The sequence below is a fragment of the Argiope bruennichi genome, chromosome 1, assembly GCF_947563725.1.
Source record: "Argiope bruennichi chromosome 1, qqArgBrue1.1, whole genome shotgun sequence".
In the NCBI taxonomy this organism is placed as follows: domain Eukaryota; kingdom Metazoa; phylum Arthropoda; class Arachnida; order Araneae; family Araneidae; genus Argiope; species Argiope bruennichi.
In genome coordinates, this window is record NC_079151.1 from 128,867,023 (window position 1) to 128,939,111 (window position 72,089).

The 72,089-nt window shown below is 30.1% G+C and overlaps 2 protein-coding genes across 2 annotated transcripts; both read right to left on the reverse strand.

Annotated features, from left to right (window-relative positions):
* Positions 1 to 3,832: 3,832 nt before the first annotated feature.
* LOC129970223 (uncharacterized) lies at positions 3,833 to 18,363 on the reverse strand. The gene is made up of 6 exons (XM_056084442.1): positions 18,193 to 18,363; positions 17,720 to 17,772; positions 15,166 to 15,273; positions 12,978 to 13,025; positions 8,849 to 8,902; positions 3,833 to 4,019 (listed from the first exon to the last, which is right to left on the reverse strand). The coding sequence occupies exons 1-6, from the start codon at positions 18,320 to 18,322 to the stop codon at positions 3,969 to 3,971; spliced, it is 444 nt and encodes a 147-aa protein (XP_055940417.1). The 5' UTR covers positions 18,323 to 18,363; the 3' UTR covers positions 3,833 to 3,968.
* A 16,325-nt stretch (positions 18,364 to 34,688) lies between these two features.
* LOC129969642 (uncharacterized) lies at positions 34,689 to 45,307 on the reverse strand. Its single transcript, XM_056087265.1, has 6 exons — positions 45,177 to 45,307; positions 44,817 to 44,869; positions 41,495 to 41,602; positions 40,166 to 40,213; positions 38,706 to 38,759; positions 34,689 to 34,774 (listed from the first exon to the last, which is right to left on the reverse strand). Exons 1-6 carry the CDS (start codon positions 45,304 to 45,306, stop codon positions 34,724 to 34,726), a joined length of 444 nt encoding a protein of 147 aa, XP_055943240.1. The 5' UTR covers position 45,307; the 3' UTR covers positions 34,689 to 34,723.
* Between the last annotated feature and the right edge of the window lie 26,782 nt (positions 45,308 to 72,089).

A 72,089-nucleotide genomic window follows, 5' to 3' on the forward strand; every position in this document is an offset into this window, starting at 1 on the left:
TATGGGTATGAAGATATTATTCCTAAAACTGCATGTGCGAGAAATAAAATAACTGCTTCTGGCTTTATTATCTGAAATTTTTTTAATAGTTCAACTGAGGCTGAAAAAAAACTTCCAAAGAACCGAAAATAAAAATAACTTTAAAGTAAGAACTGAACAGCAGTAAAGTAAGAACATGGCTGAAACAACAATGATTTATGTTCGATTTCGTATAACTAGAAATTTCTATAGATAATAAATCTGATTCATATGCTTTATATACGTTTTTTTTGAGGGGGGGGGGGAATGTTGAAATGCAGTTTAAATGTCATTCATCAGTACATGTGGAAGTTGCATTTCCATCTGAATGTTAGGAAATATAAATGTTTATTTAACAAAACGAAAGTCATGATACACGTTAAAGCAAATTTTAGAAGTATATTATAATAAAGATTTTAAAATTTTCATTGTATAAAAATACTTATTAACAATATTTACTAGAAGAATGCATATAAGTATATCTTTAACGTGGAAGATATCTGATTGCACATTCTGCTGTAAACCGTTTTTATACTCGAACTTGAAACCATTTGCAGGGTCTTCGAAATCAAATAAACCTATTTTAAAAAAGGATTCGCTCATGCACCCACAATGTATGAGACATGATGAATGTTAACACTCTTGAGTACCCAAATATTTTGATATAACGGCTTTAATGTTGAAAAGATTAACATTGAAAAAATTAACCGGAAGATTTTGCTTATAAAGATATTTCTAAATTCAATGAACTAAAATCACAATTTTATCTGTTTAATTTCACACAAACACACATGTTCGCGCCCGCTCAGAAGGTGTCCCTGAATTTATGGGTCAAGCTTTAAATGTAATATAAAGATATTCTTTACATATATTCTTTATATGTAAAATATACATATAAAGAAGCATCTTTTATGTAGCAATATGATTACGGAATTGAAAAGTGTTGCCGGAAAATACAAGAAATGCTAAGGACCGAGGTTTCTTGACATGAAATGAACCGTTCTCGTAAATTTGTCACTATAAAAGCGGAAAATTTTTGTTGTTGTTACTTATGGCACTTGTCATAGACAAGCCCGCTCACGAAGGAAAATTTTTGTTGTTGTTTCTCATGGCACTTGTCATAGACAAGCCCACTCACGAAGGAAAATTTTTGTTGTTGTTACTTATGGCACTTGTCATAGACAAGCCCACTCACGAAGAAAAATTTTTGTTTTTGTTACTTATGGCACTTGTCATAGACAAGCACACTCACGAAGGAAAATTTTTACTTATGGCACTTGTCATAGACAAGCCCATTCACGAAGGAAAATTTTTGTCGTTGTTACTTATGGCACTTGTCATAGACAAGCCCACTCACGAAGGAAAATTTTTGTTGTTGTTACTTATGGCACTTGTCATAGACAAGCACACTCACGAAGGAAAATTTTTGTTGTTGTTACTTATGGCACTTGTCATAGACAAGCCCGTTCAGGAAGGAAAAATTTTATTATTGTTACTTATCGCACTTATCATAGAGACGTCCGCTCACGAAGGAAAAATTTTCTTATTATTACTTATGGCACTTGTCATAGATAAGTCCGCTCACCAGGGAAATATTTTGTGATCAGCTTTTATACTGTTGGGGAAGTGTTCATGGTGCAACCTCAACACATCTCTTCTGTTACAATTTGCAGCTCCGTACATAAAATGTTCGTCTGCTTTCTCAGGGGGCGTAAATCGCTCCATGACTATAAAATACTCTCGAAGGGAAAAAATCGTTTGAAGCTAGCATAATGCCATTTAAACTCAATAAGGTTTTGCAGTCGATTTGATAAAGCAAACTAAATAAACATTTATACAATTCAATATTTTTCCCCCAAAATTTTATCCTTATTTAAGTGACGTCACTGAACTTGTATATCATCTGCTCTAAACATATAATGTAAACAAAGAGTTTTTTTTTCATTTCCTCAATATTTCTTGTTTTTACTGACGACACTTTTCATCTGCGACCTCATATTACTACACACACACACACACACACACACACACACACACACACACACACACACACACACACACACACACACACACACACACACAAAGAAACTCCTATATATGTATTTTATCTCCGCTTAAAATTGTTGTGCGTGTGAGTATGTATGTATATATATGTGTGTTTATGTATATACATATATGTATGTATGTATTCATGCTACTATTTTGCATACCAATACCGTGAATAATGAGAGAAATACTTAGCTAATTTGAAATGGCACTGGGTTTTGAACTAATGATGAATTGAGAAAGATGAGCAGCATAACATGTATGTGAGAAAAATGCCGTTCTGCATAGTGCAAGAACACGTAACACCTGATTTACAGCATCTATTGCTGATTTAAAATAAATTAATTAGATTTATAAATGAATTATCATTCACTGGCTACTCAGTTTTTATTACCTACCGTGATATATCTCTTATTTCTGGAAAGTGTAACAAAACGAGTTTTCAAATACCAGTGAGAGGTATAAAAAATGACCTTAATAAATTTATTTTTTAAGGTGTATGTACACACTTGAAACTTCGAAAATCGTTCAAAATATCGAATATTTTTTTATTGCTTAATATGTTCTCTGATCCTTTAGCTTTCAAACGATACCAAGATGTTGTCAATATTCGAAATATTTCACGAGTTATAATTATTTTTCTTGAGGTGTTTTCATTAAAAACTCTAGTTACGGTGTTTTTAAAACTCATTTTATAAAGAATCATATTTTCCCACTATGTTGCTTCATTCAAACAATCATAACTCAACAAGAAATTAACCAAATACAGTTATTTATATATCAAAATAATCTGTATCAAATAGCGGATGTTTTGTGCCTCAATCAAAGTTATATTTATAGAAATAAATTTTTAATAGCTGTTTAAAAGTTAAAATTATAGAAAAAATCTCGCTTTTCTATTCATCGTTGATGAAAAAATTGTTTTAAAAATCTATACATTTTTATAACTTGTTTGAGGCAGATAACATGAAGAGTAATATTAGGCATAATTTCCATCTAGAATTGTGTGTTTGTACAAATTAGAATTTAAGATATCATGTTTAAAAAAATAGGCTAATTAGCTCATTAAATATTATTTAATTAATTAATAATTAATGTAATATGGTTTTTTCTCATTGAAATGAGTTTAAACATATATTAATAACCTACTGTGAAAAAACTGGATTTTTAAAGTTAAAATTAAAAAAATAATCTTCAAGTGTGTACGTACACCTTAACGTATTTGATAACTTGATAGATAGAAGTGTGACACATTGTGTATGTAAATATAAATGCAAGAAAAATACTATTTGACAATTTTACACTATGAGAGCATAGTAAAATGATTTCATTTAACTTTTTATTATAAATATATGTGAAATTAAAAATGATTTCATAAAATTTACTAGCTTATTTAATGACGTATTATAATGGGTAGTATGCATCTAGGCGCAATATTTGAAATTTTTTTGTTCAATTTTTAAAGATATCATATATGCATTTATTAAGAAATACGAATATTTTTTTGTGAAATTTAAAAACACGTGTGAAAAAATATTCAATTAAATTATATAAAGGTAAACATTTATATTATACTCATCCATTAATGGGTTATTCCTAAATAATTAAACCTGGAGCTCCTTCTATAAATTGTTTGAGCTGGAATGTGCAACTTAGGTTGTACATTTTACGATCGAAACTAATTTAACGAGTAATATTGATACAATTTCATTTTGCAAAATTGTTTCTCATCCAAACACAATAATAAAAGCCCAAATAAAAACTAAGTTTAATAATAAACTAAATTTTATTATTGAAAATATCAAAATAATTTTTGGAAATACGAAACGAATTTCAACAATGGCTTATTATTTTGTTACCGGAACAAAAATCACTTTCGGAATACATCTTCCTCATTGGTTTACTCAACAATAGTCCATCTTCTGCAGATTTTTGAAGAGGTTCAGGAAGCATTTCTGAAAAATGAAATTGTTAAATGATTGATTCATAATTATAAACAGAAATAAAATTTTTATAACGTATATCATAATGAGAAGTTCTATTATTTTCAATTATATTACGTTGCTTTCACTTCATCATTAATAAGAAATGATGATGTAAAGCCGTTGTCAAAAATCAAATGAATGTAGGATATCTACAGCGTTCATTTGTAAAGAAATGGATACTTTTATTTTAGGTAGAGAAATTTATAATTATCTTCTCTAGAAAGAATAATGAAGATTCGATAAAATCGTTGATTTTCCAATTTAAAAACTATTTGAATACACATGCATATAAAAAATTTAATTCCACTGGTCAAGGTCTTAAATATGAAGAAAATATTTTATATAAATAAAATCTCTGATATTTCACTGAAAGTATCACTTAAAACTCAAATAAAACTATTATAACGTATAAACCGATAATCATAATAAATAGTTAGTTCTACAGAAAAGATTATGTATTTATATTTCCAATTTGGAATGCAATTGGGCAATAATTTTGAAGTATATTATGCTACTTTCACTTTATAATTAATAAGAAATAATAATGTAAAGTGAATAAAATTATAAACAGATTTTTAAAAAACTATTATTAAAAAAATTGTTCTAAGTATTTAAAACCATCGTTGAATTAATGCAAAGAAGGGTAACAAATATATCGTATCGTGAAGCCGTTTTCAAACATTACTTAAATGAATATAAGATATATACAGCTTGCATTAGTCAAGAAATAAATATTTTTATTTTATGCAGAGAAATTTATATATATTGTTTCAAGAAAGAGCAATGAAAATACAGTAAAAACGTTTATTTTTGAATTCAAAAACTATATAAATACACATGCATATTAAAAAATTAATTCCATTGATCAAGATTTTAAAGAAAATATTTGATATGAATAAAATCTCTAATGCTACTCGCAGTTCTGAGAATGATTTATTTAAAATTACCTCATTCCTCATTAAATTACCTCATTAAAATTACCTCATTTAAAATTACCTCAATTAGTTCATTGTAAGGAAACATTTCTCCAACATTTCATTGAAACATTTTTCTTCGAGATGGAAAATTGGTTTGATTATTACGATATTTACATCTGGCAAGATCATAACCTTTTGCAACAGACCTCTGGCCCATCCTCATGAAAAGTACAGGATGGTTATAAAAGAATATCCTAACTTTACCTTATAAATGAACATTAATCAAAATTTAACTTTGTTGTTCATCGGAAATGAAAAAATAAAAATTGAAAGTTTAAACTCGGTACAATTATAAGTGTTCCTTAAGAGCCACTGAAGATATCGAAGCAGTACGATAACACATCCCATAATTTGGTAACTTGCCATATTTGGTGTAAAACTATGAAAAGTTGCAGATATATGTGTAAGGCAATATTTGATTATTTCATTGGGCTTCATCAAACAGCATTGTTTGTTTCACCTCTTCCAACTGACTCTGACGAACATAATACATTCATATGTACAAGTATTCATATGTACAGCATTGTTTGTTTCACCTCTTCCAACTGACTCTGACGAACATAATACATTCATATGTACAAGTATTCATATGTACAGCATTGTTTGTTTCACCTCTTCCAACTGACTCTGACGAACATAATACATTCATATGTACAAGTATTCATATGTACAGCATTGTTTGTTTCACCTCTTCCAACTGTCTCTGACGAACATAATACATTCATATGTACAAGTATTCATATGTACAGCATTGTTTGTTTCACCTCTTCCAACTGACTCTGACGAACATAATACATTCATATGTACAGCATTGTTTGTTTCACCTCTTCCAACTGACTCTGACGAACATAATACATTCATATGTACAAGTATTCATATGTACAGCATTGTTTGTTTCACCTCTTCCAACTGACTCTGACGAACATAATACATTCATATGTACAAGTATTCATATGTACAGCATTGTTTGTTTCACCTCTTCCAACTGACTCTGACGAACATAATACATTCATATGTACAAGTATTCAAAGCGTCACATAAAAGATGCTGAAAAAGTATAGGATGAGCAATCCTATCGACTTGATATAGTTCATATTTTTGCAGTTTACAATGAATAGTTATATCTATGTTAAATATACATCTTCTACGGTTCATTTTAATTTCCAGCGAACAACACGGTTGCACTTTATTTTGCTTTTCCTGAATATAGCCCTGAAATATTGGGATATTCCTTTATAATGCACACATTATAATGTTATATGAAATTGAACTCTGAATATTATAATGTTCAGAGCTGTTTAGTTTTAAGGAAGTTCATTGTAATACGCTCAGGCTTTTATGAGTTATGAACATTATAATCGGAGGAGTTAAACACAAGTTTCAAAAAATAAGTTATTTTCCTTGATATAAAAACATCTATCTAATAGGATAAAGCCCTTTGACCTCCTTTCAAATCTAACTGTTTGAAATTAAAATTCAAAAGAATGTCATTTTAATCACTTTACATTATCCTTCCAAACATCTTCAGAGTATATCTGCATGAAATGCTCTCTACCACTAGACAATTACGATCAGGAATTCCTCGTTGCAATTTAGTTGCTATATCCTTTTCTTCATTCTAATGCATAAATCGCCAAAATGTCCATATTTTAATTTTTATTTCTTAGCTGGTTATATAGCTTCCGGGCACAGAAAAATTGCTCGACACTAAAAAAGTTTTAAAAATACTTTCAAAGGAAGGTTAAAACATTGAAAAATATTTATTGTGACTATTGTGCATTAAAGCGTTGGAAGCATTAAGACTACTTTATTCACTAAATATCATAGTAGATGAAATGAAAACTCTATTACCTATCAAATAATCAGGTGAAAAATAAACTAAATTAAAAATTATCTATCAAATTTATATTTCGAGGACATATATATATCAAGCATATAAAAAGTTTCGTCAAAATCTTATTTGTGGTTATCTTTGATAAGCAGATTTTTCCAAGTAGCCATGTGAGACTAAAGAGCTTTTATATAAACTAATAATTAATCTCAATATCAAGCAACCCTCTACCATTTGTAATGTGACACTAACTGCAACTTGGCTAAGTAAGTTGAAAATAAAGTTATTCTGTTTATAAGGCATCCTATTGCATCAAGAACTCGTTTATCCATTCATCAGAAAGTAAAGGCATAAAGATCTGTGCAAGTTTGAAGTTCGCACTCTCAAGGTTAGAACTCATAGCCAAGTAACAAAGCCACCAAACAAAAGTGCACACTCCTATCCGGAGGTTGTTATCTGGATTATGAAGTTACCGCCACAATACTCCCTCACCAGCGAGTCGGTGGAGTTTATCGAGCCAATTATGGCGAGCGACGAATGTGATTATCGTGCCAGTTATGGCGAGCGACGAACGTGATTATCGCCCCAGGCGTTATGGCGAGCGTAGAACGTTGTTATCGCGCCAAGCGTTATGGTTGGCGACGACGAGCGTGTGTGATTGATTGCTGCCGGTAGATGGAGCCACGACAGCTGAACGAAGGATGCAGTTGTTCAGAACCAGGGTCACCAATGTGCAAGTTTGAGGTTCGAATTCGCAACGTTATGGTTCCTAGCCGAGAAACGAAGAAACTAGACAAAAGTGTACACTCCTTTCCGGAGGTTTTTATCTAGCTTATGAAGTTACCGCCATTGATCAAATCACCAATATCTCTCGAAATCTTTTTACGTTTTTTAGATCATACGCTTGCAGTTAGCCTTCAACATTTATTTCTATTTCTTTTTGCTGTCAACATTGCTAATTATGAATGTCTCTACTTAACTACAAATGGCCTCTTCCCATTTTGTTATTGATAATAGACATTCACAATGTTAAAAAAGGTTTCCTTTTAACGCATAAAAATCTTAATAAAATGCATGTCACTCTAAATATTTCAACTTTCCATACTATTATTATTATTTTTTATTTGAAGTTTATTTTTCTTATGCTTTATTCATCTTATTTCTAATCTTGTTAATACGGATGTTTTTATTCATTGATGCTGCAATTCAGACTGCATAAAAGTCCCTGGATCTGGCTTCATGCATGCACACTATTGTTTCCTCGTAAAAATATTGCTTTATTATATTGAGAAAAATTTCTTTGAAGGTTTATTAGTCTTCATTTTTTTGTATGAAGATATTGGAAGTAATGTTTTAGAGAAATTATCAGCTTTTTTCGTTAAAGTCACCGATATTAGGATGGATGTGAAATGGATTTGACACACAAGCTGATATTTCTTATTGCGTTCAGCAAAGTAAACCAGTGTTTCTGATAAATTTTTCATATGACTTAGGAAAAGAAAAAAACAAAAACAATAACGTTCCAATGATATTTGAAGCTTCTCAGAACTTTCCATTTTCTTCCATATCTATAGATGTTAGAATTTTCAGCACGAATTTCCTTTTTCTTTTTTTTCCTCTTTTTCAGTTTTCGTATGATTCCTCTTACTTAATAAATACAATCGCATAATCTGAAACACTTATTGACCAAAAAAAAATATTATTTAGATTAAAAAAAATTTCCTTTCACGTCCCTATGAGTTAATATGAACAACCCCTGTGTGAAAATTTCAGTGTTAATTTAAAATTAAAAATTTTTCAATTTTTGTCTCAATTTAAAAGTTTACCACCAGGAAAATACAAGTGATCCCTTAATGCGTCTTTAGAGTTATAACAGATAGTTGCGCAAAACATTAATATTAAATCTAATATTGAGATAAAAACATTTAAGAAATAAATCATTATGTTTAGTAAAAATATATTATCTTCGAATGAAATATAAACCAACTTACCAATAAGGTTTCAGCATTATCGCATTCATCCTCCATTGATTGATCGCATTTCATCTATAAAATAGTATAAATATGCAAAATTTAACATCTGAATTCAACATTGTTTTGAAACAATATTTCAAACAAATTTTGTAAATGGATAATCAAATACAACTGCAATGAAATGGAGAATGAATATGTTTTAGTAAGATTTAACTCTTTTCATTTTTGAATCAATTTACTCTCATAAATGATATTATAAAGACAGGTATCATTCCATTTACTAATTAACGAAAGAGTAAGGAGATGAAAGATTGCTGATATCCTGTTTCCCCCCCCTTTTTTTTTAAAAAAAATATGTTTGTAAATTTATGAAATATTTTATTTTGTTTGAAGTATTAGATCTTAAAATGTACTTTTCTATTTGTCATATATAGAGTTGTAGGCAGTTATTCATATTTGTACCGGGTGTTTCAAAAATGACCGGTATATTTGAAAAATCAATAAAAACTAAATGGTCAGCGATAGAAATACACCGTTTGTTGCAATATGCTTGGGACAACAGTAAATTTTCATTCAGACAAACTTGCGAAATTAGTTACAATTTTCAACTACAGATGGCGCTGCAGCCTAGAAAAAAAATCTAAATAACGATATTTTTCAAATATCCACCATGCGCAGCAATAACATGGCGTAGTCTCAGAATGAAATGAGCAGAAACCCGTGTAAACGTCTCAGGCGGGATGGCTTCTCATGAAGAACAGTTGTATTGCTTCAGTTGTTTAATTGTTTCTGGATTGTGGCGGTTCACCTGGTCTTTCAAGTGCCCCCACAAAAAGAAGTCACAGAGGTTCATGTCTGGCGAAAAGAGAGGCCAATCCACGCCGCTTCCTGCATGTGTGGGATAGTCCAAAGCAATCACACGATCATCGAAATGTTCGTTCAGGAAATTAAAGCGTGCGATGTGGTCGGGCATCATCTTGCATAAACCACAAGGTGTTCGCAATTCACGAATAATGTCCAGATAGCGTGGTGCAGTAATCACTGTGGATCTGAAAAATGGGCCAATGAGTCCTTTGGAAGAAATGGCGGCCCAAGCCATTACTGTTTTCGGATGCAGGGACAATGGGACTGCAATATGGGTTTTTCGGTTCCTCATATGTGCAAGTTCTGTTTATTGACGAAGCCTTCCAGGTAAAAATAAGTTTCGTCAATAAACCAAAAGCTGCCCGCATGGATATCGCCTCATCAATCCTTTGCACCATATCGTTAGCGAATGTCTCTCGTGCATTTATGGAAGCAGCGCTGAGGCGTTGCCGAATTTCAATTTTGTTTGGATAGAGGTATAAACTCTGGCGCATGAGACGATATGTGGACGTTGGCTTTATCTGAACCGCAGCTGCAACACGGCGAATGGAAACCCGAGGCCGCTGTTGTTGCACAAGTTGAGCATTGTCCTCTGTGGTTGCAGTACGCGGTCGCCCTATCTTTCCAGCACGTTCATCCTTCACGTTCCCAGTCCGTTGAAAATTTTCAAACAGATCCTTTATTGTATCGCTTTTCGGTCCTTTAGTTAGATTAAACTTCCGTTGAGAACTTCGTCTTATTGGAACAACACTGTGTTATACTCAGTGGAATTTCAACACCAGAAAAATCCTCTGTTGTAAGGAATAAACCATTTTTTTCCACAACAAACTTGCAATCTGTGGACAGCACACGCTTAAAGCAGAAAGACGACTTACAGAATGGCGAACTCACAGACTGCGTTTTCTTCTATATCTTTCAAATAGTCTACAGCGCCATCTTTTGTTGTAAATTGTAACTAATTTCGCAAGTTGAAAGGCTTGAAAATTTACTATTTTCCCAAGCATATTGCAACAAACGGTGTATTTCTATCGCTGCCCGTTTAGTTTTTATTGATTTTTCAAATATACCGGTCATTTTTGAAACACCCGGTATGATAGGCAACTGGTATATTGTACTATTGAATTCGACATGCCAAATATTTCAAATCAACTTAATTAACTCAATATATTCCTACTTATATCATTTATGGAAAGAAAATTTCCTGCAAATCCGATATCTTAAGGTATGCGACTACGTTTGGGATTAATTTTTTGAAAACCATTCGTAAATAGTAATATTTATGAATATCTGTCTGAAAGAAATTGGAACAACATTTATGAACCCAAAATGAACCTGTTAAGCAGCAAAAGTTTTTTAATGGAAAAAAAGGGCGTCTTATGGTTAAAACGAGGTAAAAAGAAAAAAAAATCTTGTTTAGAGGTTTATGAAATGATTTGCTTAAATTTTTTCATATAGCATAACAAATATATTATCTTGTTTTTAGACTGAAAAATAAGCTGTATTTCTATCCTATTCTTTAAATATTGGGGTCGGACTGATAAATGACATCCAAATTTTATATTTTTCACACTGTGAAGCTCTAAAAATATTATGAAATATTCTCAATAAATAGATTATTTATTCATTTCTTTCATTTTATTCATTTATTTATTCATTTTATTCATTTATTTATTCATTTTATTCATTTATTTATTCATTTTATTCATTTCTTTCATTTTATTCATTTATTTATTCATTTTATTCATTTCTTTCATTTTACTCATTTATTTATTTATTTTATTCATTTCTTTCATTTTATTCATTTATTTATTCATTTTATTCATTTCTTTCATTTTATTTATTTATTTATTCATTTTATTCATTTGTTGTTATTTATTCATTTGTTCAGAATGTTTGTCCTTGATGGAAGAAAAACAGAATGTCTCTTATCAAGGCTCATGGACGACATTCTGAATGCTCAGGTTCCATTGTACAGTCATATAATTTTTACGATTAGAAGGCACTCATTGATAAAGACTTTTTATCTCCGAATGAAAAGTTTTTCTGTCATCCAAGTCTATGTAACTTTGAAGAGTTTCTGATGATGCATTGATTTTAATCATGTTCACGTGTATTAATATAACATGAAAAGATCAATCTTACATAAAGATTAGACTGGGAACAACTAATCCATTGATAAATGCACTTCGGGGCATACATTCAGTCCCATATACGTTTTACTGCAAATAATTATCTAAAATATTAATATGAAAATATATCTTTCAAGTTTATCTTTTCTAAAGCTGGAATTGAATATATGCTTAATTGTAGATAATAATTTTTCCTTTATTTGAAGTAAAAATGCCGCTGTTGAGCCATTGAATAAAATGTGAAAAAAAATTCTCTTTTGCTTATTATATGGTTTAGTTTTCCTAATATAATAATAAAAAAGAAACTCATGTCAATACTTCTACGCTACAAGAACTTTATGGTGTAAAATACATTTCAGCAAAATGCATTGCTACCTTTTCGATAAGAAATGACTCAAGTGCATTCAAATTTTAAATAATATGAATTTTCCATGCGCATTAAAACTTAAGATAAATATAGTTTACAAATTCCTTAAAAAATATTGCGTTTTGCACAATATTTCACATTTTTAATGCCAGTGAAATTAAAATTTGGAACTTGAAATCTGGCTTTAACTATAGAATTTCTTGATTTTTTTCTTTGAAAAATGACCAAAATTATTGCATTAATGATGTAGGAAACTCAAACTATGAAATCATGAATATAAAATCACTTTAAATCTTATTTCACATGCAGAACTATTTGATTTTTTTCTTGAAAAATTTGCATAAATTAACTTTTTATAAAGTTTATAAGAATATAATTTATGTAAAATGTTAAATGTTTTGTAATTATATCTGAAAGCAATGACGCGAATAAATAAATTGATAATTAAAAATTTGATAAGAAAATAAAACCTCTCTTTCTGAGAAAATATAATATGTTTAGAATATTTATAAATCCATTCAAAATATTAAATAGGAATTATGATAATATATGAACACAAATTAATGCATTTTTTATATCCATGATTTTTTTAAAATGTTCTATATATTTTAATATGAATTGACTTTTTCATATAACATATGGACGCAAATTAGTACATTCTTTCATGGCAATAAGATTTAAAAAAAATTTCTACATTATCTACAATTTTTGATATTAACTGACACTTTCAATTTTGTACATTATTTATTAAAAATAAGAGAAATGAATTCAAAATCATGTTACTTACATCCTGGTAACTGAAAATACCCTTAACGGTTGCTTTATATACTTGTTTCTGTAAAAAAAAGAAAGATTTATAAGGAAAAGAAAATTTACATTTCAAGAGAAGAAAAGAATCTTATAAACAACTTGTAAATCTATTGCATTAAACAAATAATCTGCCTACCTGTGTCTATATAATATATAAAAATAATGAAAACGACAACACATAGTCAGTGACAGACGATATAACAATCAGTGGCACCAAAGAGCCAATCATAAGCAAGAACACACATCTGCTTAAAGGTTTTAACTCAACTCACCATAACATTGCTTCAACATTCAAATTCTAAAGAATTCGTTTTTGTTGTTTGAGAGCATTAATTTGCTTAAAAATGGCCAATAATCGATGCGATTACTATAAATGCTATCGACAGCGACATATAGCTGAATATTCTGGAACTGACCGTGTTTATCGGCAAAAATATCCGAGGTGTAATTAATACACGGCAAAGAAATGCTCCTAGAAGAAGAACTGAACAGGGAAATGAGGATCTAGAAGAGACTTTATCAAACGATGTGCCTTCTTTATTAACTGAATCTTATTTTTGAAGAATGGATATATTGTGGTGCTCTTTCATTTTCTATGAACCGTGGCAGACCTGAACACAACTGTTGCAGACACAGTAAAGTCGAACTCTGATATTATTTATCAATAAGCATTAAAAGTTCTTTTACTCGGATGTAATTACAGTATACTCCCGAATATCCTGCCTAATGTGGCAAAAAGGCTGGCCGGATTACAAAAAAAGCTGGATACGCCAGAGTTCTATGAACTTATTGCTTTGCCAACCAATACTAGAAGACAGAGGTTTTATACAAAACTCGCTGTTTTTACGCATTTTCGCACTTCTTACTGAGTACAAGGTCCTCCATTTATCCCAAGCCACATAGAATGTGAGCGCAGCCACGTTCACTTCATCATTCAATAACGATAAAAGAAAACTAGGCCGGATAGAACGGAATCCGAATAGTCCCGAATCGGATACTCGGCAGTGTACTGTACTTAAAAAGATAATTGAGTAGCAATAATAGGATTTAAAGAGCTGTAGGAAGCAGGAGGCTTAGCCTCCTAGCATGTATTACGCTTTGATGCATGGTACAGAAACAGGTCTTATTACTTATTATCTAATGACAATGACCAAATGTAAACAAACTATCTTACGGACGTTTCAATTGAATTCTTTTACCATTGTAATTAATTCCATTGCACACCATTAACTAATTAATGGAGCTTCGAAATATTGTTAGAAATACTAGGAAAAATAGTTTAATGATTAAAGTGCAGAAATGGCGAAAGTGCTAAGTAGTCAGTGGAAAGAAATGTGAACCAATTTTGATTCTAATGTCAAACAGAAAATTTAATTCAATGAGAAATGATGCTGAACCGTTGTCAAGTAATCGCAATGACTATCGTCAAAGCAAGGATTTATTTCACATAATGCGATAAATTATTTCTTGGCATAACTAAAAATTCTATGGAATAATTGAAAAATCATAATAAGTTGTTTTAAAAAATAACTAATTCTATGAAACTACTGAATTATGTACTTTAACGATAATACAAATTTTGTAAGACAAAATTAACGTACGGTTTCTCGTCAAGCACCTCAAAATCTGTCATTTTTCTAAAACGTCGCCAAAAAGTCCGCCATCTTGGATATCTACCAAAATAATAACTACAACTTCTAGTGTTGTAATAAAAAATTGCCACTATTACATTTGAAGAGGCATCGCCCCAAAATAAATCAAATTTGGCGTTAGTACATTGGTCTTATTCTAACCAACATTTTAATTTTGATAGAGTAGTAATTTGTTTACGATTTATTCAATTTAATTTATATGTCTCATTAAATATAGTGAAATATTAATTCTATTCCGCATAAATAGTTAAAAAGCAAGAAAAATCAGTATTCCAGTGGAACAAACTTATCGCCAAAAAGTAGTATATAAATGTATATAAATAAACAAAATTTTAATGGATTAAGTTAAATTTAAACATTGATCAATATAGATTCTTCTTCTAGTATTATACTGCGATGAGAAACAATTTTATCACTCATTTAAACCAAAACCATTCATTGCCTTCAAAAGCACATACACTCTGACATTTATTAGCAAGTACAATAAAATATAGCCAATAAAAAAGTGCTCACTTGGAAGTCTCCAGATAGATTGCAATACTCTTGGACTGCTTCTGGTACACTATCGGTATGATATTCGACGTAAGTATCGTTCACATATTTAAATATGGGCTGCAATTGCTAAAAATAAAAATTCAATATGTGTATAAGTAAAATTGAAATACTGTTTTTTTTTTTTTTTTTCTATATTCGGTACAAATATAGAAATACATATGGCTTAAAAAACATTCCACAAGTTCTGTTCAAAAACACTATCAATCCAAAGGAAAGTATTATTGAACATTTCGCGACAAGCAAATAGTTAATTTATTTATATTATTGTTACTAAAAAAATGTTTTTTTTTTTTCAATTTGAAAATTATATTTTTGAAAGTTACATTCGTTTGTAGTTTTAATTTAAAAATTGATACAACATTGAAAACTTATTTTTATAAACCGATGGAGATTAAAATTTACCTTGTAAGAACTCGCCTCAATATTTTATGCGGTAAATAATTATTTACATTCTTAATGCTAAAATTTTTCCTTAAAAGTTGTTAATAAATGTTTAAAAAATTAGCTCTCTCTGATTTTTAAAATACTTTTAGAACAATTTGTAATGTTTCGAAAATTTGCGAGATATTGAAATTTTTCTACATTTTAATAGATTGTTGTTTTTTATTTTAATAAAAGTAAATGAAATGACGATTTAATATTTTTATATTAAAAGTTAAATATTTTTGATATTAAATATACTACATTGATGAATTTTTTACTTTCAGTTCACTAAGTAATGAGATGCTTTAAAGTTCGAATATTTTTTACACCAAGTAGTATCCAGCAGCTAATTTCTTATAAATATTAGTAAATACAAAAACAAATCGCTTATAAATAATGAAATATAACCCAGATAATTTAATAGTTAATGTTTCTTCTTATTAAATCAGTTATCAAATTAATTATTACATTAGAATTGCAATGCAATGAAACGTAAATATATCGATTATTACATTCGTAGCATGGAAAAAAACCCATGGAACAATCGTTGTAAAAGAATATGCCATCTTAATTTTAAAAGTTTTCATAAAATTATATAAGAGAAATATAAATTATTCTTTATTTCTTAAATGCATTAAAAATGTTATATAACTGAGATGCTATTTTATTTTCATTTTTGATAACAAACAAAACCATGAAAATGAACATAAAATAAAATTGTTCATTGCGTTCATTTGCTCTTATTGTATAAAACAATGCACTTAAAGATACTGGCTATTTATTGGAAAATGTATTTCAAATTCACTGTTCAAATTAAAGAAGTTTTTTTTTTTTTCATTTTTAAAAATTTAATGTAGATTTGACATAATTAACTACAGATGGCAAAATGGAATTTCAAAATTTTAATTGGTGGGTATGGAAAAATGAAAAATATATTTAAAAAAATATCTATACATGTTTAAAACACTAATGTACGTGAGGTAATAATTTTTCTTAGTTCATATAGTCGAATGACAATAGAAAATGCTAATAAACTATAATATGAGTTTCAGATTACTTCATTTAAAGTTTTTAAAGTTATATTTATTTCAAGCTAATTACTGGAGCTACAAAATATTATTACAAATATTTGTGGGAAAGTTCGTCATATTAAAAAACACTTCATTTTAAACAGAGGAAGGAAAATGTAAAAAAATAAAATTATAGAAAGAAGTGTCTATCATAAAATTTAATTTAAAGTGGAAAATAGGCTTAAAAGTCACCGGATAGATTTTCGCCATGGCGGGACAATAGAAATTGATTTTAGTATCTTCAAAAACAATCATACCCAAAAACTTCTCTCACTTTGCATTAGCCGAAAATTCAGATATTGTATTTTTAAAGATTTGGAAATTTGAAATAAAGTTTCTTTTTTTATTTTTAAAAATTTTCAAAAAAGATTAATTTGATACACAATTTGCAACAATGACTTCCCATGTTGGGATGAAATTTAAACTCCTTTATCAAAACATATAATGATGTACTTTTGCAAATCATTACATATAAAGTTGGATATCCGTTTTTTTTTGTAGGAAAAAACACTTCGTAATTTAATGGTATTAGACCCAGGAAATTTAAGAAAAAATAAAAGCATTACATATTAATTTTTTAACAGAAAAAAATGTCTATAATGGGGAGATCAAACTGGTAGCTAAAGCTGTCTAGTATAAACAAAATTCTTTCACTAAAAAAACTTCTAAAAATAATGCAAAAATACTAATTATTAATGGCAAGTTCCTCAAAATATTGAAAATTTAAACCTAGATTTAAAATTCCAAAAATTGTTGTTAGTTCCCCCCTCCCCCGAAAGCAATTAACTTTTATTTTACTCCTTATTTCAAAAAAAAAAATTCTTTACAAACTTTTTAATTTCAGAAATCTATTTAAATTCAAATAAAGTCAAATCACTAGCATTAATATTTTGAAGAAAAATTGGTTCAGATTTCGATATAGATTTATATTCTTAAATCGTCTATTGACTAACAAACAGATTGCCATAGATAATTAACTATTAAATTGCAACAATTAGTTGACAAATAAAATGGTTTACCTTGTCAGACAGCTTATCGAAACATGTGAATATACTGTCAGAGTCTGACATATCTGAAACAATAAAATTATTAAATTACATTACTCATATAGTTATTTCTCAATATAATGAAGCTATAAGTTATTAATATAATGAAGCTAAGAAGCTATAAGTTATTAATATAATGAAGCTAAGAAGCTATAAGTTATTATTATGCTCAATATAATGAAGCTAAGAAGCTATAAGTTATTATTCATCTCACAGTCACATTTTAATCATGTTTATAAATGTGGAATTTTGAGTTTTGGTAAAAAAGAACAACTTAAATTCTATAATTATAATAATAATTATAATAATTAATTTTAAATTACAGAATGAAAATATTAAAAGATATTTGAATTAAAAAAATATCCCCAAGTGCATTACCATAAGTGTGATTAAAGAATTTCTTCATGTTGAATTTCCTCAATTTAACATTGAACGAGATATCTTACCTACTTCGCACTCAGCATGGTTAAAGCAATCATAATATTGGTCCAAATTTGAAGGTTGTTTCACTTTGCTCTCACTTATCACCAGCAAACTGAAAATAACCAGAGCGGAAGGGATAATTTTGCTGTACATTTTGTAGTTTTACGTACTGAAGCGATTCTTATTGCCGATAGGTCTTTTTCAACCGCTTTTATACTCTAGCGCCGGAATAGTCTGCAATAAATTTTTATAATAATAATAATAAAAATACTTCAAATAAATAATGTTATATATGTTTTTTCTTTGCTTTGATTATTTCTAATTGTTATACCATATTTACTTTTAATGGTTTGGGTAAATATATTTCTTTTTATTAATGTTTACTATTGGCACAGGTTTAAGGAAAAAGAAATTGTGAATGATATGAGAATCAAAACATTTTTACAACTTTTAAACACAGCTCTTCTTTCGTGTTTGTTTAATGGGATGGTAAAATTTTGAAATAAGAAAAAAAAAAATATATGTCAATTTAATTTTTAATGTTTTATCGGCAATATATTATATACGTTTATGTGAGAAAAAAATCACTTTAAAGCTTATATTTTTAAATAACATAAATAGTTAATAATAGGTTTAAAAACGTAAGTATTTTTTTATGACTAACTTAAGTATTTTTAAAGTTTTAAATGTATTTGATTTATTCTATATATGTATTTATATAAGATTTAGCAGAAGGGGCTATATTGAACTTTAAAGACGAAATTTATGGAATATTGTATTTAATATATATACACAAAAAATATTTTCATAAATTTCTTTTAAATTCAATTATTAATTATACACGTTTGTCAAATGCATTTTCGTGGGAAAATATTTAAAATTAATAAATAAATTTGAGCACTTTGCCACTCAAAATATTTTATTTTAAAAATATATATTTAACAAAACTTTTTAAGGACATTCTTTATATTTGTATTCACACACACACACACACACACACACACACACACACACACACACACACACACACACACACACACACACACACACACACACACACACACACACACACACACACACACACACACACACGAGAAATATTAATAAGCATCTTTTCATGTTTAGAGACTTGATAAAGTGTCAGTAAGAAAATATGCGGAACATTTATAATTTTTATAATGAAATTTTACTGAAATCTAATAGAGGAAGTGCTTGGTTTAGCTGCATGATTTTAACTTAATAATGCAGCTGAATAGCTTAGTAAAATTTATTAATTAAATTACTATCTCTAAAATATCCAGACCAGCAAAGAAGGGGGTTATTTTCTAAGTTATTAGAAAATAATTAATTTTAAAAGATCGAGTGAATTGTTGTTTGTAAACAAAATTCATTATGTCAAAAATTTGCAAAAACTATAATACAGATTTTACATTATCCTATTGTGTAATTAATTAAGCCTTTATCCTCTTTAAAATCCATTTTTAATATACTATTTAGTTTACATATATGAATGTTGCTATGACATAACTAGAATATGTATATATATATATACAGGGTGTCTCAAAAACATTGACTACTAAACTATAAATTACAAAGGTGCGTAAAAAAAAGTGTAAAATGTTATGAAATCGATCACAAAACGTCACAAAGATATGAAACTACATAAATGCTGACTTACACCACTTTTCGATGTCTGGATATGAGTTCGCAGAGAGGAAAAATTATGTCGCATATTCGTGTTTTAGGGTTCGTACACAAATTAACAAAGAAAGTAATGATTGAATAAATAAATAATAATTTTGCTATTGTTTGGTTCAAAAGTATTAAAAATTTGTAGAAATAATAACTTAAAGGAAAGATTACATAAGGATTTTACAAGTTCATTGACTGTGCTATTTTTAAGTTATATTCTGCAATTCATGATATAAAATTTTAAAGTATTTTTCAGGAAGCATAGATTTTAAAATTTGTATTGAAAAACTAAAGATATAAAGCATATTTTATTTCCATATGATGCATTCCAGCGTCGCGTCATCTGAAATGAAGTTGTAAACCTTTGCATTTTAATTTGTCATCGACCCTTCACAAACTTTGTTTTAACATACCTTTGAGAGTTTTCATGATAAAATTCTGAAATTTTGCACAGGGCCTTATTAGAGGATGGGGCGCATTTTACTCATTGGGAATTATCTTGTACAGGGTATAAAAATTTAAATTTTAATCGCCTAAAATTTTAATCGATTTCATAATATTTTGCGCCTTTTTTTACGCAACATTGTAATTTACAGTATATATCTGTGATCAATATTTAAGGAATAAAAGCCGCTGTCAAGGATTTTGAGGCACCCTATATATATATATATATATATATATATATGCACATTTCTCCTACTGCTGAAATGTGCATATATATTCTTGCTGATCTGTGTTTGTTTGCTTTTTTCTACTATTATTAATTTTCTTATAAAATTATTTTATAACGAGAGAAATATCAAATTTTAAATATGAATAAAAATTCATAATACTTTTAGCACTTATAATAATTGATATTAAAGTGATTTTATTTTTACAATATGCTCAAAAATTTAAATTAATGTAGGTAGAACGGTCTGTCCAACACACACACACACACACACACACACACACACACACACACACACACACACACGCACACACACACACACACACACACACACACACACACGCACACGCACACACACGCACACACGCACACGCACGCACACATTGAACTTTTTTATAAGTATAGATTAAATGCTTTCCTTATCCGAAGGACATCTTTATGTCCAAAGATAACACTAATATATAGTATTATAAATACAAATGATGCTACCTTACATTTTAACTCTTTTCAAAGAGAAAAATTTGAATTATTTGAATAAAACTTCAGGGATTTAACCTCTAAATTCAAAATTATTACATGAAAACTGATTTACATTCATAAGTGCAATATATATACGGCATCTTTACAGAAACTGAATTTTAAAATATCCATAAAAATATGTTTGGATTAGCAGTCAATTATTCATATTTAATTCCACGTTATTTTTTGCAAAATGAATTCTACTGCAAATTGTAAAATGGAGAGTTACCACGTAATTTCTTTGTCTAAATAATAAAGCCATTGTGAAAAAATTGTAACTAAGGCATGCATAAAATATTATCTTGACGGTAAAATTCTGAGTTTGCTCATAACACATTGCATAACTATTGTTTTGATAAAGACTTTCTCCCGGGAGTTTCCATGAGTGTACTCTTCATAATTAATATTAATAATATATTTTCCATGAATATAATTTCATTAATTTATATACCTTTTGAGGCAAGTAAGAATACTGAGTTTTTAATGTTATCAGAACCAACTGTTAAACTCTTTGATGGATGTTAAATATTTATCAAGGTTTCTCTAACTGTAAACAGAATGCACTATTTTTTTCATTTCGAATTAATGGAAGAATGAATGTGTTGTTTATAATAATGAATGATATGCTTGTTTCTTTTGCTTAACTATTTCTATATATGTGTATTTTTGATCTGCCTAAAATTGTTCATGCCTTTTTCATTTCAAAATTATATGTCATTATGCAAAAAGATCATTTTTTTCTTAATAACACGTCTAGGTATAAATCTAACCACAAAATTCTGTGTTATTCTTAGATAATTTCCGCCTTCTTTGGATAGAATATATCACACTTCTAGTGTACTAGAGATTGATCTTTGGATCAATTCTTCTTTTTAATTATTCTATAGATCATCGATCTGTTGATGTCTGGGGACCCTGATAGTGATCGGTATAGATTTTGATCATACTGAAAAACAAAAACAAATAATTCGTAAGACCCGAGTATGATTCGGATTATTATCTTGCTCAAACATGTCTTTTTGCGATAAATCAATAGTATTTCCAATATTAAAAACTCCTACCTGTATGCTATTTTAAAATGCTGTTACTTCTCTCTATCATGCTTTTTAAACGAAAAACTTTAAACTGCATGGAATCAATTAAGTGGTTCAATAGTTTTAATTAATTAAATTTCTACTCATGATTCATATATGAGTTTTGTTTGATTCGTGTTTATGCTTATAAGATGCACAGACTTTAAAACTTGACTACGATTTTATGTACAGAACTTTTAATAATAATATTTTAATTACACTTTCAAGTGGAATGACTTTAAATAATCGCCATTAATACGTATGTATGCGAAATAAATTATGTATAACACATGTGTTCTGTGTTTACTGCACTTGTTGTCATAACATAGTAGATTAGGATGGAGTTAAAAAATATAATATAAAATAATTTGGTTAAGTTAAAAAGAAAATCTCCATTAGATATATATTTCTGAATGCATATGAATGCGGAGAAACTATGGTGATTTATTTTTCTTCTTAGTCCTTGTGTGTATGACACTTGCTGTTGAAAGCTAGAGAGACAAGAAAAGATCTCTATTTTCACCCATAAGTGCAATTATTCTATGAATTTTTTTTTCTGGAGAAGAAATTATTGACGATTTTTTTCATCTATTCTTGTTGAAGGTTTGCTGATAGTTTTTTCGTATGCCATAACTGTATATGCACTCTGTAGCATAATGAATTGCCTTGCCAATCCCAGATACTAGTTTAAGGAAAGGAGTAGATGGATTCAATGTAGGAACTCCTAAATTGCTGATGGATCCAGATGCAGTATATGCACTCCGTAGCATAATGAAGTGCCGTGCCAATCCCAGATACTAGTTTAAGGAAAGGAGTAGATGGATTCAATGTAGGAACTCCTAAATTTCTGACGGATCCAGATGCAGTATATGCACTCCGTAGCATAATGAAGTGCCATGGAATCCCAGATACTAGTTTAAGGAAAGGAGTAGATGGATTCAATGTAGGAACTCCTAAATTGCTGACGGATCCAGATGCAGTATATGCACTCCGTAGCATAATGAAGTGCCATGCCAATCCCAGATACTAGTTTAAGGAAAGGAGTAGATGGATTCAATGTAGGAAATCCTAAATTGCTGACGGATCCAGATGCAGTATATGCACTCCGTAGCATAATGAAGTGCCGTGCCAATCCCAGATACTAGTTTAAGGAAAGGAGTAGATGGATTCAATGTAGGAACTCCTAAATTGCTGATGGATCCAGATGCAGTATATGCACTCCGTAGCATAATGAAGTGCCGTGCCAATCCCAGATACTAGTTTAAGGAAAGGAATAGATGGATTCAATGTAGGAACTCCTAAATTGCTGACGGATCCAGATGCAGTATATGCACTCCGTAGCATAATGAAGTGCCGTGCCAATCCCAGATACTAGTTTAAGGAAAGGAGTAGATGGATTCAATGTAGGAACTCCTAAATTGCTGATGGATCCAGATGCAGTATATGCACTCCGTAGCATAATGAAGTGCCGTGCCAATCCCAGATACTAGTTTAAGGAAAGGAGTAGATGGATTCAATGTAGGAACTCCTAAATTGCTGACGGATCCAGATGCAGTATATGCACTCCGTAGCATAATGAAGTGCCGTGCCAATCCCAGATACTAGTTTAAGGAAAGGATTAGATGGATTCAATGTAGGAACTCCTAAATTGCTGACGGATCCAGATGCAGTATATGCACTCCGTAGCATAATGAAGTGCCGTGCCAATCCCAGATACTAGTTTAAGGAAAGGATTAGATGGATTCAATGTAGGAACTCCTAAATTGCTGATGGATCCAGAGGCAGTATATGCACTCCGTAGCATAATGAAGTGCCGTGCCAATCCCAGATACTAGTTTAAGGAAAGGAGTAGATGGATTCAATGTAGGAACTCCTAAATTGCTGATGGATCCAGATGCAGTATATGCACTCCGTAGCATAATGAAGTGCCGTGCCAATCCCAGATACTAGTTTAAGGAAAGGAGTAGATGGATTCAATGTAGGAACTAAATTGCTGATGGATCTAGATGCTTGATAATTCAGATATTCAAAGCCCAATGTGCACAAACTTTGACACAATTGATATTTATTATGGATTATGTGATGCATAATTATTTTACCTATCAACAATTCAAGAACAATTTCATATATGATACACCAACTATTCTGTTGTATGAGCTCCATTACCGAAATTTCGCAGTATTGCTCATAGCGTAATCCTGCTCAGATCATAGAAATTCTCGATGTTTACACGAGTGCACCATGAGAGACACTGTTCCCCATGTATCTCTTTCATGCTGCGATACATTTTTGAAACCTGCTCCCCATTTGCTCGAAGAAATTAAATAAATGTTCTTTGTACTGATCTGGAGGAATACATTATGCAATGAATTGTAAAAACAGCTCTTCAAAAACGAGGATATTGATGCAAAGTGCTACCGGAAATACCACCGAGTTATCTGCCGGCTAACACATTAATTCACTGAAATTTTATATGCCACGCTAGAGCTAAGGTCTAATTTTCATTTAGGCCCAACTAATATATGCAATATATGTAGGCTTTTTTCTCAACCAAAAAAAAAATTGTATTGATTTATTTAAAGCAACGTTAATAATTCATATCATATCTGTTTACACGTTATCGTTGACAAATGAAATCTTCTGAAAGCCATAAAATGGATCATTACCTCCTAACGCTATTGTCTTAGCAATAAAGGCATTGTCACAAACTGCTACGAAGACATAAAATTTCTAGGAAATAAAAGTGAAAAAAAAAAATGATTTCTAAAACTAAGATAAATTACATCTAGACAATAAAATTATGATTTTTCCCCCATAAAATCTTGAATAACTGTTCTTTCGGGAGGAGGCTTTATTTGGAAATTTGATTTTATACTTTTCAAGATTAATTCAGTTGATTAATATATCCTCCGGGATAAAGAAAATTATTAAATCTTTAATTAACTTAGAGGCTCTAAATGAATTAATCTTATAAAAATAAACAGGTAAACATTTGGATCTTGTTATGTTATAACCGTCTTGTATTCGAAGTAATAAATGACACTATTGTAATCGCTTGAAAATTCGAACTCCAGATTTTGAGACATCTCCACATTTCATGACTCCTTGAGTCTAAAAACTACATTTTTGAAATTCAGTCTCACTGTTTTGTGAAGAAGACAGATCAAATAGTTATTGAGGTGAATGAAAATGTATTCTGAATTTCATCCATTGAGTTAAATGCTTGTTGTAAAGACTGCATAGTTTCAACACCAGATTTGTAGATTTTTTTTATCAAAATTTGAATGAAATTCATTCAGGGAAAATCTGTCTGCCCGGTTTTCTGAGTACAATTGATCAGGATAGCTACAAAACGTAGAGCTACATGGGTAAAAATTTGTACGCAGGCTTATCTTCTAAAATGTTTTCAGCATCAAATTTTTCATTGAATACGTTAGGAAATGAATCTCTGTTTGCCAACTTCTGTACCATTTTAAGTCTGTGTGCGAGATAATTCAAGCAATATAAGAAATCAGATAAATGAAATTTAGTTCACAGTTTTAAAATTTGAAGTGTACACATTTTGAAACAAATCTGCCAGATGGTTTACTATCGTTCAATCTGCATTTTTACATGCATGTACACATCCTTACCTTAAAAATGCATTTACTTAAATAAATGAAAGTTGGTATGGGAACTATTGACTGTAATTCTGTCTCTGTGTTAAACATTTGTTTCATTTGGTCGAGAAAATTGATTCTAAAGCACATATGAGTTTTTCTTATAGTTAAGAAATAATGATGCTGGCAATTAATGGTCAAAAATCTGCTAAAGATAGGTTCCACAATAGGTTCTTTTATATTTACTGTTAATGCAATTAATACACACATGCCATTCTATTTCCTGTACTACGAAGTACATTATTCTCATCTGCGGGACACTGAAAATAAAAATTTGAGCTCCCGGAGGTTATTCAAGGCCTCCAATTTTGTGCAGAGTATTGATAACATTGTTATTATAGAGAATGTATGGAAGTTCGGAAGACCAATCCAGTTAGTTTTAACTGTGAATCGAGAACAGTATATCTCATGATTATATGCATTTGAAATCATTAATGTTTGCGCATGTGTTTGATAATATTGGTTCATATACATATTTTCTTTGCGCCGCATATAAATATTTTATGCTCGCGTATTATTATTATGTGTAATATTATCTTAAATCATTTATTGACTTATTATGCAAGAATTATTATGACTTATGACTTATTATTATTGACTTATTTAGCAAAATGATTTATTTTAATTCCATTTTGAAGACAATTGCACATTTTTTGGTAGGAAAAAAAAATGACGTACAAATAAGGTTACCTTCTTATGAGAATCCATAAGGAGATACTTTCTCATATAACCATGCTTTCAACGAACTGAAGTTTGCATTGGAACATCCGTCTGAAAATGATCTATATCCTATAGATTTGACATGTTATATAATATAATATAATATAATGCTTCTCTCTCTCTCTCCTCCAATGACGATTTCAAAATTTAAAATTAGTAATTCTTTTTGCAAGTAAACATAAAGATCTGAAATTTTAATAAATTTAGATTTAGCAAGGAGAAACCAAGATTATATTGTTAACCCCTTCCAAGGGATTCATTTTTCATCTTATAATTTACAAACAGCAACCATCCTCGATTTCGGCAGATTGCATCAAATGTTGTTTCTTCCAGTCATCATCGAGAGCCGATATTACAGTAGAGGAGAAACGATATTTTAACAATCAAATATCCGCATTGATAAAGATCTTAAATTAAAATTTTCTTTAAAGTTATGGTTTCCAAAGCTAATTACGAATTCTTTTAAATATAAGTTAATACCAACATGATTTTTATCATGTGAAAACATAATGTTGTTTAGTTTTGGAGTTTTTGAGGCCTCAAACTGCTCGGGCAGAAAATTGATGATTTATCTCTTTAGAGATATGAATTTTTTGCTTTTACGGTTATTAGAAACTGATAAAGAAGGATGTCTCATTTGGCTACTTATCGCCAACAAAATGTTATAGCTTGGCACGAATATGCGCCATATACTCTATTCTCCTCTCTGGACACCACGTCAAAATTGTGCCAATCTCCAAAAACTCGCCTAAAGATCACTATACAAGATGGATACCAGAAATGATAACAAAAAGCTTTTAGAGGTTGAAACAAAAAATTATTTGTTTGACTGTAGGATTAATGACTTAATAAATAACCATGTGACTTAATAAAATAATGTTCTCACATGATAACTTGAAGTTTGCGGTAGCTGATTTCAGCTTTTTTTTTTAACATTTTATTTCATTCTATTCTCAAAAAAGTAGCTGATGAGTAATTTATAGTTTACAGTTTTAAATGTGCAATCAGTTGTGAACTTCGTGCCAATAGCAATGATATTATAAGTACATTCACAAGAAACTCCTTTACTGAGAAGCGGCATAAAAGTGAATATCTCGAACTCTCAACTTCTTTATGAAGGCCATTATCATTTCAGTCTTTTGAATTTACCATCGCCCTTGTTTATTCTAATTGTCATAATAATTAATCGTCATCTTTGTAAATCCAAAAAATAATTTCTAATTTTGCAGTGTTTAAAATAGCAACTCTCAGATTGCTAGATATGGTAATCCATTACAAATTTTTTGAGTGACTTTAGATTGTGGTGAATAGCATATAAGCCAGCTAACAGCTTCGCTACCTGAGCAATCGTTTTGGTATCATGGTCATGTTACTGGACTGCGAACCATAACGTCCCAGGTCCAATCCTCCACGCATTTTCAATTCGCTAAATTGGTATCCTCGGACGATGAACCTTCAACCTTCGTACAGCTGTTGTGGTGCCATCTACCCACAACAAACCAAAGTCGTCAGACTCACGTGGCGCAGCAATACAAAAAGGCCGCAGCAACCCAAAGCCGTCAGACCCAATTGGCGCATCAGCAACCACAAACGCACGCCATAACGCTTGGCACTACTCAACTGGGTACAGGCCCATTAGACAACAGCTATAAAGTGGCGGTCCAACGACCTGCCACCTCACGGATTTGGTCATAAATCTGACATCCAACCCACTGGGGGACCACATTCCCCCGTCGCCCGTGGTACGCCTGTAGCTTCCCGCAAAATGTCGGTAGATGGATAAACATCAAAGAACCGGAAAATTTGTTTGGGCTATGGGGGGGGGGAAGAGAGTCAAAGAAACTGAGGGTTTTGAGCGGTCGAAAGGGGAACGCGTGCCGTCTGAAGATTTCTCTGGTCGTGGGTCCGCTGCCACAGGCGGGGGTGGAACCACGAAGGAAGGGTGACAGTTTTATGACCACATCTGTGAAGATCATCCGGCCGTTGGACCGCGGCTTAAAAAGTACATCACCACTCAACAGCCATATCGTTCGTCTCACCTCCGACTTACTGGAGGTAGAGTTTGTGGTGAATAGCATATAAGTCACTTAACATCTCTGCTACCCGAGCAATTGTTTTGGTATCATGGTCTTGTTACTGGACTGCGAACCATAAGGTCCCAGGTTCAATCCTTCGCTCATTTTCAATTCGCTAAAAGATGAAGGAAGTGTAGAAAAGATGAAAAACTAATCATAACATGCATAAAGAAAAATGTATTAAAAATGCATCTTTAAAGGTAATACACAGTTATGAGAAAGTAAAATTGACTTAAACACAATCATCTAGTTTCAAAATTCATCGATAAGAAACGTCAAAAGCAATTGCAATGAGCTGTGATTAAACCTGACGTGGAAAGTTGATCATGTATTGTAAAAGTTTGAAAACGTTAGTAAGGAATGTAACTCACTTTCTTAAATTGGCTGTTTTGAACAATTTACTCTACTTTATCTCGTTTTATTTTGTTTCAATATGAATTGCCCTTCAATGGATTCCAGCTAAAAGCATCAGCCATTTTCCTGAATTGGTAAATTGGTCTGTATAGTAAAATAATAAAATGTCTCACGTTTACTACTAAACAAAGTTAATGACTTATTTATTACTAAACCAAATCAAATATCCGTTTACAATAAACTCAAGTCAATGAAGTGAAGATACTCTTGATTACTTTACCATGGATATGAGAGAAAAAACACGAACCGGCGTATCTCGTCAGTATTATGTTATATTTTGGTCGGTCGCAAAAAAAGCCAAAATACATTTGTTTAATTAATTGAATAGAACTGCTAAATTCTTTCCAAAATGCTAAAAGTCTATATTTCGCAATTATTGTTCGACAAAGTTAAGTAAAGCATTCATGGACTTACTTCAGAGCAAAATCTTATGCCATAGGAAGAGAATAAGACTTTATTGGAGAGAATGAAGACAACTTCTGGGAGACCATTTTCTTCTTCCGTTGGATTATTATATTTATGTTTGGCATGGTTACAAAGTTTGAAAAACTGAATCTCTTCTGATATGAAAGGAGAATACATGCGTCAGGATGTTTTGGCAATCATTTCGTTTAGAGCTATTAAAGTTGGTTCTAATGCATTTTGAATAGTAGAAATGGACAGTGCATTTTTAAATTGAAACTTTAAATAATTGAAAACTTTGCGACATTTTATCATTTATTAGGATAAAATTTAAACATCTGAGTGCACATAATTAATTATCAAATCATTTTAAATTAAAAAAATATCTAATTGTTATTAAACATTTTTAATGATTCAAATTTAATTACAATGTGATTCGACAGATTCTAAACATTTTACTATATATATATATTGGCATAACTGTTAACATGAGATTTTGGTGCTGAAATGAAACTCAAACCAGTTTCAAAGCTTCAATCAAAAATTTAATTTCGTTATTATCATTAACTTTTGAAGAAATGGAGAAAAGACTCTATTTAATATTACACATTTATGTGCAGCTTAGATGAGGAAATAAAAAATTGAATTTAATTGCTACAGCAGATAATTTGTGATTTAAAAGGGATTAATCAGAATTTTTTTAAATTGCAATTTAAGTCATTGCACTTGACTTTCTTAGAAATGCTTATACGCACAAAGTGCAAAAATATGCAAACAAGTGCAAAAATAATGAAATAACAAGCATTTAACTCGATTAAATTTACTTTGAAATACTTTATTGAGAGAGATTTGAAGTTATGTATAAGAGATTCAATCGCAATTGAACACCACTATTATTCCCAGTGAAAATCCCTAATTATCAATATTCCCCTAATCGCCAAAGGCCATTATCAAATAAAATAGAACAACAAATAATATTAAAAGCAAAACGATAGAACATAGAATTCTTCTATACGTAAACTAATAGGGCTCAAATGACATTCAAAACAAATAAATACAATATCGCAAAAAGGAAATTTAAAAATGGATAAATGCTCCAACAAAAGTAAATAAGAAAGTAAAGAAGAGCCAATTTCTTAATTGGCTACATATTCTAGTATATAAATGAAATATTTTAAGATTAATATAGCATAACTATGCGGGCGAAAATATTTCAAAACCTAAGCATATATATATATATATATATATATATATATATATATACAAAAGTATTAGAATCAATTTAATAGGAAAATCAAATAAAAATTAAACTAAAAAATTATAAAAAAATATAAAAAAGAATCAGGCCTGAAGACTTTTTCAAGGGTCACCCTCAGGCAGGGATTCAAAGAAAGGGATTTTTTCTGTGAGGAAATGCAGACATTTGTCTAATAATGATTCCTCGTGACCCGAAAATCCCCTGAAATTATGCCCAAGAGATATACCATTTTAACAGAAAGGAAATACAAAACAACAAATTAGAAGAAAATAACCACTACAAAGTAAAAATACAATAACAAAAATAACAATAAAAACAAAAAATAGCACTAAAATGTAAAACGAAAAGGCCAGAACATACCATCAACAGTCAAGGAAATTTTAAGCTATCGATTGTGTTTCCCGCTTTTTAAAAAACTAACGTTAAATTATGTAAACAAATGTACGCCCCAGCGCCATCTATTGAGTGATCTAAAATGAAAGGAAAGTTATATTTTTATTTAAGCCAAAGGATTAATCCCAAACCATACCTTACTTAATTAAAAAATTGACATCACAATAATTTCTAGGAAATTCATTTTTAATTAAATTTTTAAGGAGGTTGTTTGATGCTTCAATATAGGAATTCCGGAATTCTTTTTTATATTTTTTATAATTTTTTGGTTTAATTTTTATTTGATTTTTTTGATTTTCCTATTAACTTGATTCTAATACTTTTGTATCAATTCATCTGTGTTTTAGAAGTAGCTGCAATTGCGCTCTCTAAATACTATGAAGTTCTTTTTTTGGTTTTAGTTTAAATAGGTTATAAATTTTAGTTGCGATTTCGAAACTATCTTGTTTCGTTGTTTCGTTTTCAAACTATTTCTTACTTTAGATTGGTTATATATATATATATATATATATATATATATATATATATATATATATATATATATATATATATATATATATATATATATATATATATATATATATATATATATATAAAGAATTCTTATTTTTATCCAATGCTATAATAATTTACCATAATATTTGAACACTGTAAAAAATAAGAGATAAACATACTAGTCAGCAGATATATGAGATTCCAATAATAAACTTGGAAGGGTTTGGTGAAGGTCAAAAATACTTTGCTTTGAAGTACTGAAATATGTTTTTATGACATTCGCAAAAGAAAAAAAAATGTGTCTGGAAAAAATAACTATACTTATAGATCTATTTAAGTAATTGTTTTATTTCTTTCTATTTTTTCTTTGAATGTAACCTCGAAAAACATTTTGAGAGACCCATTCATTTTGCTAAAAAATAATAAAACGTTATGACTTTACCAAGATGAAGTATATAATCGTGAAATATTATTTTATGGGCAGAAAAAAAAAATATTCTTAAAAAATGGTTTTCAAACTTTACTGCATGAAACATAGTAATTTTGTGTGTCTTTAAAACCTAGAATATTTTTAATAATTCAATCAAGGATGAAAGAAACTTCAAAAGTATCGAAAAAAAAATATCTTAAACATAAGAATAATTGCATGGTTGTAATATCAATAATTTATTCTCGGTTCCGTATAAACAGGAACTTCTGCAGATAATAAAATCAGATTCAAATGAATAGTAAACATTTTTTTTCTGAAATTGTTCGATTGCAACGTGGACGTCTTTCATAAATAAATGCGAAAGTTGTATTTCCTGTTAAATGTTAATGGATATAAATGCTTATTTAAACAAAAAAAAGTTACATTACAAGTTTAAAATGTTTGAAATTATACTATGAAAAAGATGTTAAAATTTTCATTGTACAGAAACATTTATTAATCGAATTATTATTATGAATGAATATATGCAAGAATATTTTTTAACACGGGCTTTGGCATGGTTCATGTTAATGATTCGAACTTCTATCTAATGAGGATATATTTCCTTATTATTTCTTAATTGTAGTAGAAAAAGAATTAAAAGGATAAAATAAGGAGATATGTGTGTTCTACTCGCATCAAATTCTATGTTAAATGAGAACATTGCTGTCACTTAAATATGGATGTCACGGTACTCAACATGTTAATGTGGCACATGTCTTAACACTCTAAGTGCCCAATTATTTTGATATAAAATATTTAATTAAAAAAGATTAAATGGTGCAAATTTTTTTTAAAAAAAGAAAGAAATTTTGTGTACACACGCACGCACGCACGCAAGCACACACACACACACACACACACACGCACACACACGTAATGATATTTTTAAATCTAATTTAATACCTAATTAATTTCCATATTTTTATCTTAATTTATCCCATATTAACTCATTCTAATATATTATCTTATTTCCTGATCTAATTCCACTTTTTATTTCAATAATTCAACACATGTTCCGTAAAACTACTAATTCAGCAAGGTGCTCACTTTCTCAGTGAAGATACAAAATTCCTTAATACTTTCGACATTCTTCTAAAGCTACCTAAATTTCCCTGCCTTAATTCGACTGTGTTAAAGAAATCCCTTTCGAAAATTTCATTGCAAAAACCATTGAAGGAAAAATTTCGGCCTCTTCTACTCTTGTGTCGCGATATAGACTGACGCATCTTTTATGATCGTTTCTTGAAAAAATTGAAATTTCAAAAGGTTCTTATATTCGAAACGCATCTGCTAAAATAAAAAAATTTATTGCTAAATTTATAAATTTTAATAAAAAAATGGAAAAAAGTTTATTTTTCCGTGGGATAGCATAATTTATACTGGGGAGAACCAATGATGCACGTCTATTTACATCTCGACACAAGAACAAATTGAAAGTAATTTTTCTCTCAGTGATTTTATTGATAGGGATTTCTTAGATACGTGTAGGCTTAGGAAAATCAAGGTATATTTGAAATAATAATGTAGGCTTTACTTATTTTTAACCTTTCGCTTGGAGCGTGACAAACGCAATGGTAATGAAATTTTTGGAGTGAGTGTCAGATATAATTAAATAAAAAAATTGGAATTCAAACAGAAAATTTTAGAATATAGTAACATGGTCTAATTTAAAATAAAAATTAATAAGTGAATTATATTCAAATTAGATTAAGTAATATCATATTGTTTTGCATGCCAGTAGGCTGGATAGTGACAAATTTTTTTAGTTCATTTGAAAGAGCATTTTTTTTTTTGATGAATTACCAAACATGAGCTGCATAATGTGTATTCAATTATTGTTAGAAAAATACATTTCTATGTAGGTGTCGAAGTAGGAAGGACTCGTTTTGTAAACACCTGATATAATGTCTCTGTAACTAACTTTTTGAATTTTAAAATGATTTTACTATTAAATTAAAATTTACTAATACTTTCTGGCTCGGCCCCTTTTATTACCTATCGTGATGTGTGTATTATCTCCAAACCTCTCAAAGACACGTTCAGATAGCAGTGAGAGGTTAGAAACATATTATTTAAATCAATAAAATTGTATTTTAATATTTTTGCAAACTTGTTAGACAGAAGTGTGAAATATTATGCATGTACATAAATTGAAACGCAAGAAGAATATTTTACTGACAATTTTACGCAACTCAATCTCTGTAGAATTTACAATGTATTCATAAAATTGATTAGTTAATTTAATAAAACACTGTAAATGGAAGTGCAAGATTTGAGGAAATAAAAGTTTGTTAAAATTTTTGAGACATCTTATATATGCAATTATTAGGTATATTTTTGTGAAATTATAAAATATGTTTCAGAAAATATTCCATTAAATCATGTCAACTTAAAATCTTACATCATGATTATTGATTAATGGGTTATTTCTAAATAAGTGGAGCTGGTGTTCCTCTTATTAATTTCTTTGAGCAGAAGAGTATATTGTTGGTAGTAGACGAATTAATTTCGCTTTGTAAAATTAATTTTCCTTTCGAAACACAATTATAAATGTTTAAATGAAAAAGATCTCTACAATTATATGCAATAATTTTATTTCTTAAAAAATACAATGATAATTTTTTCAGATAAGAAACAAATTTCAGCTGTAGCTTATTAATTCGCTACCGGAACAAACCCCACGTGAAAGATGCACTTTCCTCATTGATTTACTTAACATTTGCCCATTTGCTTCAGATTCATAAAGAGGTTGAGATAGCAGTTCTGAAAAAAGGAAATTAATTGTTCAATGATAAACTCGTAAATATAAACACAAAAAATTATTATAACATATAAACACAGAATTATAATAAGTAGTTATATAATGAAATATCTTTTTCGAATAAAATATCTGAAATCCAATTGTAAAATGACTATATTAATGCCAAAAATTTGTTCAAACATGAAATAATAATAATAATAATAATAATAAAGTAATACTTAAAAAAAAATTGCGATTTGTGGGAATATGTTCAGGCAATCTTCGGATGTTTTCCATTAAAAGAATGAATCAAAAATGACGATAGATGATGTTCACACGTCAAACTGGGATGGTTTATGTAAATTAGGTAAACTGAATGAGTAATTTAACACAACACACTTCCATAGCAAATGTTCTTCATTATGACTTCTACGACAAGATATAAAGCAGGTGAGACGTGTAACTATGCCTTTTTCGGCTGAGTTGAACATGTCAACATTGATGCCATCAAAGCGTCATTGAAAAACATCTCTCAGTTCCAACAAAGAGACTGCAATCAAGTGGTAGACAGCAGACATTTGATATCCAACAACTAAAAGTTCACTGGAGTAAGATCTGGCAATCGTTAGGGCCAATTAACCTGACATCCTTGCCTATCACTTGGCTCTCAGTGAATATGTCTAGGAGGAACATCTTAATGGAAGCAGCAACGCGAGACAGTACACCATCCTTCATGCAGGTGACGGCAAGTAACACTCATCTTTCCTTCAACGTAGGCACAAGGTGGTCTCGAAAGAGCGTATGATACTTCTGCAGTGAAGAAACAGTTTTTCGACCGGATACAGAACAATGCTCTTCAAAAAAGAAAGGATCCAGAATGGAGGAGTGTTGGAACCACTCCAAACAGTCACTAAGAGAAGAATGTAGAGGTCTGGTTGTGTAATTACGACGATTTGATGTCGCCTGGACACGACTGTTTTGTGTATTGACGTTACCATGTAATGAACAGTGGTGTTCATTTGTCTACATGGTGTTTAACAACCATTATGGGTCACATTCCATTTGTGCAAACACTCATGTCGAAAAGGTTTATCTTTAATAGGTATCTGCTGGTAATGTTAAGTGCCAGTATTTTGTATATATGCAGTTCCAAGATTGCGTGTTGAACGCGTCTTATCTAAGTTTCTGGAATACCCGTTTTACTCTAGACTTCACATACACTTCTAGTTCCCTTTGATATTTCGACTGCCAAATTCCCCATGACACTTTGCATAACAGGAACGCGGTCCACTTTGATGGATGGGTTACTACTTCATGGACGAGAATCCAAATTCCCTGTTTTATCAAAATGATGCACTGATTTAATGAAATAGGACTTTTATTGAATTTGTTTCCTTTCACGTTGCGGAACTTTCGCAGTGCTTTAGTCGTGGATTCAACATTCTTTTTTAAAAGTTTAACCAGTATTGGTCTACCATTAACGATATCTTACTGCTGACATCGAATGGCTCATCTATCCGGTTTTGAGTTATATAACTATCCTGATTTGCATTTCAAGAAATAACAATGATGGTTATAACACAAAAACTATATAAATCTACATATATAAAAAAGAATTATTTATTGTCATCAAACTCCTGAATAAGGAAAAAAACAGGCCTAAATAAAATCTATAATACTACACTCAAAGAAAAGCTCGCAATGCTGAGAATCATTTAGTTGAAATTTATAATTAATGTTTGAAACACTTTTCTTCATGCTTCTTTTACTATCATATTTAAATTTCGCCAAGATCTTAAACTTCTTCAAAAGACCTCTGGCCCAATGTCATGAAAACACAAGATGATTATAAAGGATTGTTCGAAATTTGTAGATCTATTACAAGAAAACAAAACAAACTTGTTGTCCAACGGAAATAAAAAAATAATCACTTAAAGTTTAACACGTTCATTGACAAGCTAAAAATTGGAATTTCGTTTCGTGAGGTATATATCATCACGATATATCGCGTGTCTGACAATAAATGAAATACATATATAATTGTCCTATGTGAGCACCACGAGATATGCAAAGGATATAGAAGTGTTACGATATCTCATTTATGAAGATTTGAAAGGATGCAAATACGCGTGAAGGGCAATATATGTTTTTTTATTGGACTATACCAAACAGCAGGTGTTTGTTTCACCACTACTATCGTTGATAAACTTAAGACATGCTTATCTGCAGATTTTTCATAGATTGCATGAAATAAAAGTATAGGAGGAGTTACCATGTTACCATATCATTAGTATTTTGGAGAGATTTACAATGAACACTGATAACTGTGTTGATTTTAGACTTTTAACTGTTATTTATAATTTCCTACGGACAAGAAGGTTGCACTTTGTTTTGTTTTCTTTTCCAACTTCTAAAATTTGCGATATTCATTTATAATCTCTTGTAATGTTTTGCCTTCTAAGCTATTTGGTTTCCAAGAAGTCTATTACAATATGAACCAGTTTTTAAGAGCTATGAATTATAGGAACGAAGGTCCTGTTTGTGGTCCTTTTTGAAATTTAATCATTTTATCTTAAATTAAAAAAATAATATCTTTTTAATTACAATTCTTTATCTTCCCAAATACCTTCAGAGCACATCTGCAATAGTACTATATATCATCTGACAATTAAGAAAAAGAACTCCTCTTTAATATAACATCGGCTTTATTCTTTGCTTCATTCTAATGCACAATTCGTCAAAATGTCATTACTTTAGCTTTTGCATTTTATCTGATGTTACGTCTGCTGCGCACAGAAAAGTACTCAACAATGCAAAATATTTCGGTAAATGATTCAATGGTTTCAAAGAATGTATAAAACTTTTTAAAATGTATTTTGAAGACATTGAGAACAGCTTTGAAGATCGAATTTATTTCATTCAGTAAAGATCATAATAAATAAAGATCCCATCTCTAAAATCTCTTATCCTATCGAATAGGAAATCGAAAAATAACCTGAAAAAATGGAATATCCTAGTTATAGTTGGGGAGGAGCACTTATCAAGCACTAAATAATGTTTGGGAGAACACTTATTGGGTTAGATACCTCTGATAAGCAGATTGTTTCAAATAACCAAATAAAAACACGGTGCTTTTATATAAAATATTAAGCTCCATAACAAGCATCTGTCATCTGCAAGTTGGCAGCTAAGACTACCAGCAAAATATTTCATGAAATTGAAAACATTTATTTCAATTTATTTTTGCTATAGCAATTCCAACTACGAATATGTATCGTGATATAATAATTTGTGAATAATTTCTTTTAAGGTTTGTTAGTTTTCAATTTTTGCATGATTTTGCAAGTAATTCTTAGAGAAATTGTTAGTCTTTTCTTTACAATGATCGCTTTTCAGATGGATGGGAATTGGATTTAGCACATAAAATAAGGCCTCTTATTTCGTCGAGTTTTGAAGACCAGTGACTTTGAGGACAATATCAGTTCTCAAAATGACTTTTAGCATAAAAAAATATCCCATTATTTTTAAAGCTTCTGCATAACTTTTCATTTCTCCCATTTCTCGAGATGTTGGAACATTCAGCGTATAAGCATGCCCCAAATGTTCCTTTATTCTTTTTCCTTTTTGAATTTTTTGTTTAATTTCTTTTAATTAATAAACGGCGAGCGCATCATATGGGATATTTTGTCTATATTCCAAATATTAAGCTAAAAAAATTCACTCCACGTGCCTCAGAGTTAATATGGAAAACCTCTGCATCAAAATATTAATAACATTTAAATGCCAACCAGGAATATAATAAGGATTGCTTAATAAGTGTTCAGAATTATATCTAATAGTTTCACAAAATACCAAAAGAAAATTTTAAATCTTATGTCAAAATTACATCAAAGAAATAAATTGTAATATTTAGTAAAAACATATTATGTCCCAATGAATTATAAGCTTACTTACCAATAAGGTTTCAGCACTGTTGCATTGTTCCTGCATGGATTTACTGCATACCATCTATAAAATAGTATAAATATTAACCCTTTAACATCTGTATTTAATATTGTTTAGAAGCAATACTTCAAATAAACATTGTAAATGAATAATCAATAGCAAATGCAATGAAATGGAGATTGAATAGGTTTTTGTAAGTTTTTAAATTTTTTAATCATTCTATCAGTTTATTCTTTTTATTGTAAAGAATTGTATAATATTGCAAATATTGCCCATCAACGTAACACCTGGTACATCTGGACTATGATTACAATAACATTAATTCGCGTGTTAGTTTAGTTTAGTTATATTAACGTCCCGTTTAAAGCAACACTAGGGCTATTTTGGGACGGACCTTGCAATTTTGAACCGCGGTCAGAAGACTAGGACGACATCTGAGCTGGCACCCCTCTCCATCACACCACACCAACGGGATGACGATTAATTCACGTGTTGGCAATTTCTTTGGTGGAATGTTTCGTAGATGATTTGGTTCCTGCGCATGTCAGTAAACTATTTATAAAAAAGTTTATAATCGAAGTGAATTGTCGAAGGAAATAGGGACAAAAAATTATTAATGAGCATCTTAAATTGAAAATTACAATGACTCCTCCATTTCACATTACAATGAATTGGTAATACTGAAAATATTGAATGATAACGAAAGGCATTATAAAACACGGGCCCTAACAAAACTAATCTTTTTAGAAGCATTAATTCATTGAGTTGGGTAGTTTTTAGCAAATATATTGGATCAGTAGAAAGAAGCCGGACACAAAAAAAAAAGTTAATTGCTACATGTCCTTGAAATAAACAGAAGCAAAATGCAAAGCAGTTATCTTGATTTTCTTATTAAGAAATGAATCAAATGTATTCCAATGCTGCATAGTTTCCACTTTGTCATATGCATTAAAATATTAAAATATATAATAAATATATATTTTTAAAATTTCATAAAAATGTTGAATTTTGCGTAATATTTCATATCTTTAATGGCAATGAAATTAATAACTCTAATAATATCAATGAATTAATTCTTTCTTCAAATATAGAAATATTTGATATTTTCTTCCAAAATCGGACATAACTTTTTGCATCAATGATGCACAATACTCAATACATACTGAAAAATTTCTAAAAAATTAATTTGGGCAAAATGTTGTCAAAGTGTAATATTTCAAAATTATATGTAAAAGCACCGGCGCGCATGAATGTTTAGAAATGTGGTAAAGTAACTATTTCTGATGAAATGTGATAAATGTGTACATTTAGAATACCTATATATATAAGTTCACAATAATAAGTAGAAATCGTGATAATATATGGGCAGACACATTATTAACACATGTTTTTCATGTTAAATGTTTTTTCTAATATTCTATATTAATTATGAAAAGAATGGCAAACGGATTTAAAATTATATTACTTACATCTTGGTAACGGAAAATACCGTTGACGGTGTTTTCAAACAAGTCCATCTATAAAAAGAAAGATTTATAAGGAAAAAAAAATCAATAAAATATATGGAAGAATAGGGCCTTTGAAATATCTTGTATATCTATTGCTTTAAACAAATAATACATAAATAAAATAAATAAAAAAAATATTTAATAATTAAATATAAGCATTAATCAATAAAGATTCTTTTTTCAGTATTATATTAACCCTTAACTGGGAGATGCGATATCTCAGACAGCTAAGGATGGATTATCAGTCACCCCTATTCTATTTTTAGCTCAAACAAAGGATATAGCTTCTGGTTTTGTGGCTTTCACTGCATGTGCACTTTTTCAACCTGTTTCAGCGGAGGCATTTTAATTTATTATTATTTTAGCTATTTCTTTGCACTACGTCTGTGATATCTCACCTTCATTTTAATTCAATTTAATTTTAATATTCCAGTACTATGCAAGGCTTAGCAGAAGGCTCTAAAACTTGATTCTCGGTACATCATCCAACCTACTGATTCCCTTATGAAGCAGAGCTCCTGGGACTTTTAAATGAAGCAGAAAGTGGTTTTAGTGATGAGGATAATATACAGGTTGTGCAGAAAACTTTTCAGATGAAAGTTCGCATTCAACTGATTCCGATATGTATATTCAAATATAATTAATTTTTCTAGTGATATTGTATTTTGAAAAGTTTCTAAAATATATTAATACACCAAGAGAAATATACATAGAATTTACAAGTTGATTTTTATACAAGTACTTAACCTGTAGGCTTAAAATGCTCTCAAAAACCATGCCGCGAATGTTCACAAGTTTCTGCGCAGAAATGATACCGATAAAAAAAAGGGTCAATTTTTTTTCATGTAATTATTGAATTTTTCATTACATGGTTTTCTATATACCTTTGTATACTGGAAAAATGAATATGATTTAAAAATGAAAAGTAATATGTTTTTTTTAGAACATTATTTGTTGTAAAATATAATTTGAGAAGAAAATGTATGTTCATACGCAATTAATTTTTTACTGATAATATATTTTGAAAAATTTCTAAAACATATTTATATGAAGAAAAATATCTCCAGAATATATTGACTGATTTTCATACTATTACTTCCATTAGAAAATTTAATTTGAGTGTAAAGAAAATGAGGTCTCGTAGACCACACCTCCCCAGTTAAGTCCTAAATTTTTACCACTCCCCATTTAAGGGTAAAGACACTACTGCCCATTCAATTAAATTAAAACTTTACTGTGACTCTTATTATCAACTGCAAGGAAAAAAATATCAGATAAAAAATTACTCACTTTTGATTGTCCCATTCGATCACAATATTCTTGGACGGCTCCCGCTACGCTGGAGGTATGGTACTGGGCGTACGTTCCATTAACATATTTGAATATCGGTTGCAACTCCTGAAAATAAAAAGAAAGATTTGCATATAAGTAAAACTCAAACATACACTTTTATATAATAATTGTCTCTCCTGTATTCAGTAGAAATCCGTACTACGTAACACAAATTCCAAAGATTTTGCTCGATAGCATTATCAAACAAATATAAAATATTAGTGAAAAATAAATAATTAATTTTTTAATAGTTTATTTATATTTTAGGAACTCAGATATATTTCTATAGTTTGAAAATCATATTCAGTTGTATTTTCTATCTAAAAATTGACACATCTCTGAAAACTTGTTTTAAATGTCGATGGAGATTAAATAGAAAGAACTTGCCTCAATATTTCAAGCAGTGAATAATTATTTAGATTTGTTCACAACTTTTAGTTAATTTTCCGATAAAAATTATGTATAACTGTTTAAAAAATTAGATTTTTGTGATTTTTAAAAATACTTTTAGGATAATCTGTAATTTTTTGAGAAATTACGAGTTAATGGAATTTTTGAAAATTTCCATAGATTTCACGCAATTTAATAAAAGTAAAATGATTAAGATGTAAGGAAATATATTACATAGATGAATTTGTTACTTTTTATTCATAATACAATGAGATGCTAGGAAGTTGCTAATATTAAATAAATTTTTGCCTTTACGTATATTTTTAACACTACGTAATATTCGCCAGCTGATTTCTGATTTGATAACTTTATTTTTTACTATAAGCATTGGTTGATACGAAACATTTCGCTCACAAATAATGAAATATATATGCAAGATAATAAGTTAAATTATAAAATTAATGATAATTTTGTAACTTCATATATGATTTTTAATTGATAATTAATAGACACTTAATAGATAATTTTTCTTAGTAAGTTTAAATCAATTATCAAATTAATTATTGCATTAGAATTTTAAAACAAGTAAACTAGGCATATCATCTAGTTCATCTTTAACATGAGGGGGGGGGCAGAGAATGAAACAATCATCGCAAAAGAATATGTCATTTTAACACCAGGTTTAGCATGATTTGGCATATACCTATTTTTACCAAGGGTCAAAATGACCCCTTTCGGTATTTACTTAGAAAAAATATAAATTGTCCTATCTATTATGAAGTTAACCCTTTAAAAGGTCATTTTTTTTAGTCATGGTATATTAAAATATTTTTAGGATTGAGATTGACTTAAGAAGAGTGATTCGTTTAGCTTATTAGATAAATTTAATTTGATTAATTAATCAATTTGGTTAATTAATAACTAATTAACAAATCAAGACAGATCATTTTGTGTGAGATAAGAAACTGAAGAATCTAGGACTTTGTCTTTTTGAAAACATTGTGAGAACTTATCCCAGCCTACATAACTTCATTCAAAGGTTGATGAATTTGGTGGGAAACATGCTTCCCATGGCCCTAGAAGGGGTTAAAATAGAAAACATTTATAGCTTCTATATATTTGTTGAAGTGTGGTTTGATGTGTTCAGTAAATAAAGTTTTGTAAATAAACACAGTTCCTCTGTGTTTATTTACTGAAAAAATATTTATTTTCTTATCTAGGTCTTCAAGACCATCTATTCTTCTATCATCATCTTATACCAAAACAATGACTAACCATATAATGTGATTTCCTGTTCATACAATTCCAAACAGAAATAAATTAAGAGAAAAGCTCGCTGTTTTTATTTTTTCTTAGCAATGACTTTACATATCGATATTATCTCTCAGGGATCGGAGCGTAAATGCAGCGGAACTGTCTTAACATATAACCCCAGAATATTCCTAGAAATTGACTTTCGTAACCTTGAAAAATTAATGCAGGCAGTAAAATCTGACTTGAATAATTAATAACCCATGTTGTTTATACAACCAAGTAAATATTTGTTATTGAATATTTTTAAATTATAATGATAAATAAGAAATAACTTAAAATTTAATTGACTTCTCTTTATTTAAAAGATTATGTAGGCGCTTACAAAAACATTTGCGATTTCTCAAATCGTCACAAAAAATTAAAGCACAATTATTAAAAGATTTCATGGTATTTAAAAATTTAGAATATCATAGTTAATATAATACCATATTTTGAAATTTTTAAACTACAACCATTAAAAAAAATTATAGCGAAAAAAGTTTTTTATAGCGAATTTTAAAAAATATATATTTTTTGATTACTTAATATCTATAGTATATACCATAAAATTTAAAAGAATTTGTATAAATTTATGTAATAGTTACATTTTTTTAATCAATTAATTCCAATCCTAAGAAATTGAAGAATTTCTAAAAATGCACCACGTATTAAATATCTCTTATTTCTTCCCACATCGAATTTGATAAAAAAATAAGTTATATTAATTTTTTTCATTTCCCAATATATTCTTAAATCGTTAAAGCTTTTTTAAATTTCATGTTTACTTTAAGTCCTGTCAACGAGTTATTTATCCTGTCACATATTCACAACTCATCCCCTAAAATCAATTTCACGTTAAAAAAAATCACTTCAAAGAAAGCTATTTTTATCTTAAAATAAGAACATCCCATATATAAACAATTATATTTACCAAGGAAAGTAAAAAAGCATGAAACTCGCATGTTGACAAGGAAAATAACGTTAACTTAAAAGCGCATAGAAAAAACACTCAGATAACAAAAATTAACTAAGAAAAATTTCTTTGCTCTTAGGAAAAGCAATAGTTTCTTACGAGCATTTTGGTTAAATCATCTTGCCATCCAGCAAAAATGCTTTTCTCAAAATGCCACTGAGCCCCACTCCCGACCTTTAATAACCAAAACTTACCGATTCCACTATCTAAAAGAAATTCCTGCGAAGTAAATGTTCAGGCCACGTGCACAATTTTAGCGAACATTCTACAGGCTCAAAGCACTGCAGAAGGAGTGCCTTTTCGATCTCGAAAGGAGGGAGGAGCATTCAATGACGAACGATTGCGGGGGTCCTTTGAAATACAGTATACTATGTGGGAACTTTCAAATAATACAAAAAATATTAATTATTCGTAGTAAGATTGTCGCCATATAGAAAATGTGATTGAATTAACATTCCAAAAATTGTTATCACTTCGTCCCCTACACCCCCAAAAAACAATGAGCTTTTATTTCACTATTTAACCAATCCCTATTGTGGAAAAAAATTCACATAAAAAATGTTTCCTTAAAATATTTATCATTTCCAAAAATTTGTACTTTAGAAAACAATGAAAGTGTTTTACCTGACCAGACAGCTTATTGAAACATGTGAATATGCTGTTAGGGTCGGATTTGCCTGAAATAACAAAGATATTGAATTATAATAATCACAAAATTATTTTATCCTGTAATGGAAATTTAACTGCTATTGTTTGTTATACACTCATATTTTAATTCTGTTTGTAAAAATGAAATTTCAAATTCAATTAGAAAATATCTTAAAATTTCAGAATTTTTATAACAATTCACTATAAATTACAAATTGAAAATATTAGAAGATATTTAAATTCTAAAATAAAATTGCTAAAACTTCAGCATGCGTGTGTTTCAAGAATTTCTTTATAATGAATTTACCACGTTTAAGAAAGGATGTGATATCTTACCTACATCACATTCCGCATAAGTAAAGCATTGATAATATTGGTCCAAGTTTGAAGGTTCTTGTACTTTGCTATGACTTATCACCAACAAACCGAAAATAACCAAAGCGGAAGAGATAATTTTGCTGTACATTTTGTACTGTTTTGCACCTAAGCGGCTGATATTGTCTGTTTGGTCTTTTCCAACCGCTTTTATACTAAAGGCTAGAAATAATCTACCATAAACTTTTAGAATAATAATATTTTTGAGACAAAAAAACAAACAGAATTATTGAAGTTTTCAGAGGGCTATGTTTAGTTTTAATTATAATCCAATTCTAACTTTCAGTGGTTCTGGTAAATATTTTTTTATTAATGTTTACATTGGCGGAAATGAAAGAAAAACAATTGTGGAAGATCTGAAAGCGAGACAATTTTACAACTTTGAAACACACACCTTTATTTCATTTTTCTTTAATGGGATGGTAAGACTTTGAAATAAACAAAAAATTGGCAGTTTAGTTTTTAACAGTAACACATACATTTATGTGCGTATTATTAAAACTTATATTTTTAAATAAAATAAATGTTTAAATTTTTCAAAGATGTAAGTATTTTTGTTAACTTTTCTCAAAACGAGTTTTATATTTGTGATATTTAAATATATTTGAAATATTCCTTTATTTTAAAAGAAAATTTATGAGTTTGATTTCTAAACATTAAACGTGAAATTAACGGTAGATTTATTTTAATATATACAAAAAACATTTCCATAATTTTCTTTTAATTTCAGTTACTAATAATATTAAGTGTAACAAGTATATTTTTATTGCGAAAATATTTGAAAATTAAAGGTGCCAGTTAAATAAATTTGGAATTAAAAAATATACATGAATTTAAAATATGTATATAATGTAAAAAATAATTTTAAAGACATTCAATATATTTGTATTTAATTCTATTGTCACGTAGATGCTATAGTATAGAACTGAATGGCACACACAAGGGGTAGAGCTAAACCAATTTATTAACTGAACTCTGAACTGAGAAATACAGTAACTGACAAATCTTCTGCTTTTATACTAGCAGAGAAAGTTCCAGAATACTTTTCTGGAGACAGTAAGAAAAGATAAGAACACTTGTCTGGTAAACTAAAGAAATGTTCAATATCTTCTGGAACATGAAATAAAGGAAAACGTAAAATCAAGTAATTAAATATTTACACATATTATGAAACCCATTGTCTCTAGCGGGTTCGAACTCAAGGTCTCTTGATTATGAGACCTGGGCCATGACCATTCGGGCATGGCGATTCGACTGCCTTTCTTCAATGCGGCAATATACATACGAGGGCAAGTCAAAGATTTACACTTTTGACATAACTCTGCTTAAACTGTGCACACTGACTTCTATCCGCGCTTATTTTATTGTTATATTGTTGTGGTAATGCTATGAAGGTTTGATCATAATTCCGCCATTTTCCTTCCTTCTGCTGAAGATATATCATGGCTGCTCCATTAGAAATTTACACCAAAGAGGAACAATGAGCAGTGATCCGATTCCTCTGGTCGGAGGGTGTCAAAGGTTCAGACATTCATCTCAGACTATCATCGCAATATGGGGGAAGTGCACTGTCACGTAAAACTGTGTTTTTGTGGCTCGAGAAGTTTAAAAGTGGTCGAGCAAGTGTAACGCGTGAAGAGGGAGCAGGACGGCCATCAACCGCCCCTACAGATGACAACATTCAGCAAGCTTGAGAGATAGTTCTGGCAAATAGGCGAATCACTATCGATGAGATAGCATCTGCTTTGAACATCAGTCATGGTTCTGCCGCCGATTTGCCTCAGATTTAAACGTGCAAAATGCGGTATGAAAGTGGCCTCACGACCAACCGAAAAGATTTCATTTGGAAGGAATACGTAAGCTCGTTGACCGTTGGTCCAAGTGCATTGAAAAGGAGGGAGATTACGTAGAAAAATGATGTGCCTAGTATAACCCTAGCTTCATGTTAATAAACTGTAGAATGAAAAATGTAGATAATTTTTGATTTGCCTACGTATAATTTCGAGAAATATTTATAAAAAAAGTTTCTTTTAATTTTAGTTATATTCGTATTTTTTTAATTAGTAAGCAAATTTTCATGTTCATACGTTTCTGAAATTTCTTTTTTTAACTGTGGCTAGGAACATCAATGGTATGCTCAGATTGGTATTCGGTATTCGAAAATGGGATTTTACTGAAATCTATTTGAGAAATCTTAATAACAGTTTTTTTTAGTATAAACAGCTAATGAAATCTTAATATGAGCATATCAATCTTAGTAACAGTTATAGAAATTATTCTGAAAAATATGTAAGAAAGCAAGTTTTCTATTCATTGAAGTTTAAGTGATTATAAACTTATCAAGTCTTAAAGAAGAGAGCAGATTTTCGTTTATAAACAGAATTCATAACTCTATGCCGGAAATTTATAAAAAATCTAAACGAGTTTTAATGTTATGTTGTTATGCAACTATGGGAGAATTTTTATTCTCTAAATTATTTCTTTTATATTATGAGGTGACAAAAGACTTGGGATATCTCCCAAGAAAGTGTCAGAACTCCTTTTGCTCAATGTAGCAACTCGACATGACATGGATTCAACAAGTCGTTGGAAGTCCCCAGTAAAAATATTGAGACATGTTGCCTCTATAGAAATCCATAATTTAGAAATGTTGCCGTTGCAGGATTTTGTGCACGAACTGACTTTTCTATTACGCCCCATAAATGCTCATTCGGATTCATTTTGTACTACCTAGGTGGCCAAATCATTCACTGGAAATGTTCAGAATGTTCTTCAAATCAATTGCCAACAACTGTTTCTCGGCGACAGAGCGCAATGCCATCCATAAAAATAGCATCGTTGTTTCGATACTAATGTTTCCATGAATGGATGTAAATGGTCTCCATGTAGCTGAATATAACCAATTCCAGTCAATGATCGATTTAATTGGATCAGGCGACACCGTCCATTCGATGTAAAAACAGCCCACACTATTATGGAACCATCACCAACTTCTAAAGAATGCTTTGTTGATAACTTAGTCCATGGCTTCGTGGGGTCTGATTCTTATTCGAAACCTACCATCAGTTCCTACCAAATGAAATCAAGACTCATCTGATGAAGCCACGGTTTTCCAGTAGTCTAGGATCCAACTTTTATGACCCTGAGGACAGAAGATGCGCTGTAGACGATGTCATGCTGTTAGCAAAGTCACTCCAGTCGGTCTTCTGCTGCCACCTCCCATTAAAACCAAATTTCGCCGCACAGACCTATCAGACACGTCCCGTACGTCCCACATTATGTGGTTATTTTGCGTTTTATATATTTGAAATTTTTGATTCTATGCACACGCCGCTTTGTCATTAAATGCTGTTGGTCTGCCATATCCTTGTCCATGGTGAGATGTTATGTTTGAAATTAGATATTAGATATTCTTAGAAATTAGATATTCACCTTGACACTGAGGAACTCGTAATGTTGAATTCCGAAACGATTTCCGAATGGAATGGCCCATGTTACCATTACGCATTATAGAATATATTAATTTTCGTCTTACAGACATAATCACGTCAGAAACCTTTTTGCATGAAGCAGTTGAGCACAAATCAAAGCCCTGCCACTGAACTACTCATTTATACATTTTGTACTTGAATCTAGGGCTATTTGTATATTTGTCTATTCCTATCCCATGACTTTTGTCATTTCAGTGCAAATTTAATTACCAATACATTTGAATAATTTGATATATCTTAACGAAAGATTTATTTTATTATTCTGATTTTCTGTTTAGTGTCTAAGGGCAAAATAAATAATGTACATAAATTTTTCATTGTTATTTGTGTATATATGTTTCTTTTTCGATGGATTAACATATTTGCACACATTTTGTAATTTTTTTCAAGTATGGTGTGAATAGCAATCATTCTTGATTTAAAGATCTTTCAGGTACTAATATAGTTTTTATTCAAGGAATCATTTGAATTTAAACTGTTGTAATTAGACTGGATAAAAATTTCTTTGTAAATTTAATATACTTTTGTCAAAAATTTTTTAATTGATTTCATAAAATTCTTTTACAAACATTTTTTTAAAAAAATATTTTCATGTGAAATATTTAAAATATAATTATAATTAAAATTTTAAATATTTTGTGACTGATTTTATATTTAAATTTTATCGATATGCAATGATCAATCTGAAAACATTTGTAATATGAGAATTATATGAATTCAAAAATGCTTTCCATAGGTCTAATTACATTTAAAATTTTTGCACTCGGTATAAAAGGTCAGAAGTAACTGCAATCTTATTTCAAATGAAATAGAAGGGGGAGGGGGCAGTCTTAGCAAAAGTCTCCGGTACATTTTATATAGTGTTAACCATGCCATGTTCTACGAACCCTGTGGTGCTTCAGTGATTCGGAAAGCTCAACTGACTAAAAAGTGGAAATTCCCTCCTAAAGTGGAAAAGAATCCGCCACGATCTCCCTGGAAACGTGCCGTCAGTGTGTAGCAGCAGATGCTTTAGAACAGACAGTCCATGAACCAAGTTTCGTGTTGCAATTGGCTTAATGGAAAGCGATCTGAAATTAATTTTAACAAAGTGTACAAATTTCATTTATATTAAATTTTAAATAAAAATTTGAATGAATCGAATTGAAAGAGAATTTCAGAAGTGTTTTCTTATTGTTGTAAAAATTTTTTTTGGTGGTTCGATTTTTCTTGTATTCGTTTGTTTAAAATTTATAAAATATTCAGTGAATGATAGGAACCATTAACCTTTAACTGACTACTCCGACCCGTAGGACGTTTTTTTTTTTTAAATGAATTTTGTGTATCTTAAAACTTTTTTCACTGTTATTTAATATGTTTATATATTCACCATATGTTTGACGCAGCATAGCCATGTCTAGCATTTGCGCCATTAAAATCCAATCAATCAATCCGACCCGTAGGAAATCACACGGATAAAATTGAATGATTTACCACCGCGATAGCAACACTGGCGGGAACTGTGGTTGAGTCCTAACGGCCATCGCCGGCCAGGGCACAATTCTTCCGTAGGAAAGTATATCCCATTATCGAAGGGAGGAAACCAATCCCCACTTGCTCCTGTACCCAACAGGGCAGCGAGAACCAACCACCCTACCGGAAGCTTCTCATCCTTATTGTTAAGGTGTTCCCAGTATAAGAATGAGAAACAAGGAAAGTAACTGGAACTGAAGAGCATAAAGTATGTAAAACAGAGACAGAAGAATCTGACTAAGCCAGCAAATTCATGAAAACTTTCTTTGCAAAATCAAGAATTCACCAGATTTTATGCAGTTCTTAAATTTTGTATGAGTAAGAATGAAACACGAATGAAAGAAGATATCACATTTGAGATGGAAAAGCAGCATTATGATGATGATGATCTCAAAATTAAAAAAAATAAAAACATGTCGAGACCTGTTTAAAGAGGAGGGACATAATAAAACTAACCGGAGTGGTCTTCCCAAAACTTCCTCGCATACTCTCTAATAAACCTGATATTCCTCGCATAGCGTTGGCGTACAAATCAAATTGGCGTAATTATCAAATAGTAACTTTTGGCGTGAACTTAGCAGTTTCACTGAATCTATCGTATCATTCTTGGCGAGTTTTTTGGCGATTAATCCCTGGCATGTCGTTAATAGTATTCGAAAAACCGAATTTGTGCTTTAGACACTTTTTTCTCAACCGATTGAACCAAAGATTTGATACAAAACTGCACTTACAGTCACAAATTCCCATACCAAATTTGATATGTTTAATCATTGCCTTTTTGAATGATAGCATTTACATGTTTCTGAAAGCACAGACAGACAGACAATTAACATAGTGTCGGATTTGGCTCAAAATTTGATTGGTGTCTGCACTACAGATGTTAACCTGTGTACAGAATTTTATCTATTTGGCTCTCTTCGTTTTGTAGTTATCGTGTTAACATGTACTGGAACATCCGAACAAACTTCCTCTAAACTGATTTCATTCAAAATTTGTCAGAAATCTGCAAATTTGATGTAAAGACCGTATACTAATTTCATCAGTCTAACTCAATGCATTTTGTGTTGCCATAGACAGGCAGACGAACATTTAAAAAAAAACAACTTTTTCGAACTTAGGGAGGTCTAAAACGTACAGATTCGTCAAATGATCGTCAGTTGAATCGAATTGGTGCTTTAGAACGTTTTTCTTTATCGATTGGCACAAAAGTTTGATATAAAACTACACATGCAGTTACAAAATCCCATACCAAATTTGATATATTTATGTCATTCCCTTTTTGAGTTATCATATTTACGTGTTTCAGAAAATACAGACCGACAGACAGTTAAATTCTCATGGGATTTGGCTCAAAATTTGACGACAGGTAATCTACACTATGGATGTTAAATTTGTATACCAGTTTTTACTTTTTTAGCTTTTTCCATTTTTCTGTTATCATGTTAACTTATATTTGAACAGGTGGACAGACGGACTTCCTCTGAACATATTTTAGTCACAATTTGAGAGATATCTGCAAATTTAGTTTAAAGGCCTTATAACAAATTTAAACTGTCTAGCTCCAAGAGTTTTTCAGCTATAATTATCACAGACAGATAGATGGACATTATCTAAAAATGTGTTTTTCGAACTCAGAAAGCTAAAACGTGGACATTCGTCAAAATCACGAATTGGATGATTACTATATTTTCTCTATACTACGTCTACAAGAAAGTAAAGAAAACATTTGTGGACATTTGAGTAGGCGAATTTTACAAAACGAACAGAACTCATCCCTTTTTTCCCAAAATCTATTAAGAAGCGTGATAATGGATATATGAAATGAAATGAGATTATGGAAAGTCGATCATTTCTGACTCATTCAGAATTTAAATTATAAAATTAGATTCCAATTTATTTAATAATATGCAAGTAAATGGCCTTTTCTTGCTAGTTAATAATCTGTGAATGAACAATGATTGGTTTTAAAAAGAATTAGCAAATAGTTAGGGAGAAGATGTTGTTCACTCTTGGTTAGTATATTTTCCTCGTAAAATTCTGCATTTTGCTTCTGTTGCTTCTTTTTTTAAGGTAGACAACTGATCAAACACTGGAAACCAGTTAACAACAAAGTTAATAACTGGAAAGCTCCCGAACAAATTTTTCTTCTTGAAATTTCAACAACAACAAGAAAAACAGAACATCGTGATAGTTTCATGCAATGAAAAGTAATGATGAGAATTTTAAATCAAAAAGAAAAAATGTCTGATGTCGGACTAGAGCACAAAATCGAAAGAGAATGTAAATTTGGTATTATGTACTATATATTTTCTACCGAAAAATTTATCTTCTTTAAAATTACGTAGAGAAACCGTCAAGTTGGAATTAAATGAAGCTATTGAAGGGAATTGTCTTAATTTAATAAACCTTCTATCAAGTTTTGATATAGTCATAAATGAACCCATGTTCAACATGGAGAATCAATCCTGATACACATCTTATCTTTCTCAGAGAATGCAGAATGAATTTATATATCTAAAGGTTTTAGCGGTAAGTAATAATTTATTAAAAATCATTCACAAGTCTAAATATTATGGGATTCTGTTTGATTCCACATCAGATTATGTACATTATGAGCTGTTGGCAGATATGGCAAGTTTTGTAGATATAAATTTGAAGAATAAATGTATTTGTTCGAGAAAGAGTTTTAGGTTTCATTTAAATAAGCGTAAAAGATGAAGTACGCTTGGTTAAACGTATTTGGAAACGACTAAAAAATGACACACTGGATTTGGAAGAAATGATGGGAGGGTAAAAAAATGATGTCAAGAAAGAATTGACTGGCTGAAAGAAAAATCTGGAATTTTATTAATTATGATAATCATTCTCTTAATTTAGTTGGTGTTCGTTCTGCCAAACAAGATCCAATAATGATTACATTTTACCATGCAGTTTCTTAACGAGTTTTTTTCTCTTCTGACATTTCGCTGGGAAAAACTTATTAGCTGTGTACCAGTTAGTATTAAATTAGAAAGTGAGACGAAATGCAGTTCTAGATCAGAAGCATAGAAGCCAGTAAGCAAATATTTAGATGAATTGTTAGGGCTTTTGCATAATATAATAGATGATGCTGACAGGAACTCTTAAAAGTAAACCAGATGCAAAGAATATAAGCAATAGGATAGAGGAGTAAGAATTTTAATAAATTTGCGCTCACGGAATTTGGAAAAAAAAAATCCAAAACTGTCCACTAGAGGGTGCCCCTTACAGAAAAACATTAAGTTTAACACAATAACCGATCAAAACGAAATACAGAAAAAATATTAACAGTTTTCGACTAGTTACTGATCACTTTGTCATTGAACCACATTAAGCAAAGGTAAGGAAAAAATAACTGTACACAGCTTGAGGGAAAAAGAAAAAACAGTAGAGTTTGCAGAAACAAGAACAGATTAGGACGAAATAGCACAAGAAAAGCAGTTGTTAATCGTGTCCAGGACGATGTAAGGAAAAGTGCTTCCATGTGACCACCCTCATTCACCTGCAAAATTTCACGTCGATGGACGGTGTGTTTAACAGCAGATCGTAACTGACCAGTTGTGATGCTTTGCACATGAAGCGCCATGCACTTCTTTAAGTCATTCAACGTCGCAACAAGATACTGTCATCATTACAGCCGGAAACATCGACATAAAACATGACATGTTTCTTACCCTAACCTGTTTTCAAAAAGCTTCCTCTTCTTCGCAAGCATACATATCTCAACATTTTTTTCCTAGAACTGACAGTTTTTTCCGGTTTTTCATTTTATTACCAATAATTATTATTCTGGATTGTTAATATTGTTTATGCATTCCGTTTTGGTCGTTTATTGTGTGAAATTTAATGTTTTTTTACAGAAGAGGCGTCTTCTAATGGACCTTTTGGACCTAATTTTTTTTTCGAAATTACGTGAGCGCATCTTGTTTATAGTTTATATACCAAAATTCGCTGCAATCCATTCACCCGTCTGCATTATAGGATGTTGTTTATAGGGGAAGTTTAATTATAACCACCCTGTATTCAGGAAAGTATTAAAATATGAAAAGATGTAAATTTTTATGATAATTTAAAATTTAAGAATTTGTAAACCTTTTTAGGATAATATTTACCTTCTCCGTCCATATCAATGAAATTATATACTCTTATTCCATTTAAATCTATAAATTCATTATTTTGATACATAATTTTCATTCTAATTATACGAATATGATTTATATTCACTGGAAAATATATCAAATTATAAAATTTTTGTAATGACTTCCAAGATAATTTGTATTGGCAAATGAATAAATAGCATATGAATTTAAATAATTAATTAATGTTCCATTTCATATTTAATGTGAAATCACAATTAGTATAAATATTTATTAATGTTTCTTATGTGAGATATTTGCAACATATTACCCTTCTTGCTCTTCTTGATCAAATAATTTAACTTCAGAACACAATACGTGATAGAGATCACGAATTCTTAAATTTACTTCGAACTTTTTTTCAAAATAATTGAAATTATTTGTCTTTCATCAATAACACTAAATAAAATGGGTGGATCTTTTTCAAATAATTTAATCACACATTTATTTAAACCTTTAACTATATAATTATCATCATGTATCGTAATAATATTTTATTGTTTCCTTCAATTAATAATAACTTATTATTTTTAATATTTTCACTATTATATCAAGACACTTCCATCGAAGAAGATTGGAATGTTAATTTTTAAACATGAAATGAGATGAAGATTCGAAAGTAAAATCCATCCAATTTTAAATTTAAGGTTTTTTTACATCCATTTATTAGTCACACAATTTTCCTTATAAGTACTTGGTTCCTAATATAAATGAATATGAAACATCTACAGGCGAGTTTCCTTTATTTTCTTCTCTTAAATATTTCAGACAAATTTAGCAGCGCTTAACTGATATCAGTTGTTGTAAGAAATTAGAGTTGTGTTTAATTTGATTTTGTCTGTTCTGTTCTGTTAAATGATTTTAAATAATTTGCAATAATTTTAGGGAAAAAAATAATTTTATTTCAAAAAATCATCACTCTTGGTAATTTTAACGTTCGCATATTCATATTAACCAGACGAATTAAAATATTCAACAAAATCATAAGTAAATATAGAACCGAATGTGTACTTGAACATATTGAAATATCTAAATTAATAATGATACTATCAAACTTATTCATTTGTTCAGGTAATTTAATTTTATGAAAAAACACCTAGTAATTTTCGTTTATTTTTCGAATTTTTCTCAATCATTTCGTTGGAAATTTACTGTTTTTGATACATGCCCTGTTCGCGGATTATTTTAGCTGAACATTTACAATGACCTGAACCTCGAATTTTATTTAATTTATTTTTAGCTCCCCATTTAGCTTTACCAAGTCCTGAACTTATTAAAATTGGAATAAGAAATGGTAAAAATCCACCTTTAACCACCTTTAATTGAGTGTTACTGATTTTAAGACTTTTTTCTTTAAGAACTCGATTAAATTATGACTATCTTAAAAACATTTCATAATTCAGAACTTTCGATTTATCGATTTCTAAAGTAATTTCTTCATTTTATCTAAGTGCTGTTTTTATCTTGCAGAAAAAGATTAAAAAAAAATATTGAAGATTTATTTTTTTGCATTAAATTTTTTTTATTAAACATTCTTTTTAAAACTTTCAGTTCCTTCTTTCATTTCATACATAATTCCGTTTCTTTTGGAATTCTAGGAGCCATAATTTTCTCTTAAATATTTAATTAATTCTATATATTGTTTATTCTGTAACGTATTAATATATCAAAACAATATAATATCAAAAATGATACCGAATTTTAAATTTATGTATGAAATTTGAAATTTTAATAAGGAATTTGGTACATTATTCAGAGATTATTTTAAAATGCTTTTGTAAATAATACAATAAACAAATGATAAATGGTCCGAAAATTTGAAAAATGAAGAAGAATACAGATAATGTGTAAAGAAGAAATGAAATATAAAATTAGGGAAAATCCAGCATTATAGCTGAAATCTATTTGAATTCCCCATGGAGAAAGTTTGGATAAATAAAAAAAAAAAAAAATATGCAACAATCGGAATATGTAAGAGAATGAGAAGACTTATAGAATATATTAAATGATAATATTAAAGATTGGAATATGTAAGAGAATTAGAAGACTTATAGAATATATTAAATGATAATATTAAAGATTGGAATATGTAAGAGAATTAGAAGACTTATAGAATATATTAAATGATAATATTAAAGATTGGAATATGTAAGAGAATTAGAAGACTTATAGAATATATTAAATGATAATATTAAAGATTGGAATATGTAAGAGAATTAGAAGACTTATAGAATATATTAAATGATAATATTAAAGATTGGAATATGTAAGAGAATTAGAAGACTTATAGAATATATTAAATGATAATATTAAAGATTGGAATATGTAAGAGAATTAGAAGACTTATAGAATATATTAAATGATAATATTAAAGATTGGAATATGTAAGAGAATTAGAAGACTTATAGAATATATTAAATGATAATATTAAAGATTGGAATATGTAAGAGAATTAGAAGACTTATAGAATATATTAAATGATAATATTAAAGATTGGAATATGTAAGAGAATTAGAAGACTTATAGAATATATTAAATGATAATATTAAAGATTGGAATATGTAAGAGAATTAGAAGACTTATAGAATATATTAAATGATAATATTAAAGATTGGAATATGTAAGAGAATTAGAAGACTTATAGAATATATTAAATGATAATATTAAAGATTGGAATATGTAAGAGAATTAGAAGACTTATAGAATATATTAAATGATAATATTAAAGATTGGAATATGTAAGAGAATTAGAAGACTTATAGAATATATTAAATGATAATATTAAAGATTGGAATATGATATTCGTGAATGGTAATTGTATAGAAATGAATTATGTAGTGTCAGATGAATATGCAACAGACAGTTTTAATATAAATATCTAAATAGCCGCATTTACAACTAGTTCGGTTCGAATAAGATTGTATAAATAATGGATAGAATAGGTGATAAAGTAGTTTTTTCAGGTACCAACAGTATTATTTATATTGTTACAAACCTATAATATTGCTTTCTAGCACGGTGAGTTCGATTACTGGAAAGACTGTTTTACGATCAGCTCTGTTGGTTGCCGATCGGGTGCTGCGTCAGTGATCTCAGAGCTTGGAAACTACTTGGTGACTTGACGAAGAATTTGTCGACTTTGGCGACAAAATAGATATTATTGGAAACTTCCAGAATTTTAGCAATTGAGTCAATAAGAATCGAGATACGCCTGATTAGTGCAGAACTTTCTCTGACCCTCTCTCGGGAACTACAAAAGGCCGGTAGTCTCAAGCTGCAGTCAGTGATGTACAGAGTCGTGGAATGAGTTGTAATCGTAGAAAGACTCAACGGCGAATAGTTGGATCAGTACGGCGAAGAGCAAGCGTTGTGTGAAAATCAAGCTATTGTTGAATTGAGTTATGTGCCGAGTCCTGGTGTTTATTGTGGAAGCAGCATCCAGTCGTGTGTGAAGCAGACAGTCACCTAGCAGTGAATGGGCAGTTGAATACAGCCAAAACGAGGAGACATTGGTGAATTGCAGACGTTTGGAGAGACCATGTGAAGGTACGTAGATTCCTTCCTTCTGCTGAATTTTGTCAGGCCGCTTTATGTGTTGCGGTTGTTTTACTGCCGATTACTACTTATGGGATATTGTTTGTTGTAGCGTGCTGCTGTGTGTTGCCTGCGTTCGTCTTGGTTGTACATTTGTAGTCTTTGTATTAGTGTCTTCGTGTTTAATAAAAGTGATCGTTCGTTACTGAAGGACTGTTTTATTTCATAGACCAACAAATCGCGAAAGAAGCCCCGGAAGTATCCATAACAATATCGGCAATGGAATTAATAAAGCAACAGCATGTTGTTTTTGATGATTGGACAAAAAAGAAAATAAATAAATAAAAACGTAGATATATCCAGCCAATAAATGCATATGCATATTTAATGAATGATAGTACAGTTGGAAGAAAAATAAGAGGATTTAAAATGACTTATGAGAGAGACACGAAGATCTATTTTAAGAAAGAATTGAAGTAATAACAGGCGGCGAAACAGATATAGTACTAATTCAATTTCAAATACCGAAAAATAGAAATGTCAAGGGGAAAAAAACAAATAGATTTGGTTTTGAAGACAAAAAGATTTGGTTTTGATAAAAGAAGAATTTCAGATAATTTTTGATATTTTATTTTTTTTATATTAAATAATCGGATATTAGTTTATGAAAATTGGATTTTAAATAATTGTTTCAAGAAAAAGTTTCAACTTTCTGAAAAATATAATGTGGAGTATTTTTCTGCCTTCAATGGTTGTTTCCAAGAAAAGATAACACATAATCCAAAGCAAAATATGCAAAGAAAATTTAAATGTATTAAAAGATTTTTACGAATGTTTCTCAGTTTGACTGAAGGGTCAATCCGATCAAACGCTTTGCTGTCGAAATGAAAAATGTAAATAATAATAATAATAATAATAATAAAAAAAAGCAAAATGGTGATCATGGTCTTATTTGCGAATTATACTGAAATCGTCTGTAATAGGAAATGCAATAAAGCGCTATGTTTTAAAACCATAAAGACATTACCGCCAAACTAAAGAAAACAAAAACTCCTGGATGATTTCTTCTTTATTGACAGATTTTTAAGTCTTTAAATAAATATGTGCAGATACCAAAGAAGGAAAAATTATTTTGTTTATTGATCAACGTCCCGCATATCCTCCAATTTTCCATTAAAAGTATCAAAATCGAGTTTTTCTTTGATGTATCAATGTTTATGTATCAAAATTCCTCTGTTACTAAACTTTGGAATCATTCGTTCGGTAAAAGTTAATTCCAGATATTTACTTATGAAAATAATTATAGCCTTGTTGGACGAAAATACAGAAGGACATAAAATACTGTATTGGATGCTGTACACTTTGTGAGATTATCTTGGGAACAAATTTCTAAAAATACTACTGGAAAATGCTTTCAGAAAGCTTGTTTTCCAAGTCCACTAGTGGGAAGTGATAAAAATGCTGAAGTCATCTTTTCATTAGATACTTCATAAGTCAAATGAAGGGTCAAATGGAAAGACGTCACTCCTGTCATATATTGACAATTACTCTACATGTTATAACCGACTAAATCTGTGCAAGTGAATTTAGTAAAACTGTTGATTTATCAGAAACAATGTATTGAAATTCTAATTTAGAAATCGATAATGAAACTCTGATGTTTGATTGATTTGTAAACAGTGGCAAAATACCCAATTTTAACAGGTTGTAAATGACGTAGCATTTTCTTCTCTCCATAATGTCGAAAAAGTAATTTTCGATCTAAGGTTCAGGAAGTTGTAAAACATTATTCAGTACATACTTTAAGGTTGCAAATTAACTACTATGTAATTATTTACTGTACTTTTAATTGGTGAATAAAAAGTGTATAATTTCTGATTTTTTTAGGGAGGGGGGGGGGTGCATACATAAAGCATAAAAGATGCTTGGTCAAACTCTTATTTGTGAATATCCTTGATTAGCAGATTTTTCCAAGTAGAAACGTTCCAAAACAAGGAGCTTTTATACAAACAAGTAGTATGCTCAATGTGAAGCGTCTACAATCTGTAATATGGCAGCTAAGACTAACTTCCCAATAGCCTGGTCCATATTAATTCAAAATAAAGCACTCTTTTCATAAAAAAAAGCTTCCTAATATATCAGGATCATGTACCAGAATGAAAATTACCTTAGACCACATTGAAGGCTATCTTAGACTGAGAAAATGTATATATTAATTTTTTTCCTGTTTATTTATTTTTATTTATTCAATTCCTACGATTAGTTCACACTCTCCCTACATATATTTATATATCTTGTTCAAAATTTCAATCGTCTATAAAATACTTTTTATTCATCCATTCAAGTTCAAATACAATTTTTTAAACTTGTAGTGGATGGCACTTGATGTTAATACAGTTTTTTAAATATTAATTAATTAATTAAATTTGTCCAGTAATTTTTATTTGGTGGCCAAAGTTTCCAAATCCATCGCCAAATGGTCGCCAAGTTTGTCACCAATTTTGTAATTATTTAATAAAAAGTAACTAAAATAAAAAAAATTGTTGACCTAAGTAGGAATTGACTTAAAAAAATTTGTTTTATATATTACTTGTTTATTTATTTCATTTATTTATTTATTTATATTTATCTCTTTTCTTTAAAATTCTTTTATTTTTTTTCTGTTATCAGTATTTAAACTGCCTATATTTGGTAAATTTTATTATTTTCTAATTATGTTTCAATGACATTGTTACTGTGTAATATTATGTAGGCTCTTCTGCTTGAGCCATTTAGACCTTCTCCATTATTTCTTTTTATGCCTGCTCTTTTATTTCTTGTTCCGGCTTTTTTTTAAATTTTATTTGGCTGTCTTTAGATATTCTTTTGAATCCAGTATAATGCGCATTAGAAGGATTTTGTTGAATGGCCAGTCTTTTGACAGTTATATAAATTCTTTATTTTAATTATGAACCATTTACCGGCATAATGCCACTTTTGGCATACACCTATGCATCATCAAAATAGATCAGAACATGGAAGGTTGTTTCACGAATAGGGTTGGAAATCCTTTTATTGGCTCTTAGATTATCCAGCAGCGATCATTTATTTCAATTTGTTTTGCTGACAATTATAATTTGTAAATAATTTCTTTCAAGTCATATTGGCAATCATTTTTAAGATATTGAAAATAATGTTTTAGAGAAATTAATCTTTTCGTTAAAATGACAGCCATTAGGAGGGATGATAAATGGAATTTTCACATAAGTCGATGTAACTTATTGAGTTCAGCAATGTAAACCGGTGCCTCTGAAGAAAATCTCAATTTTTCAAATGACTTTCATCATCAGAAAAAAAAATCCCGTTGAGTTTTGAAGTATCTACAGAGTTTTTGCATTTTCTCGTATCTCTCGAAATGTTGGAATTTTCAGCATATAAGCATTTAGTAAACTTTTTATTTCCTTTTTCTTATTAGATTTTTGTTTAAATCCTTTTCATTAATAAATGGCGAGTACATATATAATTATTATGCATATTCTGATTATCAAGACTAAAATGTTTCCCTCTACTTTCCATAGAGTTAGTAGGAACAAACCCTGCGCTTTAATTTCAGTATTATTTAAATATCAACAAGGAGTATCTTTTAATGCGTTTTCAAACATTACAAAGACCCTATACGTGATATTGATGTCAAATTGACACTTCTCCGTATAGAACATACTCGCTATACGCAAAAACATCTAATTTTTGGGCAGGCGACCTAGGTGCCCCACATGTCGTGTGGGTTTTACCATTAATCATATTTTAATTGAATGGCCATTCTTTAATTCCTCCCATTTATACTTTTTTAAGTCATCGTCATTAACTTTACAAGACCTGATAGGTGAAAATTAAACCCAAACATTTTAAAATTTTAAAAATCCATTAGCTTTTACACCTGTATTTAATATTTTTAACTTTTGTTCACGCTTGACTTTTACATCGCTTCATTGTAATGCGTTTTTTGCACCACTGTGTCATTTAGATTTATTAACCGTGTACGTACTTGAACTTTTATTTTTGAAATTTGTATATTGATAACTTTTTCTTTTATATTTTATCAAGTGTGATTTTATAGTTTGGACTATGATTTTACAATTTGCTTGGCGGAGCATGATCAAGTATGGTTCTTGCGCCAAAAACCCCTAACCAACCAAGCAAACATTATAAAGAAAATATTACATTTTGCATTATGTATAAAGTTGTGAAACATTAAAAATGCATAAAATACATTAAATTAGTGTTCACTTTTTACATTAGAAGAGAGATAAATGCAAAAGATTTGACCAAATGTCTCTAACAGAATATTTAAAGACTGGAATTTTTATGAGTTCTTCGACTCCAAGTGATATCCAGTTTCTTGGCCATCTGAGTCTGTGTTCTCGCCATAGAGCGCAGGCCTTGATCACAGGATTTACAGATCCTTCTTGGGTGCCACACTGACAAGTCGACTTTGGCAACTTTAGTCAAAGAAAGATTTTTATGCACAAAAAATACACCATGGCTGGTGTATACTTGGTTAAGATAAAAATCCTCCTCAATTTGGTTAACCGAAACGTTTTTAAAATGTTGATAGATTATTCGTCCCTTGATTTAATTGTTCCCTCTTTCCCGCCAATCCTTAATTATTAGTTTTTTTAGTCTCATTTCTGAGTTGGATTTCGGACTCATGGAAAGATATCTCTTGGGTTTTTAATTTTAAAGCCTTTTTGGCTTGTGTATCTGCTTTTTCATTTCGAAATATACCCCCGGAAAGATTTCTTTAGTAAATATTTTGAACTGCACCAAAGAACATGCATTTGGTTTTGTATCTTTCGAGAACATAAAACAGATGCTAAAAGTGATGTGTGCACTGCTACATCAAGAAATGAAGCAAACGCAAGCTAAAGGTATGGTACTAGGCGTACGTTCCATTAACAGATTTGAATATCTGCATTATTTTCTAGAAATAAAAAGTCAATATCTATATAAATAAAACTGAAAAACTGTTTTTCGTGTATTTGATAGAAATCCGTATAATATAATATTACTACCAAGAATTTTACTCTAAAATGTCATCCATCAAAAAGACGCTATTAGTGATAATTTCTTGAAAAATAAATAATTATTTTTTTAAACAATTCATTCATATCTTTGACATTGAAAAATATTTTTTTAAATCTGAAAATCATTTTCAGATGTAATTTCTACTTAAAAATTGATACAACATTGAAAACTTCTATTTAAAAGTCGATGGACACTAAATTTCCATGTTAAAAGAATTTGACTCAAAATTCCATTTAGTAAACAATTCTTTAAATTCGTTTATAATGTTTCATGAATTTTTTCCTTATAAATTATCAATAACTGTTTAAAGAATTAACTTCCCATGGCTTTTAAAGTACTTTTAGGACAATCTGTAATGTTTCGAAAAACTACAAGATATTGAAATTCTTCTAAATTTCAATAAAATTTTCTGATTTTAATAAAAGTAAAGTGCAGGTGGTTATCAAAATAATGGAAACACCTATGAATAAAAGTGACATTTTTGAATGCGCTTCGTAAGCATTGGGATATAATAATAGCCACCAGTTTTTTTATAAGTAGCAATGTATATTTTCTGGTTGTATATGTTAGCTTTGTTAAAGTTCTGTAATTCTTGGAATTTTTTCAAAAGCGTAAAATATCGGACCTCTCAGATTTTCAAAGAGGCCAAACTGTGGGAGTCCGTCTAGCTGGAGCAAGTGTGACCGAAACATTCGAACTTTTAGGCATTTCTAGAGATACGGTGTCTAACGTTATGACAGCATACACACAACGTGACAAGACAAGCTCGGCAAAGCAAAATGGTGGACGGAAAGAGACCGACGGGTATTGAAGCGGATTGTAATGTCTAAAAAGCGAATAATTGCAACAAAGATGACTGCACAATTGAATACCCATCTGGATTCTCCAGTGTCAGTGATTACAGTTAGAAGACACCTTCATAAATAGAATATTTATGGTAGAGCAGCAATTCCCAAGCCACTTGTCACAGATGTTAATGGTAAACGTCGTCTACAGTGGTGTCACACTCACAAAACCTGTTCGATTGATAAATGGAAGAAAGTAATATAGTCTGATGGATCGTGTTTCACACTTTCCTCTACAACAGAACAGGTGCACGTTTGGAGGACATCAGAACAACCGTATGATCGTGATTGTCTCCTTCTGTCAAGCATGGAGGTGGAGCTATTATGATATGGGCAGCCATGTCGTGGTTTTCTGCTGGATCAATCGTAACCCTGGAAGGAAGGATCACTGGGGAGAAGTATAGAGAAATTTAGCTGGCCAGGTCCATCCTATGATGCAAATTTTGTTTCCTGCAAGAGATGGAATATTTCCAGAATGATAATGCACCTATCTATGCAGTGAGACTTGTTCAATCATGGTTTGATGAACACGAGGATGAAGCTAAACATTTGCCTTGGTACGCACAGTCAACCGACCTCATTATAATTGAACCGTTATGATCTATTTTAGAGCGTTCAATACGGAATCGATATCCTCCACCGGCATCTCTCTCAAAACTTTCACAATATCTCCAGGAAGAATGGTACAATATTTCTCCAAACACTATTCAACACTTGCATGAAGGAATTCCTAGGCGAATCCAAGCTGTATTACATGCCAAAGGCGGTCCTACACCATAATAATAAGGGATTCTTTATAAATCTAAGGTGTTTCCATTATTTTGATAACCACCTGTATCTTATTAATATTCTGCGACTCTATATAAATGAAATATATAAAATTGAAATCTGATTTAAATCCTAGTTAAATTCCTAATTTTTATCTTAATTTAGCCCATGTTAACTTCATTCTAAAATGTTCTTTTATTTTCTGATAAAATTCATTTTTACTTATTTAATTAATTCTACACTAACTATATACAACTGCTGACTGCAGCATTTTCATAAGTACCGAATGAAGGCATGCAAATCATTTTGATTATAACATTCTTTCGAAGATACCTAAGATTCCCTTTCCTAAATAGGCACGCTTCAAAAAAATCCTTATTAAAATCACTGAAGGGAAAAATTTCGGTCTCTTTTGTACTTGTGTTACATTGCACATACACACACGCTTATCACTTCCTGCTTGTGCAACTAACTTATGCCTTCCGGATAAAATAAAATTTCAAAAATGTCTTCTTTTCGCTCCCTTGGCTGCTTATATATATATATATATATATATATATATAACATTTTTACATATTTTTTAGAATAGAAGTTTATCCCGTTTGTAAAAAGCATTATATATCCATTAATATTAAAATTAATAATAAAACTTTTATAAGAAATCAATTTAAATAACTCACTTTTTCAAAAATCAAAATTTATTTATGGTACTTTCTTGGTTGAAATATTTCTGGAATTGAAATTATTAAAAAGTTTAATAAATAAATTTTTTTAAAAACTGACATTTCATGATTATTTCAGAATTTTATTTTGAATGTTTACATCACTTACAAATACAACAAGCAATTATCTTCCACAATATTTTTAAATTATCCTGTAGGCAAAACAATTAATCACTCTCAAGTATGAAAAATATATATTTTATCTTCAAGGGCAACCTTGACGATAACTCGTTTGAAATTCTGAATCCTCATTGGAACAGAAAGCGATCTAAACGCAGTTGACAAAAAATGCCGAATCAGCCCGGGGAGTAAGTAATCAGAGGGTTAAAGCATACAATTATACAACCAGATCAAGCAGTATTTCATGCATCAAATATGGGAGATATACAAGAAGCATAAAAAAACTTTTTCACAAATTTCTGGCATGAAGCTATTAATACTGTATTAAATTCCACAAATTAGGATAATATAAAATCATATTAAAACCCTAAGCATGATTCAAATAACGCACATTCATAAAAAGATAAGACACTCATAAAGACTCCTAAAAGATAACGTGCACTCATAAAACTGATGTATTAAAGGACAGATATCCGTACTGATTGTCGTAAAAAAGCTTAAAATATTAAAAAAAATGATCCTAAAATCCTTTAACAAAAACAATTAATTGTTTTTTTATCAAATTATGAAACTGGTTACAATTTAAATTTCAGAATGTTATAAATAAATAAATTTGTATAAAACTATCGATATATAAAATTTATAGCTTAAAATTACTCCCCTCTCCAGAGACCAAATTTCAAATTGAAAACTTTTAAATATGAATCGTCAAAATAAATCCCTATTTGTCCCGAGATGATGATCCACACATCATAACAGGCAGTTAAAGCTGCGGTATTGACAAGGTCTCGTCTTCGAAACTCGAAGGTTCCAAGTTCGAGACTAGCTTTTATCTAAGAACCATCATTTAAGCAGGTCTAGTGGACGTTAAATTCGTCGGGGTCAAATCTATTCTAGTAGGTGTCATGTGGAATTTTGGAGAGGGGGATGCCAGCTCGAGTGTCGTATTCGTCAACTTATGAAACTGACTGCTATTCAGAATTATGAGGTCTGTCTCAAAATAGTCCTAGTTAATTTGACTCTTAGCGCTTCGCTACTCGTTAAATTTTAAACTCAAACCTAAAAAAAATAGATATAGGCCTATAGGGATACAAAGGTTAAATTTCGTGAAGATTGTACTTATCGTTTTGATTTCGGGAACACTGGGCCGTTAGCGCTCTGAAAAGTGCGATTAAGTGAGCATTACAATAAAGCGCGAAAATGAAAAAAATTTCAAAAATTTCAATTAAAAAAAACACTGCGTTATACTTTTGTACCAGATTTAGCATTATCGAAGGTGTACCATAAAAAGGCAGGCTCAGCTTCGCTATTGTAGGGCAATTTTCGAAACATTTTTGATTTTTGGAAAAGATTAGTTGATCTCCCGCGGCATTTTCATTATAATTAATTTATAAAATATATATATATATATATATATATATATATATATATATATATATATATATATATATATATATATATATATATATATATTGTTACAAATCTGTAATTTTGCTACCCGGCCCGAATAGTGTCATCGTAAGAAAGACAATTGTACGATTTGTCCTGTGCATGTTGAGTGGATGCCGCTTCAATAACCTCGGAGCTTGGCGACCGTTTGGCGAGTTGGCGATGAATTTGGCGAGTTTGGCGACTAAATGGATACTACTGGAAAGTTCGAGAACTTTCACGATCCATCCACTAAGACCCAAGATACAGCCAGGCACGCCCTGATTGGTCCGAAGATTCCAGCCCCGCCTCCCGGAACTATAAAAGACGGGCACTCAGAAGCTACGAGGAAGTCGTGTCGTGTGTATCGGAAGAAGTTGTGTGGATCGTCAGAAATGGTGTGTGCGAGTGGTCGGAGTCGCCGACAAGTAAACAGATTTGAGAGGATCAGACAGCAAGCAAGCTGCTGAACTATTATAGATTAAATGTGCTGCGTCATTACGATTTACTGGCGGTATTTGTTGTAGAAGAAAAATTTTGTAACAATATATATATATATATATATATACTAGCCGCCTTTGGCGACAAGCCGGTTCACCAGTATTACCACTCGCTACAATTTTCAATTAAATATTTTAAGTAACTTAGTAACTTGTCTCTTAATAGCTTCTCAAACAAAACATTTTTAATCTTCAAATTTTGATAGTCATACCAAACTTATACTGTTGTTTAGATCGTTTCGTTCAATTTACTATATATATTTTGCTAATTTCTTGTCATTTCCGGTAAAACTTCAACTTTAATTTAAAGTGGAAATGATGAAATTGCAATTAATATAAAGATATTTTTTAATGAAACCAAGCGTTTTATTTTATTTATCATCTTTATTGTTATTTATTTATAATTATTATTATTGAATATGAGTATTGCAAACAGAAACTCTCGGTATTTAAGTTTTATGTGAATTACAAAATATTTTTCATAATTTATGTAATATCTCAAAGAATAATTCAACAAAAACTTCTCAGATTCAGCATAAAATTCAGTTTTTAGTTTTGCTTTCAAAAGGATTGAAATGAAATCAATAATAATATTTTGTTCCGGCCTATAAATATATTTCAAAAATTATGAAGTCTGAATTTAATGCAGTAAGGTATCATATTCTGAGAAATATTCTGGACACGCCAAATTTTAAATAAATGAATGAATGTTTCTATTTTCCACGATGAACTAAGACTTATTTATGAAGTTATGAATGTTAAAAATTTAGAAACACTCAACACTTTCATAATCTTAGGCCAATTAATCTTGAGAAACCTGCGCGCTGATTGGCGTATTATCTTTGAAACGATCGATGGCAAATCTAAAATTATCCTTTTTTTATTGAATAGTGATATTCAAATTTTCATAAATCAGTCAGTTTAAGTGATTGATTTAGTTGATTGGAAATGAACTCTTTTTATTTAAAATATTAGTGTTTTAAGAACATTTTGTTAAACGTGATTTACACAGCAAAAGCTTTATGTAAAATCAAAAAATCGTTATTTATTAGAGCATTTATTGTAACTTAAAATATAATCATTTTCCATTTAGACCATTTTAGCAGATCTCTGTCTTACTAAAGGTTTACAAATTAGATGTGTGGCCCTGATTTGAATGGATATCCTGTTCATATTAAACAAAACTTGCCTTAAAATAAAACTGATTTATTGGATTAATAATATAGAGAGTGTAAAAGATCATAAAATAATTTTTCTTGAATTTCTTTTTTAGAAAAAATAATATTTCATATTTGTTTCCTTTCCTACAGACACGCGCCGAAAATTATATTTTTGCAGATTTCATTTCCAAAAAAAATTAATTTATTTTTAGTTGGAGCTTTAATCAATGTGATGGCAACACTTCGAAAAACGCTAATTTTTCCCATGAATGCGAAACGTGCTCGTGCAGCTTAAATTTTATTTTTATTTTGTACGAAAAAAATTGTTGAAAAATATAGTTAAAATATTTATTTAAAAATTCATTAAAAATAGAAATTTTATTTTAAGGTTAAACCATTGGTATCATTTAAAAGATAAATTTTTGATTTTTAACTTCATGTAAAAATCTTTTTTGTGCGGTAATATTTTCGGTAGCTATAGCAGAAACACGCCAAAATTTCGTTTAATTTTTAAATAAATAAAATTCTAATTAAAAATTCGAAAAAATAACCCCCAGGTGCACATTACCGGCCTCCAAGGTATACACGTGCCAAATTTGGTAGCTGTATTTTGAATGGTCTGGCCTGTAGAGCGCCAACACACACACACACACACACATTGAGCTATATTATAAGTATAGATATATAAAAGTAAACTACAAAACTTCATTTCTAGCTAACGGAACACCTAATTTTATCCAATGATTATACTATGTGTTTCCTATATAAAAATTAAAAAATATATATATATAATAAATAGTTTAAGATAAAACCAACAAAATAACATTGACATTTTTTATCTAACAATTGCTTTTTACTAAAAAACAACTTTAACAATTCCTTGAAAAAATAGGCTTTTACATAGCGTGCTTTAGATAAAAATTATACATCAGCTTGGTTTAAACTGTCATCTATTATTAAATATGAATGTTTAAAGTAAACCTTAAAGATATATTTTTTAAATTTATATTTGAATTTAGTGATTTTAGAAGCGAACGAAGTTAGGTGTTCCATATAGTGGAGCACTGCGCCGCAAAGTGTAAAAAAGTGTAGCTTTAACGGAACTAAATTAAGATACATGTCATTGATCCATCAGTAAACTATAATATGAATCATAAGTTAAAGGAATAAATTGGGTAAAAATTCTGAGTGATATGTCTGGAGTACATCTAGAATGCATCTCGTACAGAAACATTTTTCATTTTTAAATTTATGTATTCACTGTAACCTTTAAACAATAATATAAACATTATTTTCCTACTATCATTGTATAAGAGCGATGTTGAGCAGATGACTACATTGCATTCATTCATTGCTTGCCCTTTTAGAGTGCTGCTATTGAACTTTTTGTGCTAACCAATAGGTAATAAACGTGAGTGAATGCTGATATTGAACTGTTTTTCCACATTTATTTTCGTTGTTCATAGCAACCTTGATCTCTATTTCTCCCTTCAAAATACATTTTGTGAGAAAAGTTTTTAAAAGAGCCGTCTTTATTTGGGAAATGAAGTGTATTACCGGATGTTTTATTGCTTTCATGTTTTCCATTTTCTTTCAGTCTTAAGATCCGTGATATTTAGAAAGCTATAAAAATCTGCTGACTACTGCCTCCGCAATCGGAGTAATATTTGATTGCTTAAGCACACGCACTCGCAACTCATTCCTTTTAGTCTAAATCATAGGTTCCCAAAGTGGTCCAGGTGGACCCCCAGGGGTCCATAGGAGATCACACGGTGGTCCACGTAGACGTGAAAAGAAAACAGGGGTTCACAAGTTGTAAGTGGGGGTCCACGAAAAATTTTCTGGTTTTCATAATAAAGAACAAAAATTTTGGCTTGGATTTACCTATTAACGTAGGCAGGTAGCATCATTCACTAGGTAGGTACTCAAAAATATTCGAGACTCAGTTCAAACACAGAATTGAATAGAACAATACATAATAGTACAAGTGTACACCACATGTCGAGACTTGCAAAGTGCCGCCCGTGCGCCCGCTCGTCCGGGATGCTTGTTTAGACCTGCAAAGGGATGAAATGCGACTTGCAATCTACATTATGCAAAATGTGCTTGCAATCTACATTAGTATAAATACGAATGCCAAGAACAAAACGTTACTAATTTGTTTCCGGGATTTTAAACATAAAAGTGTGACTGTGAGTGAATCGATGTCAGTGTTTGCAGTGCCGGAAAAAGTAAGTATCTGCTTACTGTGAGCTACTTGATATCAGTACCAACGAGGAACTGAAGGTGAAATTTAAAAAAGGCTATCAAACATTTTGGCTGCAGGCAGAAATCCAAGAAAAATATCCTAGGCTGTGAGAAATTGCGAGAAAATTTTTGATAGCGTTTCTTTCCCTTGGCGAAAGAAGTTTTAGTGCCGTTACCAACCTGTTAACAAAAAAAAAAAAAAAAAAAAAAAGGAGCAGATTGAACATCACAGAACGGGGAGATTTGAGATTACTTCTTACAAAACTGAAGCCAAATATTGATAATTTGTTGTCAATTCATCAAGTACATCCGTCTCATTAAAAATATGACTATTTTTTATTGTTGATTTACATTTCAGAGTTCATTGTTGACTTTTTGTCAATTGTTGATTGTTTGTAATAATAAATGTTTGTAATTTTGTATAACCACAAGTATTATTTTAATAAATAGGACACAAGAAAATGTGCTACTTTTTTTTCTTCTTAACACCCCAATTTAGGGTGATATTTTTTAGGAGTTTTGGAAATACAGTAGAAATGTAGCAGCAGGGGGTCTACCGAAAATAGTAAAACTTTGAAAGTGGTCCACGAGAAAAAAAAAAATTTGTGAACCTGTGGTCTAAATAAGCATATATACTTTGAATACTTCTTTCCACATTTCTTTTGTCTCCTATAGTACAGTTATTGTTCTATAAAATATTTCAAAACACTTAACTATTTATTTTATTAAAAAAAAACAACCTTGTTCTAATGTTAATTTATTCGCATATAAATGTATATTCTGGAGATAAAAATGTTAAAAGGGGAATCGTTCATTTTGTCCATTTCAAAATCCATTATTCCCCTGAACAAACATCTTATGCTTCGAAGTTGTAAAATAGCCTATAAATCTTATCTTTTCGATATTTCGCTATAAATGTTAAACATGTGTCTTCGGTAAACATTAACACTCGAAAACATTTTATTTGCTAAAACCATTTTGAAAGATAGGAGTATAATTAAAAATGATCAAAAAAATAGAAAAACATCTAGAATGATTTTTTTTTATTATTTCAGGTAATAGTTGTTTTTACAAAATTTCATGGATTATTTTTTCATATATATATATAGAATAAAAGTGGTTGGGAAAACCTTATAAGAGCAAATGTTTTCCTTTTATTCTGGTTATTTTCAGTTTGCTCTTAATAATTAAGAGCAAAGTAACAACCCCTGATAATTCGGAGAGATAGTAAGAATCCTTTACTTATGCGAATAAGAAGATCTTGTCCATTGCTAAATGAAGTAAATTCAATATAAAGAGTTTATATATATATATATATATATATATATA

What these genes read in the sequence shown, in the direction of transcription:
- LOC129970223 (XM_056084442.1), bottom strand. Translation starts at nt 18,322, where the DNA reads ATGTACAGCAAAATTATCCCTTCCGCTCTGGTTATTTTCAGTTTGCTG. An exon ending in TCGATAAGCTGTCTGACAAG is followed by an intron (nt 15,274 to 17,719) that starts GTAAACCATTTT and finishes TTTTATTTTTAG; the next exon opens with CAATTGCAGCCCATATTTAA. An exon ending in ATAATGCTGAAACCTTATTG is followed by an intron (nt 4,020 to 8,848) that starts GTAAGTTGGTTT and finishes TTCATTTTTCAG; the next exon opens with AAATGCTTCCTGAACCTCTT.
- LOC129969642 (XM_056087265.1), bottom strand. Translation starts at nt 45,306, where the DNA reads ATGTACAGCAAAATTATCTCTTCCGCTTTGGTTATTTTCGGTTTGTTG. An exon ending in TCAATAAGCTGTCTGGTCAG is followed by an intron (nt 41,603 to 44,816) that starts GTAAAACACTTT and finishes TTTTATTTTCAG; the next exon opens with GAGTTGCAACCGATATTCAA. An exon ending in ATCGAATGGGACAATCAAAA is followed by an intron (nt 40,214 to 41,494) that starts GTGAGTAATTTT and finishes TTCTTTTTATAG; the next exon opens with ATGGACTTGTTTGAAAACAC.